Consider the following 72,089-nt stretch of genomic DNA (forward strand, 5'->3'; position numbering starts at 1 on the left):
AAACTTCTACAAGACATATTAACATGTTTCAAACATTTCGTGCACTTAGAAACACTATGCAACCACATGAATGCAATAACCATGGCATTTCTAGGGCTCATGCCAACATAGAACAACATAACTCTCTATTGTTTTAATAAAGGGAAAAGAAAAGTGAAGAAAGGAAAGGGTAACACCTAAATTTTGAGTACGGAGCAAAAACGTTTTTATACCCCAAAATTCAGGGTGTTACATTTGCCTTCGCCTCTCCTCCACTCCGCCACAACCATACTTGTTTTGTTGTAACTGAATATATACTCAATCATACCTATTTAATCTATTTCAACTTGTATGATGTAGAGATTTAGAGTTAATGAGCTAAATGTGTATCAAACCCCTCCATCAGGGGCAACAACAAATAGAGATGAATTTATTTTGTTAAATATCAATAACTATGTCCATTTGGTTACATATAATGCTATAACTTCTATTTTGTTCTTTAATTATGAACTTTGTTCTTTATTGTAGAACGATCTGGCTACCGACTTTGTAAAAACATATTCGCATTCAGCAATAGCACGCACAACTGCAATGACGCTCACTTGGCCGCTAAAATTAAAGAGCTTAATTTTGGCATCCAAGGTTAGGCCATCAAACATTCGGTTATATAGGGCTTTTGTGCTTTCTTCCTCAAGCGCCCGCCCACCGTTTCATTTCTCATTTTCATTTATAGGAGCTTGTGTCGTCGTTGCTCTCGCTTCCACCACGCCCCTGCACCACCACACTCCCATGTCGCCACACGCATGCCCTGCCGTGCCACTGTGCCTGAGAGTTGGCGCATGTCCGCTAGTGTCATTGCACGCCTGCCCAAATTGCCCACAAGCGCCACCGCGCCCCACCTAGCCACATGCGAGCACCGCCGCCCGCCCGCCCCACTATGCCCCAGCATGCCAGTCTTGTCGCGCCCCCTTGCTGCCTTTGTCTCTCCTCCACGCTGCCACAGCCACAACATCACACCCATGTCGTGTCTGCACGCGCTCGCACACGTGCTTGACCAAGGCGCACCGCCTCACCTGTGCTCATTGACTCTGCTTCGACCAAGTTGCACGCTTTCATGTGATCCAAGTCAATCTAGATGAACTTAGTAAATTATACCTCAGTTTTACAAATTTAGTTAGTGAAACCATACTTGTTCTATTGTCACACCCTGAAAATACCAAATTTCAAGATGTGAATAGAAACTAATGCAACATTTTTGCATAATTTTAAAATTTTGCTGAGCCACACACGTGGACTCTTAACCACAGCGACATAGGACCCACTCGTCGGAGTCGTCTCCTACCTAGTGTCTCTAGACTTAGTCGTCATGATTATTGGGAGGTCTAACATGATTAGGACTCCATAAGTACAAATATGGCAAAATATATTATTGATACAGGAGACACAATTAGAGTACTAAACAGATAAGACAATATTCCAACATACATGGTTGAGTCCTAAATAGATAGAACAAGTTTCTAACAGATAAGAAATGCACACTTGTAATTATAGAGAGTTGGATTATCATAGGAATAGGTTACCAGATTATATCTATCATTTAACCTACCCATATTCACCCTTGTAAATGTCCCTCTTCTTGTACTATATAAGGAGATACGGGGGATCATGAGAGCACAAACTAGAACATAACAAATCAATAGCCACTAAAACAATGGACATATGGTATTATCTCACGAAGAGATCCCTAACCACCTAACCCGTAAATTAACCCTCGGGAAATCTATGATAGAGGGATTTTAAGTCCGACCTTTAGAAGTTTCTTTGCAACAGAAGTTGGCTATAGAAGGCAAGTGTATTCTTGATCATGTTACTTGACCTATATAATATTTACTATTATGTTCTCACCTATGCAATGCACAGTTAGGTTAATGTAATGGGACCTAATAGGTTATGCCTAGATTTGTTTTCTCCATACCTTGTTACACCTGAGTTACTTATTATTGGGTAGACTTGCTAGTACTCTACTTGGTTTTGGGATAATGTTACACATGAAACATTACCCTTGCTTTATTATTATTGGTTTATTTATTATGCATGATAAGATCACCTTGTTTAATTGGAAGATAGAGCAACAAACCGAGAAAATAGTGCAACCACAAGGACTATTATGGCTCTAGTCTTGGCTGTTTAATTAGGGAATCTTGTTATGGGTTAGCTTTACCCGAAAGGGGCAAGAGGGGAGGCGTTGCTCAAGTATAAGGAGGTTCTTGGGCTGATGTGCTCTGTGGTAGCTTTTTAGACGAGGGATTCCTAAACCACCTCATCCTAAAACGTTAACATGCTCTCTCATGCTAGTGGAACTTTGTAAAGGCCTTGCAATATTCCTATGCAATCACACCTCAGAAGTGTGGTATTGTGCTTGGCCAGCACAGCGTGGTTGGGTGCAAAGTTCTTTAAACTTTTATGTGACTTATGAGTAATTTTTTACAACCTCTACAGAGTATAAAACTGGCATATTAGTTGTGCTCACGGTCACTAGACACTCAGATCCTCACATGGTTATATTATGGAATTAAATTAAACCAAGCATGCTTTTCATTGTTGGTATTTCATTTGGTGACCATTTATTTAATTGGGATGGTATATACTTATACTTAGTAATTGCTAATGAAATTTTGACCAACAAAATTAAAAGCTAATGCTCAACCTCAGCCATATTCTTGGTAAGCCTTACACTACACTTTTCCTACACACTTGATGAGTACCCACCATAAGTTTACTCACCCTTGAGTGATTTGTTGCTCGAAATCAGGTCAACAGGATAACGACTACTACAATGAGTTATAGGCTATCGTCGCTCCAGTCAACCTACCTATGGCTTGTTATCATGATTGTTGCCATCATCGTTGTCGCTGTATGGTTTCTATTATTTAGTTTTCAAATTCATTTTACTTATATAATAAAGTTTGTGACACTAGTTTCTATACAGTTAGTCATCATATGTGTGAAATTTGATCCTGACACACATATGAGAAGCATCTGGATATATTTGTCCTTAAATCCTGGTGTGACATTTGTTGTAGTTGAATATATACTCAATCATAAATATCTAATCTAGAGATTTAGAGTTAATGTGCTAAATATCTATCAAACCCTCCATCAGGGACAACAACAAATAGAAACATGATTATTTTGTTGAATATCAATAACTATATCCATTTGGTTACATATAATTGAAAGCTCACTTGTGGGTTTTGGTGATTTGGATGATAACCCAATTAAAGGACTGACAAGTGTTGCTAATTGTTGAACAGGTGCTTAGTGCAAAGCTTATAGAGTTCAACACAAGAGATTAAGTGTGACGGTCCAAAGGCAGAGATGGATATGGACAATGGACATCACAAGCTAAGTGACGATGAACATTGCTTATGTGAGACTCGATGTGCATAACTTGGAGACAACTGATCAAGCCAAGGATGGAGGCAAGAAGAACTTCGAGGTACCGAGTGCACGAGAGAATGTCAAGAAGGCTAAGCCACCCAAAGCTAGGGGTGAAGAAGAGGACTTGCAACATCAAGGTTGATCGAGTTGAGAAGAGTCATGGTGCATTGATGATCATTACCTAAGTACATGATTGACAATCAATGAGGTAATGCATATGGTTATGTGGTGTGAGTCATAAGACTCAAGATCAAGCTCAACAAGTAGGACAAGGTCACTAGGAGGAGGACTATGGTCAAAGGCAGAACTTGGAAGCAACCCAAAAGAACTAAGTTCACTCTGACCTTTAGTTTGGGTTGTTCTTGTGTTTGGATATGTTCTATGTGACCATTGCAGGGTGTTGGATATCATAGATGGCAATCTAGATCAAGTCAAGTCGACTTGATGGTTTGGAGTCCAACATCAACATCAAACATGACAAAAAGGGAAAATAATGAAGAAGTTAAGATTTGGGGGTCTGCTTCGTCGCCGAAGGTCCCATAAGAAGAAACACCTTTGAAAGACGGACACAAAGCCGAAGCTATCAATCAGAGAGCTTCGGAGTATATTTCCAGATGCACCGACTTGAAGATGAAATGACCAATCAGCCCATGATAGCTTGTATTATGATTGTAATCATTTGTAGAGGGCACGAATGTAATTTATCACGGGCTGCGTCCTATGCCTATAAATAGATGAACAATACCCCTGTACTGTTCACGATATCTGGTATTCATTCATGCGCAACGCTCCGATTTTCGTCTTCTGTCAAGCCGAAGGTACAAATGTAATTAAAATATTGTCTTTATATTTATCCAAGTTTATATAATGAAGATATGTGGATGATGCTATATGATTATTCATATTATCTTTTATGTTTCATATTCTTTGTTTTTCATTAATGTATACCGTGATGATGAAGGTACGTCCTTCATGACCTTCGTCCGAAGATCGTTATATCCTAAGGGAAATAATGCTTCGAAGGACGAAGGACATTAACATTTAATACTTCGTGTTGCCTTGTTCTTAACTCATAGCATTTGAGAACAAGTCCCCAACATTGGCACCCACCTCCGGTGAACTCACTTCCACTGTTGAGCTGATGGCTTCGTTCAACAATCAAGCTAAAATAGCTTCGGCTACGAAGCTGGTGCTCCCGATAACAGGCGGGTCATGCTCAGAACCAGCCAATAAGAAGCAGAAGAAGGAGGCTCACAGAAGGGTGCAGCATGTTGGGGTGCAAGGACCCTTCATCAAGTCAAGATGGTCCCACATCCTAATCACCTTCTCCCATGAGGACCTTCAGCTCAAGGATTACCCTCATAATGATGCTATGGTCATATCTTGTGTCATCAAGGGATTTCTGGTCCACAATGTTCTGGTCGATACAGGCAGTGCAGCGGATATCATATTTGCTAAGACCTTCAGATAGATGTAAGAGCCAGAGGACAAGATTCATGATGCTTTACACCCTCTTTGTGGCTTCGGAGGAAGGCAGATTGTAGCACTTGGCAAGATCACAATGCCAGTGACCTTCGGTTTCGTCCACAATACAAGGACTGAACAGGTTGTGTTTGATATTGTTGACATGGAATACCCCTACAATGCAATAATTGATCGAGGAACACTCAATGCTTTTGAAGCAATACTTCATCCAGCATATCTATGCATGAAGATACCTTCGGAACAAGGGCCCATTGCTATTCATGGAAGTCAAGAGGCTGGCAGAAAGGCTGAAGGAAACTGGACAGACTCAAAAGCGATCCACAATATAGATGGAGCCGAGGCTTGTGAACAGTACAAGTACAGAAGAGAGAAGGCTGCTTCGGCTGATCAGCCGAAACCCATGCTTCTATGTGAAGATATAGCAGAGCAGAAGGTATTGCTGGGATCTCAATTATCTGAAGAGCAGGAGAAAACCTTGATAAGGTTCTTATTTAACAACAAAGATGTTTTTGCTTGGTCGGCCAATGATCTTTGTGGCGGCAACAGAGACGTCATTGAACATTCACTCAATGTCGACCCATCCTTCAGGCCAAGAAAGCAAAGGCTTCGGAAAATGTCTGATGATAAAGCCGAAGGTGCTCGGAATGAAGTAAAAAGACTTCTCAGTGCTGGTGTTATCAGAGAAGTAAAATATCTAGAGTGGCTAGCCAATACTGTCATGGTGAAGAAGACCAATGGCAAATGGAGAATGTGTATTGATTTCACGGATCTCAACAAGGCCTGTCCGAAGGACGAATTTCCATTACCAAGGATAGACTCCCTTGTAGACGCAGCAGCTTCTTCAGAACTTATGAGTCTGCTGGATTGCTACTCAGGATATCATCAAATATGGATGAAGAAGGAGGATGAGCCGAAGACCAGCTTCATAACTCCCAGTGGCACCTATTGTTATCTTCGGATGCCTGAGGGGCTCAAAAATGCTGGAGGAAGCTTCAGCAGAATGATAGCCAAGGTCCTTCATTCTCAGATAGGCAGAAATGTGCTAACATACGTTGATGATATCATAGTAAAAAGCACGAAGCAAGAAAATCATATCACTGATCTGCAAGAAACATTTGCTAATTTCAGGCAAGCTGGCCTGAAATTAAATCCTGAAAAATGTGTCTTTGGAGTAAAGAAGGGTAAGTTCCTTGGCTGTCTAGTTTCAACGAAGGGGATTGAAGCTAACCCAAGCAAGATCGAAGCTATCCTTCGAATGGAGCCGCCAAGCACAAAGAAGGGGGCTCAACGGTTGGCAGGAAGACTGGCTTCATTGAATAGATTTATATCTAGATCAGCAGAAAGAAATTTGCCATTCTTTGAAATACTAAAGTCAGCCAAAGTTTTTCAATGGGGCCCACCTCAACAAAAAGCCTTCGAAGAGCTGAAGCAATATTTGATTGATCTAACAACATTAACTCCACCAGCGCCAGGGGCTCCATTACTATTGTATGTGGCAGCTTCGCACTCTACAGTGAGTGCGGCGCTTGTGCAGGAGAAGCTTGAAGAACAAATTAAAAAGCAAGCCCCAGTATACTTTGTCTCCGAAGTTTTATGTTTATCAAAGAAAAACTATATAGAATTGGAGAAGGTGTTGTATGCTGTCTTAATGGCCTCCAGGAAGCTTCGACATTATTTCTAAACATACCACATAATGGTTCCTTCATCACAGCCTCTAAAGGATATTATGAGGAACAGAGAAGCAATTGGAAGGATTGGAAAGTGGGCTGCGGAGCTTAACGAATTCAGTATTGACTATGTACATAGATCCTCAATTCAGTCCCAGGCGTTAGTAGACTTCATCGCTGACTGGACGCCAGGGGCTCAGGAAGAAGAAGCAAATAAGGATGTCGAAGCTTGGACAGTGTTTTGTGACGGTTCCTGGGGAACCTTCGATGCAGGTGCAGCCGCTGTCCTAGTTGCACCTTCCAAAGTTAGAACATGCTATGCGGCAAGGCTTGACTTCAGTTGTACAAATAATATTGCTGAATACGAAGCTCTACTTTTGGGGCTTCGAAAGCTAAAGGCAATGGGAATAAGAAGGGCAGTACTTAAAACAGATTCTCAAGTTATTTCTAGTCATATTGACAAGAGTTGCAAGGCAAGAGACCCGAAGCTTGAGAAATATCTAGACATAGTTCGAAGGCTTGAAGCTTCTTTCGAAGGTTTTTCTGTTAAGAATATTCCAAGAGGGGAAAATGAGCATGCTGATTTGCTAGCCAAGTCAGCGGCACAGGGGCTTCCTCTACCTTTGGAAGTATTTTTTGAGACAATTAAAGCACCTTCGGTTGAACTCCTCGAAAGAGCAGTGCTTACAATATCCCCTGTCCATAGTGAAGACTGGAGGACTGAGATTATATCTTTCCTTCAAGGTAATTGTCTTTCAGATGACGAAGCTTATAATAAGAGGATGGAGGCAAGAACAAGACCATATGTGATAATAGAAAGGGAGTTATACAAACATGGAGTCTGCTCTCCACTTCTCAAGTGTCTATCCAGAACCGAAGGTATAGAGCTGATAAAGAAAATACATGCAGGTTTGTGTGGATCTCACATTGGATCTAGACCTTTGCTGGGGAAGGTCTTCAGACAAGGATTTTATTGGCCGAAGGCAGCTTCGGATGCAACAGATCTGGTTCAAAAGTGCGAAAATTGTCAAAAATGTGCAAGAGACCAGAAAAAACCTTCGTCGCTAACTCAATTAATACATCCAACCTGGCCATTGCAAAGATGGGGCCTGGATTTGTTAGGACCACTTCCACCAGCACAAGGAAATTTAAGATATCTTGTGGTGGCTGTAGAATATTTTTCCAAGTGGATTGAAGCGAAGCCTTTGGCCATAATAACTTCGGTCACAGTCCAGAAATTCTTTTGGCAAAACATTGTTTGTCGCTTCGGCGTACCGAAGGCTATAACTGTGGACAACGGAACACAGTTTGATGCCGAAGCTTTCAAGGAATTCTGTGATCAAATCGGCACGAAGATTGATTTTGCATCAGTCAGACATTCAGAGTCAAATGGACTTGTCGAAAGAGCAAATGGTATTATAATGAAAGGAATAATGAAGTTAATTTTTAATCAGTCCAGAGGAAAGTGGCCAGAAGAGTTGATTAAAGTGGTGTGGAGCCACAATACGACCGTATCAAGATCAACAGATTTTACGCCATTCATGTTATTGTTTGGTGACAAAGCTATAACCCCAGAAGAAGCTAAAATGGGGTCAATAAGAACAACAGCTTCGACTGAAGACAAAGCTGATTATCACATGGCAAAAGACACTATAGAAGGGATCAGACTTTAGGCTGTGGAAAATATCAATAAATATCAAGCCGAAACAATAAAATGGCGCGACAGAAAAGTCCGGCTGAAAAATATCAAGCCAGAGCATTTGGTGCTTCGGAGAGTGGCTAATCCGGACACAGTAGGCAAGCTACAGCTGAAGTGGGAAGGGCCTTTTCTGGTGGTATCTTCGTCAAGGCCCGGTTCTTACAGATTAAAGGATATGGATGGCAATGACATTCCTAGATCTTGGAACGCGGATGAGCTTCGACGGTATTATATATAGATTGATGTAATCTTTTTCATTTTTTTATGGCACCCTTTTCCTTTCCAAAGGGGGAGAAAGGTTTTTAATGGGGCCATAGTTTGTAATTTTTCCTTTCTTATTCAGCTCCACGAGAGCAAAATCCCCCAAAATATGTAAATGTAAAATCTGAGCATGCACCATCGAGTGCAGAGAAAAAAGAAAAAATAGGGGGAAGCTCGAAAGTCGTCCCTAAGGGGATGCAGAGCATGACGAAGCTACAAAAAGCCGTTCCTAAGGGAGCGCAACGTAAGTTTTCTGCTCAAAAGTCGTTCTTAAGGGAATGCAGAGCCAAATACCGCCGAAATATAAGGCGAAGCGCGAAAAGTCAACGCGAATACTGCCAAAATAGAAGGCAAAGAAGTTCAAAAGACGTTCCTAAGGGGATGCAGAACTTACACCGAAAAATAAGCGGTGCAGCCGAAAAATAAACGGTAAAGACACTTCAGTCATTCCTAAGAGAATGAAGGCTATGGATGAAGCTTCGTATGTGTGTGTTTGGGCATTCATTTGCACGATACATTACATCATACATTGCATTCATAAACGTTCATTTAGACATACATAGGATCATCATCATCATATCATACATATTTAGACAGTTGCTTCGGCTCTAAGGATACAGATTCAAAAGCATATTTATGCTTCGTTGTGTACGAAAAGAAGGGAAGGTGTTTTTCGCCTTCGGCTCAAAAAATACAAGTTTCGTCCACATCAAAGCACTTCATACATTGACGGAAAGGTAAAAATATATTACAAGGTATGAACAAATTTACAGAGTAGAATCTAATTCTTAAATTACAATATTCTTTATAAAGGTTAATACAAGAGTTTTCTTAGAGTTTTTTCACAACTAGGTTCTTGGCTTCATCATCATCTGTTGAGCTTCGGGTCGTCTGCTATGCTTCGACTCAATGTTCCTCGGCTTCGTCATCCTGTATATATTAAAGCATTATAAGGTAAATTCAAGTTTCAAGGAAAAGGTAAGCACAAGGTATGACTTTATTACCGGCTTGAGGTGACTTCGAGCTTCGTCACCAGCTAAGCTTCGCCCACCCTTCGTCCAGATTTGTGTTATAAATCTGTTTCCTATGCTCCGAGCCAGGCTGGGGATATCAATTAAATCTGCTGGTGATAAGCTGAAGTTTGGTCTATTAACAATCTTCCCATGCGTGCAACCAGACTTCATGAAGGCAACAGCTGTGCCCCGAGAAGCTAGCAGGGCACAGAAATCGCCGTGTCCAGCTATAACTTCATCAAGAGCATCAACTTCGCCCTCAATGTGTTCGAAGGTCCTTGGCAGGTCTTCAACTGAAGGATCGAATTTCTCAGAACTGGCTCCAACCGAGTTGAAGATCTGTTTTAGCCGCTGCACGCATCAGTTGCCGAACTCTAGACATTTATCTTGAAGCTCTTTCAATGATTTCTGCAAATTTGAACTTTTTTCGACTTCAGCTTCAAACTTCGTATCAAATTTCTGCCTTTCTTGCTCGAAGCTTTCTGACTTTGAAAGGAGTTCACTATTCAATCTTGCAATTTTGGCTTTGGCTTCTGCCAGTAAACCCTCCATTATTTGAAGTTCGAAATCTTTCTTTTCAAGAACAGCTGCATGATCTTTTATTTTGCTCTCTAAACCTTCAATTATGATCTCATGTTTTTTATCTTCAAGGTCCTGTTGCATCCTCAAAGCCTTACTTAATAGCATACTCTGTGCAAAAAACAACCTTCGTCAGGAAACACCTTCGTTGTTAAAACAATAAAGAGCCGAAGAAAAGTTTTTACCTTGAAATTAGAATAGAAATAAACTACAAACGATATGCTATCGTCGGTAGCGGCTGATATCGGCCTCAAGCTTCGGGAAACCAATACTCTTCGACAGAGTACTGATAACCTTCGCTCCAGTTCGGTCTCAAAGACAACCTAAGCTTTTATCGTCAACACCGCCGAAGAGCAGCGCCCCTGGCTGGTACCCGCAGGATATGGCATAATCTCTCAGCTCCTCTTTTTCAGTCTTTGACAATTCTTGTCCAATTAAGTTTTGAAAGATGAAATTTTCTTTTTTCGAAGTATCTTCGGCCGTCTCCTTCTCTTTTCCAGGCACTATGGCCATGGTCTCTTCAGCGGCTGTAGCAGTTTCTTCCGCGGCCATATCTAGAAGCATCTTATCAATATCAGAAAATGTGCCTTCTAGATTTGTATCTTCGGCTGTTACAGCTTCGACAGTTGCGGCTTCAGTAGGTGCAGCTTTGATAGCCGTAGCGCTCTCGATAGCTGGTGTCTTTGACGCCGAGGCTGGCGATGGGGTTTCTTCAATAGCTTCAGTCACAGTAATAATCCTTCGTTTTTTCGGCCTGGTAGACTTCTTCGCTTCCGAGGGCTCCTTCTTCTTCTGTAAAAGCTTCGTCAGATGTGACCCTAGTGGACTTAGCTTGATAGGCAAGGATTCAGTCATTATCTTTAGAATTTCTTCCACGTCGTCAACAGAAGGTGCTGAAGGAGTCTCTTCTTCTATATCAGTCGCCTTCTACTTCGGAGCCGCAACTTTCCTTTTCTTCGGAGCAACTGGCTTCGTCTCAGGGTTCAATTTTCTCTTCTTCAGAATTTCTTCATCTTCTTTCACCATTCTAGCAGCTTGTCTGCCCACAACACTAACAATTCTTTTTCTTTTTTGCCCTTCGACACCCTTGTTCAATCGCTCATAGTCAGGATATTCAAAATTCAGGGCATCCATTACCCGATTCAATCTTCGCTTCGGGCGGGCGCCGAAGGCTGCAGTCATCAATTGATCTTCTTTTTTCGTATAATTGCCCAAGATCTCATTGCACATAACTTCAATTGTATCCAACCATTCTTGGCAGGGTTCTTTGAAGTGTTTCTTGAACTTAAAATGATAGGGCAGCCGAACGAGTTCATTCTTCCTCTTCTCTCCTTTAAGCTTCGACATTCCCCATTCCCATAGCGCTGGGAATACTCTGTTGGCTAAGTATTCCTGAACTAAATCTCTAGTACCAATATGTTCAGATACAATTCTAAATTTGCCCACAGCTTCTGGGCATGGTGCCCCCGGTGTCATGTTGCACTGAGGCCTAGTCAACCCGAAGGTTAGTTCCAGCGGGCTCTAAACTAGCTTCTCCTTTTTCCCATCAATTTTAACATAAAACCATTCAGTTTTCCAACCGGTCGGCCACTTAGTGTGATAGCTAACCACCGGTGTCTTCATGTCCTTGCGGTACGCAAAATTATAACAGCCAAAGTTCTCATGCAGTCCATCCTCCCTAGCCTTCGTTTGATAGTGAAGTTCGTGTACTCGGCAGAAGGCTTCGGCAAGCGGCTCGGCTCCTTGGCTTCGGAGAGCCTAGATAAACACGCTGAGCCTAACGATAGCGTTAGGAGTCAGCTGATGAAGATAAATCTCAAAATTTTCCAGCACATCTGCAATCATTCCGTGCAGAGGAAACCTCAACCCTGCTTTAAAGAAGCTCTTAAAAACTACCACTTCATCACTTTCTGGTTTCGGGATAGTCTCTTCCCCGCCAAAGCGAATTAACTTCTTCTCGGCTTCATCGAAGTAGCCTAGCTTCGTCATCATGGGCATGTCAGCTTCAGACATAGTCGACTTCCCAAAATCCAAATGGCTGGGCTTGGATGGCATAGCGGTGTTATAATCAATCTCTTCTTCACCAGTATCGCCCTCTTCAATATCTGCCTGCTCGGCTTCAGTAGCAGGTGCACCTTCATCAGAACCGCCCTCCATCACAACCTGTCCCGATCGCCTCATAACTTCAGAGATTGGCGCAGTCTCAGTAGCTTCGGTCTCCCCTTCGTCACGGGTTATCCTAGCTGTCGAGCGCACCCTGGCCATTTCATGCTGAATTTCTTGCGTTTTGGCAAAGTTGAATGTTTTTTGTTTTTTCCGAAGCTCTCTCTTGTGACGAAGCTAAAGCAAAACGATGCTTCAATTGAGAATACGGTGAATGAGCTTCGGCTGTGGTCAAATTTTTCGGCAGCACAACAGAACAATGGCAGTAAATGCTGTGGTAACTTCACACCTACCCGTCTGTTTATATAGTGCTGCAGGTGGGAAGGTGAATCGTCAAGCCGCTCGCACCCGCCGAACAGTCGCCCGCACCCACTAAACGGTGGACCATAGTGCCCAAGAAGAAGAATCACTAGATCACGCGTACCCGTTGTATGGTGGGACCGCCTTTCACTCAGAATATTTAAATCGTTTCTTGAAAACGAGCTAAGGGAAGGTGTTTTTCGAACCTTCGGCATTCCGAAGCCTGAGAGAATTTTTCACGGGTCGAGCTCGTTACGAAAAATGATCTGGCACCGTGAAGGGGCTACTGTTGGGGGTCTGCTTCATCGCCGAAGGTCCCATAAGAAGAAACACCTTCGGAAGATGGACACAAAGCCGAAGCTATCAATCAGAGAGCTTTGGAGTATATTTCCAGATGCACCGACTTGAAGATGAAATGACCAATCAGCCCATGATAGCTTGTATTATGATTGTAATCATTTGTAAAGGGCACGAATGTAATTTCTCACAGGCTGCGTCATGTGCCTATAAATAGATGAACAGTACCCCCTGTACTGTTCACGATATCTGGTATTCATTCATGCGCAACGCTCGGATTTTCGCCTTCTGTCAAGCTGAAGGTACAAATGTAATTAAAATATTGTCTTTATATTTATCCAAGTTTATATAATGAAGATATGTGGATGATGTTATATGATTATTCATATTATATTTTATGTTTCATATGCTTTGTTTTTCATTAATTTATACCGTGATGATGAAGGTACGTCCTTCATGACCTTCGTCCGAAGATCGTTATATCCTAAGGGAAATAATGCTTCGAAGGACGAAGGACATTAACATTTAATACTTCGTGTTGCCTTGTTCTTAACTCATAGCATTTGAGAACAAGTCCCCAACATTAAGTATGCAAGGTTTAAGTATTAAACTAAGTTGCATACACCTTCTACTATGAATATGGCTCTCTAGTTTTGCTCTCTAACTATGTTTGTAGAGAAAGTGTCATTTAGGGCTCTGTTTGAGGTGAAACGAAAAGGCTGAGAGAAGAATGGAAAGAGGCAACTTTCTAGGACTTAGTAAATTGAATTATGCTATAATCATGTGTGTATAAGTCACAACTAAGTCCTTCAAAGAGTTGAGATCGTTTGGAGAAGAAATAGAGAAGATAGTTTTCAACAGCCAATCTGGGCACACCGGACCATGAACAGTAGTGGTTCGGTGGCGCACCGGATCAACTGGGCAGTGGGGTTAGATGATGTTTTCGACAACCTAGTACACCATATTGCATGTACAGAGGAACATGCTAGTCTTGGGAATTATTTTTATAATTGACCAGACCATGAATAGTACCGATATGGTGTGCACCGGACCGCTTATCCAACGACTCTCTCTAACGGGCTGCAATGGTCAATGGCTAGCTGATGTCACCGGAGGGTCTGGTGGTTCACCAGACCAGTCTGGTGCGACTCAGCTATGGAAGGTGGCCAAATAGATCCCAGACTAGGGGCTCATGGACCAATTCAATGATGCACCAGACTAGTCCGGTGCGCCCGTAGACAACCAGAATTTGGCATCTTTTTGCAAGGATGGGGCAACAGCTAGGGCTCTTTTGGGGCTATAAAAGGACCCCCTAGGCGCCTATATTTAGAGCTCCAACCCTCCCAAGTGTAGCAACCAAGTGTAGACATATTGCAAATCTTTTCTACCTCCCTCTTGTGTGTACATCTCTATATTTTGTGTGTTGTCGAAGTTATAAGCCAAGAGAGAGTAGAGGAGTGCTGCTACAAATTAGAGAAAGATCTTGAGCATACTATTACTCCACCGAAGAGCTACCGACGTTTGTGACAACGTTGGTTCTGTGTAACTCGACATCGGCATAGTGGAAGGCTCTGTCTGTCACCTTGATAGATCTGAGTAACCAGAGGATAGAGTGAGATACTCCAAGCCAAGGTTTGGCTAACTCCAACATGGATGTAGGCAAACATTTCAGGCTAGGCCGGACCATGGGATAAATCCCTATGTTTTCTGTGTGCCTTGCCATGTGGTGTTCTCTATCTCTTTATTTTGATCGATTTGCTATTTGCACTTCACTACTCATCTTGGTATAAGCTATTCTTGAAGTGCATGCTATATTGAGACAGGAACTTTGATTGCGATGTGACCTACTCGACATGATCTTCATTCCGCTGCGATCTAAACTTCGAGTAGAGTAAGAAGTTCTACGTTTTTGTGCTATTTTTATTCACCAAGTCACCTCCTTTAGGCGACATCCATATCCTGTTCCCGGGCAAAGGGAACTTTCAATTGGTATCAAAGCTAGGCCTCTCCATCGTGGGCTTAGGTATCCGAAGATATTGATGTCATCACAAGAGGTGACTTTAGGACTTCTATTAGGAGATGGTTCTAATTATAAATTCTACTCTGTCTCTATTCTTAATGCCATCATGAGTATTAATCCAGGATTGAGACAATTTTTTGGTAAGAATATTTTCCTTCTAAGATTAGTAAAAATCCCTCTAAAAAGGAACTAAGATGTTTATCTCTCAATCACCATGCTTGCAACATCTTAGTTGACTCTCTTTCTAGAGATGCTTATTTTGCCATCATGAGTAGTGATAATGATTTATTCGTTTATGCTCATGATCTATGGACTAGAATTAAATTGAAATATTTTATGTCCAAATGTATTGCTTCTACTTCCTATATTGCTTGTGGTACTAACTTGTCAACGGGATAAGAAGAAGAACGATGGCAACCGAACGAGGAATCCACCTCTCTAAAAGGTACATTTTCCCATAGTGCTTTGCTTGCTTCCGCTAACCATGGTGACATGGAAAATGAGACCGAGGATGTGGAAGAAGAGGAGATTCGCTAGTTCTACACTCATCTCAACAAAGAAGATAAAGTGGTCTTAATGAAACTATTGAGAAGGAATGAAGAATAAGGAAAGACGCTTCTCAGGCTGCAGGAAACCCTCATCATGACCTAAGATTGCATTGAGAAGATGACCAAAGAACATGAGGACAAAGGCGCTCTCATGATCATTTGGTCCAACGGTATGATTCAGTTTTAATTGAGCAAAGAAACAATAAATATGCTTTATCTTATGTTGCTCAATTTAAAGTTAAAATGCCATGCTTAAGAGTCAAGTAGAAATGCTAAAACTAGAAAAACTTGCTCTAAGTGAAAAGTATGATATGTTGTATTATTTTCATAATGAATTAATTGATGATCATATCATGCTTAACATTGCCCATGAAGTTGTTATGACTACCTTAAATTATTATGAACCTCATTCTTGCTCATGTGCAAATCTAGATAATACACTGTCATGTTCTAATCCTTGTTGTTCCAAGAAAAGCCAATCCTCGATTGAAAAAAAGATTGCAGGGAAGATTAATAGGAACAAGAGGATAATGCGGAGAAGACGCCTTGATCAACCAACTCAAGATATCCACGGACACATGGTGAAGAAGCTTGAGAAGGGAGAAACCGCAGCATGCGTCAAACTCCACAAAAATGAGTTCTTAAGGCAACACGAGAAGCAAACAACAAGGACAAGGACAAAGGTGAAAATTCAAGTATTAATGTTGTTTGCACTTGTAATCTTTCTATGTCCTCCAAGAGCAAAGAGAAGAGGAAAAAGGAGATATTTTAAATGCAAGGAATTGGGTCACTTTATTGCCTCATGCCCACACATGGACATTGAGGATGAAGTTAGGAGATGCTTCACATACAACAAGAAGGATCACATGATCCCTTCATACCCGTCTCATGAAGAATCAAGGTTGTGCTTTCCCCATGATGACTCTCACCAAGAAGAAGAATGAACAACAAGTGTCATGTCAGGTTGAGCAACACTTCTGCTATAAGTGTGGTAAGCAAGGTCATCTACGAAAGATTTGTAGAAAGGGTAAACCTCCTAAGCCATGCAATTCATTTCACTCTCACTTTCTTAGGAGACCCAAATACAACACTTGTGCTAGATCCATGATTGGTTTATCTAGACCTAGCACAAATGCTATTTGGGTATCCAAGGTACTTTTAGCTCATTTCTATGGACTCATCTCGAGATGGTTACCAAAGCATGCCAACTAGATCATGCAGGTTACCAGAGATGAACTAGAGACCTTGGGATTACTTAAGACGATTATTTCGGATATGATACTTAAATTGTCAATTTCGTTGTTTATCCATTGACCCAAGGTTGAACTATTGTGTATTTCTAAACCCATGTTCATCTCAATATAAGAGCGTGTAGGGGTCCTTGATCCTATTGGTGAGTTAAGCGAAGGACCTTAAAGAAAAGAACCTACAACTTGGAAGTCTCCAAAGGACGATAACCTTGTATCTTAAGCACATTGTATTCAATTGGTATGCTCCTTGTGTCTTGATTACTTGCAAAGGAATTTCTTGATGTCCTTGAGAGGTTATATCTTGCTTTTCTATCCTTGGAGTATCTATGCATATGAGGTTGTTTAGGCCGTGCTTAAAGTCATTAAATTATAGTTCTTGCAATCTAATTCTTTCAATTGATGAACCATGCTTGTTTGGTCATGGCTATGTGCGTTATAGATTATATATCTTGATCTGTCAATTGGTATTTTTTTCAATTAGTATATCTATCTGCCATGACCTACTCTCTTGTGTTATATGGCTAAACTAGGTGCTATATTGAATAAATCATGTTGTGTTGCTTTTGGTGCTATCCTGCTATTGGTAAATATGCATCAAGTGGGTTTGACCTATGTACAAGCATGACAATGATGTTTAGTCAATATTTATGGGATTTATTTGTCTTAGTAACCTATGGTTGCTAAAACAAGAAATCCTTGCTCATGTTTCTAATGCACTCCCATGAGCTATGGCAAGTGACATTAGAGGAGGAGTTGCATGGACAAGCAAAAGGAGCATTCATTCGATATTAACAGGTGCTCACAAGTTATATTGCCATAAGAACGAACCTCATGATATTCAGACAAATATTCAAGGTGGAAGAGGGAAGTTGAGCAAGCTGTGGAGCAGTCTGGATTTGGGTACCTCTACAGATTTGTGTAATTGGTATCTAAAAATTGTGAGTTATTACATATTTAAAGATTGCTCTTGCTCATTGGTTAACATTGATTTCCATGATAGTTGGTGATCACTATAGTAGGAGTTTTCTCTTGTGCCATAATGCTATGACTTGTTCTATGTTTGGTGTCTTAGTAATAAGAAAATATCAAGTTCAAGGATTAGGCACAAGTGTGGAGAAGCTCCTTGGAATTGGAACTTTCAATTAGGAAACTTCCAATTGGATGAAAAGTCACCATCACTTGGTAAATAACACGAAGATACAAATATAGGTATTGTCACTCTCATTACGAGTATTTGTACTTGATTCCCTCTGATGCTTGTGTTGCATTTGTTTAATTAGTAATGGGGAGTAATGTTAGTGCGATTGCATTTCCTTGCTTCATACCCGTCTGTCCCTATGTTCATGTTTGTAATGTGGTTTTGGTGTTTGATGTCAAAGGGGGAGAATTGATGCATTAAATCTTACCTCGGTCCGAGAGGAAAACTTATATTAAGGGTGATGGTGTTTTGTGTGCTAAAGGGTTCAAAGCTCAACATAGTGATGAGAATGAACTCACCTTGTTTAAGGTGGGGTTTCCTTGAGTCCCTTTTGATCTTAATGGGAGAATGCATTAGTAGTTTTTATAATGCTTATCAGGTGCTTATTGATGCTTATATGGTGATAATGCATTAATAGTGTTGATTCTGTTGCTAATCGATGCTTAATCTTTCATCTAGTGTAGCATCGTCTTTAGCGTTTTTTGATTTGTAGATCGATGTTTAATCTTTCAATTGGTATCATCTGGTGTAGCATCGTCTTTAGCTATTTTGATTTGTAGATCATTTGGTATCTATGATGCTTTTTGTTTATCTTGTGATAGATACTTATGTGTTGATTGTTTATATGGTGTTTTAATTGATATCTTTATGGTGTATAGTGATAGGTTGATATCCCGGTGTTATATCTGTTTAATTGGCATCTATATGGTGTTTACTCTGATTATGTGCATTATGTGTCATCACATCACTATTTGATTCCTGACACAATGCACCCCAAAGATGATAACATGTAGTAATGCTTCACACTTAGTGAAAGTTGCCTAGAGGGGGGTGAATAGGGCGAATCTGAAATTTATAAACTTAAGCACAACTACAAGCCGGGTTAGCGTTAGAAATATAAACGAGTCCGAGAGAGAGGGCGCAAAACAAATCGTGAGCAAATAAAGAGCGAGACACGATGATTTGTTTTACCGAGGTTCGGTTCTTGCAAACCTACTCCCCGTTGAGGTGGTCACAAAGACCGGGTCTCTTTCAACCCTTTCCCTCTCTCAAACGGTCACTAAGACCGAGTGAGCTTCTCTTCTCAATCAAACAGAACACAAAGTTCCCGCAAGGACCACCACACAATTGGTGTCTCTTGCCTTGGTTACAATTGAGTTTGATCACAAGAAGAATGAGAAAGAAAAGAAGCGATCCAAGCGCAAGAGCTCAAATGAACACAAATGTCGCTCTCTCTAGTCACTATTTGATTTGGAGTGATTCCAGACTTGGGAGAGGATTTGATCTCTTTGGAGTGTCTAGAATTGAATGCTATAGCTCTTGTAATGTGTTGAAGGTGGAAAACTTGGATGCCATTGAATGTGGAGTGGTTGGGGTATTTATAGCCTCAACCACCAAAATATGGCCGTTGGAAATCTGTTGTCGCATGGCGCACCGGACAGTCCGGTGCGCCAGCCACGTCAGCAGGTCGTTGGGGTTCGATCGTTGGAGCTCTGACAGGTGGGGCCTCTGGGCTGTACGGTGGTGCACCGGACAGGTCCTGTAGACTGTCCGGTGCGCCAACTGCGTGTGCTTTGTCCTCTGCGCGCGCAGGCGCGCATTAAATGCGTTGCAGTCGACCGTTGCGCGCGAAGTAGCCGTTGCTCCGCTGGCACACCGGACAGTCCGGTGTGGCACCGGACAGTCCGGTGTGGCACCGGACAGTCCGGTGAATTATAGCGGAGCGCCCTCTGATTTTTTCGAAGGTAGCGAGTTCATCGTTGAGTTCCCTGGTGCACCGGACACCGTCCGGTGGCACACCGGACAGTCCGGTGTGCCAGACCAGGGTGCCTTTGGGTTGTCTTTTGCTCTCTTAGTTTGAACCCTTTCTTGGTCTTTTTATTGGCTTATGGTGAACCTTTGGCACCTGTAGAACTTATAGACTAGAGCAAACTAGTTAGTCCAATTATTTGTGTTGGGCAATTCAACCACCAAAATCAATTAGGAAAAAGGTGTAAGCCTAATTCCCTTTCAATCTCCCCCTTTTTGGTGATTGATGCCAACACAAACCAAAGCAAATATAGAAGTGCATAATTGAACTAGTTTGCATAAATGTAAGTGCAAAGGTTGCTTGGAATGGAACCAATATGTTCTCATAAGATACGCATGGATTGTTTCTTTATATTCTTAACATTTTGGACCACGCTTGCACCACATGTTCTGTTTTTGCAAATCCTTTTGTAATTTTTTTTCAAAATCCTTTTGCAAATAGTCAAAGGTAAATGAATAAAATTTTGAGAAGCGTTTTCAAGATTTGAAATATTCCCCCCCTGTTTCAATTGCTTTTCCTTTGACTAAACAAAATTCCCCCTCAATAAAATCCTCCTCTTAGTGTTCAAGAGGGTTTTAGATATTAGTTTTTGAAGAGGGTGTCCCAATTTGAAATTCTGTCAAAAAATAATATACCAATTGAAAATTTCATCATTTCAAAACCTTTTCTTGACTCAAATTTTGAAAATTGGTGGTGGTGCGGTCCTTTTGCTTTGGGCTATACTTTCTCCCCCTTTGGCATGAATCGCCAAAAACGGATACTTGAATGAAATATAAGCCCTTCTAACTACTTTCTCCCCTTTGGCAAATAAAATATGAGTGAAGATTATACCAAAGACGGAGAGATGCTCGGAGCGACGGCGAAGGATGAGTAATTTGATGGAGTGGAGTGGAAGCCTGTGTCTTCGCCGAAGTCTCCAATTCCCTTTCAATCTATGACTTGGTTTGAAATACACTTGAAAACATATTAGTCATAGCATATAAAAGAGAGACATGATCAAAGGTATATCTATGAGCTATGTGTGCAAAACATCAAAAGAAATTCCGAGAATCGAGAATATTTAGCTCATGCCTAATTTTGTTAAAGGTTTGTCCATCTAGTGGCTTGGTAAAGATATCGGCTAATTGTTCCTTGGTGTTAATATATGCAATCTCGATATCCCCCTTTTGTTGGTGATCCCTAAGAAAATGATACCGAATGGCTATGTGTTTAGTGCGGCTATGTTCAACGGGATTATCCGCCATGCGGATTGCACTCTCATTATCACATAGAAGAGGAACTTTGGTTAATTTGTAACCATAGTCCCTAAGGGTTTGCCTCATCCAAAGCAATTGCGCGCAACAATGGCCTGCGGCAATATACTCGGCTTCGGCGGTAGAAAGAGCTACGAAATTTTGCTTCTTTGAAGCCCAAGACACCTTCCCAAGAACTGGCAAGTCCCCGATGTGCTCTTTCTATTGATTTTACACCCCGCCCAATCGGCATCCGAATAACCAATTAAATAAAATGTGGATCCCTGCGGGTACCAAAGCCCAAACTTAGGAGTATGAACTAAATATCTCAATATTCGTTTTACGGCCGTAAGGTGAGCTTCCTTAGGGTCGGCTTGGAATCTTGCACACATGCATACGAAAAGCATAATATCCGGTCAAGATGCACATAAATAGAGTAAAGAACCTATCATCGACCGGTATACCTTTTGATCGACGGATTTACCTCCCGTGTCGAGGTCGAGATGCCCATTGGTTCCCATGGGTGTCTTGATGGGCTTGGCATCCTTCATTCCAAACTTGTTTAGAATGTCTTGAATATACTTCGTTTGGCTAATGAAGGTGTCGTCTTAGAGTTGCTTTTCTTGAAATCCTAAGAAGTACTTCAACTCCCCCATCATCGACATCTCGAATTTCTGTGTCATGATCCTACTAAATTCCTCACATGTAGATTCGTTAGTAGACCCAAATATGATATCATCAACATAAATTTGGCATACAAACAAATCATTGTCAAGAGTTTTAGTGAATAAAGTAGGATCGGCCTTTCCGACTTTGAAGCCATTAGTGATAAGAAAATCTCTTAGGCATTCATACAATGCTCTTGGGGCTTGCTTGAGCCCATAAAGCGCCTTAGAGAGTTTATATACGTGATTAGGGTACTCACTATCTTCAAAGCCGGGAGGTTTCTCAACATAGACCTCTTCCTTGATTGGTCCATTGAGGAAGGCACTTTTCACGTCCATTTGATAAAGCTTGAAGCCATGGTAAGTAGCATAGGCAAGTAAAATGCGAATTGATTATAGCCTAGCTACGGGTGCATAGGTTTCACCGAAATCCAAACCTTCGACTTGTGAGTATCCCTTGGCCACAAGTCGGGCTTTGTTCCTTGTCAACCACACCATGCTCATATTGTTTGTTACGGAAGACCCACTTGGTTCCTACAACATTTTGGTTAGGACGTGGAACTAAATGCCATACCTCATTCCTAGTGAAGTTGTTGAGCTCCTCTTGCATCGCCACTACCCAATCCGAATCTTGAAGTGCTTCTTCTACCCTGTGTGGCTCAATAGAGGAAACAAAAGAGTAATGTTCACAAAAATGAGCAACACGAGATCGAGTAGTTACCCCCTTTTGAATATCACCGAGGATGGTGTTCACGGGGTGATCTCGTTGGATTGCTTGGTGGACTCTTGGGTGTGGCGGTCTTGGAACTTGTTCATGTTCCTCATCTTGATCATGGGCATCTCCCCCTTAATCATTGCTCTCCTCTTGAGGTGGCTCAACTTCTTGATTTTCTCCTTCATCATTTTGAGCCTGACCCTCATCTTGAGTTGGTGGAGATGCTTGTGTGGAGGAAGATGGTTGATCTTGTGCATGAGGTGACTCTTCGCACGGAGCCTCTTCATCACCTAATTCATCAAGATCAACTTGCTCTACTTGAGAGCCGTTAGTCTAATCAAACACAATGTCACAAGAGACTTCAACTAATCCAGAGGACTTGTTAAAGACTCTATATGCCCTTGTGTTTGAATCATAACCTAGTAAAAAGCCTTCTACTGCCTTAGGAGCAAATTTAGATTTTCTACCTCTTTTAACAAGAATAAAGCATTTGCTACCAAAGACTCTAAAATATGAAACATTTGGCTTTTTACCGGTTAGGAGTTCATATGATGTCTTCTTGAGGATTCGGTGTAGATACAACCGGTTGATGGCGTAGCAAGCGGTGTTGACCGCCTCGGCCCAGAACCGATCCGAAGTCTTGTACTCATCAAGCATGGTCCTTGCCATGTACAATAGAGTTCGATTCTTCCTCTCCACTACACCATTTTGTTGTGGGGTGTAGGGAGAAGAGAACTCATGCTTGATGCCCTCCTCCTCAAGGAAGCCTTCAATTTGAGAGTTCTTGAACTCCGTCCCGTTGTCGCTTCTAATCTTTTTGATCCTTAAGCCGAACTCATTTTGAGCCCGTCTCAAGAATCCCTTTAAGGTCTCTTGGGTATGAGATTTTTCCTACAAAAAGAACACCCAAGTGAAGCGAGAATAGTCATCCACAATGACTAGACAGTACTTACTCCCGCCGATGCTTATGTAAGCTATCGGGCCGAATAGGTCCATGTGTAGGAGCTCGAGTGGCCTGTCAGTCGTCATGATGTTCTTGTGTGGATGATGAACACCAACTTGCTTCCCTGCCTGACATGCGCTACAAATCATGTCTTTCTCAAAATGAACATCCGTTAGTCCCAAAATGTGTTCTCCCTTTAGAAGCTTGTGAAGATTCTTCATTCCAACATGTGCTAGTCGGTGATGCCAGAGCCAACCCATGTTAGTCTTAGCAATTAAGCAAGTGTCGAGTTCAGCTCTATCAAAATCTACTAAGTATAGCTGACCCTCTAACACTCCCTTAAATGCTATTGAATCATCACATCTTCTAAAGACAGTGACACCTGTATCCGTGAAAAGACAGTTGTAGCCCATTTTACATAATTGTGAAACTGAAAGCAAGTTGTAGTCTAAAGAGTCTACGAGAAAAACATTTGAAATGGAGTGGTCAGGAGATATAGCAATTTTACCCAATCCTTTGACCAAACCTTGATTTCCATCCCCGAATGTGATAGCTCGTTGGGGATCTTGGTTTTTCTCATAGGAGGAGAACATCTTCTTCTCCCCTGTCATATGGTTTGTGCACCCGCTATCGATGATCCAACTTGAGCCCCCGGATGCATAAACCTACAAAACAATTTTAGTTCTTGATTTTAGGTACCCAAATGGTTTTGGGTCCTTTGACATTAGATACAAGAATTTTGGGTACCCAAACACAAGTCTTTGACCCCTTGTGCTTGCCCCCAACATATTTAGCAACTACCTTGCCGGATTTGTTAGTTAAAACATAAGATGCATCAACGTTTTAAATGAAATTTTAGAATCATTTGATGCAATTGGAGTGTTCTTCTTAGGCAATTTTGCATGGGTTGATTGCCTAGAACTAGATGTCTCACCCTTATACATAAAAGCATGATTAGGGCCAGAGTGAGACTTCCTAGAATGAATTCTCCTAATTTGCTCTCGGGATAACCGGCAGGGTACAAAATGTAACCCTCATTATCCTGAGGCATGGGAGCCTTGCCTTTAACAAAGTTAGATAATCTTTTAGGAGGGGCACTAAGTTTGACATTGTCTCCCTTTTGGAAGCCAATGCCATCCTTGATGCCAGGGCGTCTCTCACTATAGAGCATGCTTCTAGCAAATTTAAAATTTTCATTTTCTAAGTCATGCTCGGCAATTTTAGCATCTAATTTTGTTATATGATCATTTTGTTGTTTAATTAAAGCTATGTGCTCATGAATAGCATCAATGTTAACATCTCTACACCTGGTGCAAATAGTAACATGCTCAATGGTAGATGTAGGGGGTTTGCAAGAATTAAGTTCAATAATCTTAGCACGCAAAATATCATTGTTATCTCTAAGATCAGAAATTGAAGCATTGCAAACATCTAATTCTTTAGCCTTAGCAATTAATTTTTCATTATCATTTCTAAGGCTAGCAAGAGAGATATTCAATTCTTCAATCTTAGCAAGTAAACTAACATTATCATCTCTAAGATTGGGAATTGAAGCATCACAAACATTTGAATCAACCTTAGCAATTAAACTAGCATTCTCATTTCTAAGGTTGGTGATACCATCATGGCACGTGCTTAGCTCACTAGATAATTTTTCACATTTCTCTACTTCTAGAGCATAAGCATTCTTAACCTTAACATGCTTCTTATTTTCCTTAATTAGGAAGTCCTCTTGGGAGTCCAAGAGTTCATCCTTCTCATGAATAGCACTAATTAATTCATTTAATTTTTCCTTTTGTTGCATGTTTAGGTTGGCAAAAAGGATGCGCAAATTGTCCTCCTCATCACTATCATTATCCTCATCACTAGAGATTTCATATTTAGTGGAGGATTTTGATTTTACCTTCTTCCTTTTGCCGTCCTTTGCCATGAGGCACTTGTGGCCGACGTTGGGGAAGAGGAGGCCCTTGGTGACGGCGATGTTGGCGGCGTCCTCGTTGGAGGAGGAGTCGGAGGAGCTCTCGTCGGAGTCCCATTCGCGGCACACATGGGCATCGCTGCCCCTCTTCTTGTGGTACCTCTTCTTTTCTCTCCTCTTGCCCTTCTTGTCGTCGCCCCTGTCACTGTCACTAGATAGTGGACATTTTGCAATAAAATGACCGGGCTTACCACACTTGTAGCAAACTTTCTTGGAGCGGGGCTTGTAATCTTTCCCCCTCCTTTGCTTGAGGATTTGACGGAAGCTCTTGATGATGAGCACCATCTCCTCATTGTCGAGCTTTGAGGCGTTGATTGGTTGTCTACTTGATGTAGACTCCCCCTTCTTCTCCTCCGTTGCTTTGAATGCGACCGGTTGTGCTTCGGGCGTGGAGGGGCCATCTAGTTCGATGATTTTCTTTGAGCCTTTGATCATCAACTCAAAGCTCACAAAATTTCCTTTCACTTTCTCGGGAGACATTAGTGTGTATCTAGGATTACCATGAATTAATTGAACTTGCGTAGGGTTAAGAAAAACAAGTGATCTAAGAATAACCTTAACCATTTCATGGTCATCCCATTTTGTGCTCCCGAGGTTGCGCACTTGGTTCACCAAGGTCTTCAGCCGGTTGTACATCTCTTGTGGCTCCTCTCCTTGGCGAAGCCAGAAGCGACCGAGCTCCCCCTCGATCGTCTCCCTCTTGGTGATCTTGGTCACCTCGTCTCCTTCGTGCGCGGTATTTAGTACATCCCAAACCTCTTTTGCACTTTTTAATCCTTGTACCTTATTATACTCCTCTGGACTTAGAGAGGCGAGGAGTATAGTAGTGTCGGCGTTTCGAGACCGGGGGGTCCCTAAGCCGACGAGTGAATGTCGCCGCGTGCCCCAGCCCAGATGGGTCGACGCGAGGCCGAGCACGAAGGGGGGAAGTGAGGTGGCCGGAGACAGGCGTGAGAGAGGTGGAAATCCCGCGGCCTTCGTGTTCGTCCCGCGCCCAGGTCGGGTGCGCTTGCAGTAGGGGGTTACAAGCGTCCACGCGGGAGAGGGAGCGAGCGGCTTCAAGCGAGCGCCTGTCTCGTCCTCGTCCCCGCGCGGCCAACCCTCTCTAAGAGGGCCCTGGTCCTTCCTTTTATAGGCGTAAGGAGAGGATCCAGGTGTACAATGGGGGGTATAGCAGAGTGCTACGTGTCTAGCGGAGGAGAGCTAGCGCCCTAAGTACATGCCGTCGTGGCAGCCGGAGAGATTTTGGCACCCAGCTGGTGTGATGTCGTGGCCGTCGGAGGAGTGCTGGAGCCTGGCGGAGGGACAACTGTCGGAGCTGTTGAGTCCTTGCTGACGTCCTCTTGCTTCCGTAAGGGGGCTGAGAGCAGCCGTTGTCACAGATTATGCGGGGCGCCATCATTGCCTATCTGGCGGAGCGAGCCAGATGGGACGCCGGTCTTGTTCCCCATGGCCCGAGTCTGTTCGGGGTAGGGTGATGATGGCGCCTCCTGTCGACGTGGCTGGTCTGCGCCCTAGGTTGGGCGATGTGGAAGCTCCTCCGAAGCCGAGGTCGAGTCTGTCTTCCGTGGCCGAGGTCGAGTCCAAGCCCCTGGTTCGGGCGAGGCGGAGACCGTCGGCTGAGGCCAGGGCGGAGTCCGAGCCCTGGGGTCGGGCGAAGCGGAGTTCGTCGTCTTCTGGGGCTGAGCCTGAGTTCGAGCCCTAGGTCGGGCGGAGCGGAGTTCGTCGTCTTCCGGGGCTTATCCCGAGTCCGAGCACTGGGTCGGGTGGAGCGGAGTTCGTCGTCTTCCGGGACTTTAGCCCGAGTCCGAGCCCTGGGTCGGGCAGAGCGGAGTTCATCGTCTTCCGGGACTTTAGCCCGAGTCCGAGCCCTGGGTCGGGCGGAGCGGAGTTCGCCGTCTTCCGGGGCTTAGCCCGAGTCCGAGCCCTGGGTCGGGCGGAGCGGAGTTCGCCGTCTTCCGGGGCTTAGCCCGAGTCCGAGCCCTGGGTCGGGCGGAGCGGAGTTCGCCGTCTTCCGAGGCTTAGCCCGAGTCCGAGCCCTAGGTCGGGCGAAGCGGAGCTTCCTATGGTGCCTGCGGCCGGGCCTGACTGCCTGTCAGCCTCACTCTGTCAAGTGGCACCGCAGTCGGAGCGACGCAGGTGGCGCTGTCTTTCTGTCAGGCCGGTCAGTGGAGCGGCGAAGTGACGGCGGTCACTTCGGCTCTGTCGGCTGCGGGGCGCGCGTCAGGATAAAGGTGTCAGGCCGCCTTTGCATTAAATGCTCCTGCGATTTGGTCGGGCGGTGCGGCGATTTGGTCAGGGTTGCTTCTTGGCGAAGACAGGGCCTCGGGCGAGCCGGAAATATGTTCGCCGCTGGAGGGGGGCCTCGGGCGAGACGGAAATCCTCCGGGGTCGGCTGCCCTTGTCCGAGGCTAGGCTCGGGCGAGGCGTGATCGAGTCCCTCGAATGGACTGATCCCTGACTTAATCGCACCCATCAGGCCTTTGCAGCTTTATGCTGATGGGGGTTACCAGCTGAGAATTAGGAGCCTTGAGGGTACCCCTAATTATGGTCCCCGACAGTAGCCCCCGAGCCTCGAAGGGAGTGTTAGCACTCGCTTGGAGGCTTTCGTCGCACTTTTTTGCAAGGGGACCAACCTTTCTCGGTTGCGTTTTGTTCCGGTGGGTGCGCGCGAGCGCACCCGCCGGGTGTAGCCCCCGAGACCTCGGAGGAGTGGTTTCACTCCTCCGAGGTCTTAATGCCTCGCGTAATGCTTCGGCTGGTCTGGTCGTCCCTCATGCGAGCTGGCCGTAGCCCGGGTGTACGGTCGGGTCCCAAGTTCTCGGGCTGGTATGTTGACGCTGTCAATGGTTCGGCCGGAGCCGGGTTTGCGAGAGCAGCCCCCGAGCCTCTGCACAGGGCGAGAGGGCGATCAGGGACAGACTCGACTTTTTTACATACGCCCCTGCATCGCCTTTCCGCAAGGAGGAGGGGGGAAAGCGCCATGTTGCCCTCGATGGGCGCCGAACATGGTGTCTCCGGTGAGCTGCAAGCGGGTAATCCGAGTGGACGTCCGTGACCCGTTCGTTAGGGGTCGGCTAGGGGCCCAGAGGCACGCCCAAAAGTACCTGCGGGTGATCTGCCGGACCCGGTCCCCTGGCGACGGGGTCCGAGGGCTCGATGCCTCCCTCTGATGGGATTCCATTACAAGATCGTTCCCGCTGGTCTCGGAAATGTCCTAGGGTACCTCAGGAGCGCAGCCCGAGCCTTGGTTATGTATCGAACGTACCCATGGTCATCCCTCGCTCTGTGTCTGAGGCGGCTGTGAACCCTTCGGGGGCCAGCCTTCGAACCCCTGATCAGTAGTGGGCGCGGAGCCCGAGTAGCCTGAGGCGGCCGTTGAACCCTTTCGAGGGGCCGGCCTTTGAACCTCTGACCAGTAGTGGGTGTAGAGCCCACGCGATCTGAGGCGGCTGTCGAACCCTTCTGAGGGGCCAGCCTTCGAACCTCTGATCAGTAGGGAGGCTCGGAGCCTGGTTCCTTCATGGGGAAGGATACTTTTCGGGGTATCCCCCTTTCCCGGTCCCTGTTGCAAGAGAGAGAAAGAGGAAAAAAAGGAAAAGGATACGAAATCGAACGACGCGGCGTACCTTTTTTGACGCGGTGATTATGGTGAAGGCGAAGCGTCGCCCGCTTCTCCTGCCAGAGGCGCCGCCTGTCCCACCGCGGAGTTAATGCGACGGGGCGAGTGGTTCGCGAGGCGGCCGTTGCGCGTGCGCGAGCCGTTCGAGGAACGGAACACGGGCACGTTGTCTTCACGCCGTGAGAGAGGGTTCTCTCGTCGCCCCTGGATGGGACGTAGGCTGGGCTGACGACGTGACCGCTGCTCCTGCCCGCCTGCCACCGCCATTACTGCCGGCCCATTTTTGGCCATATTGACCGTCGCGCCAGGCTGGCGCTGCTGGATCGTGCGCTGGGTCGCCTCGAGTCGCGGTATTGGTTCCGCAGTCGAGGAGACGCGGTGGTGGCGCAAGTGGCGGTGCAGCTGCATGCACGAAGCATTCGGCGCGCCGGTCGCATGACGCGTGGGCCTGGGTCTCCATGCCAGGCGTGTCGGGAGTCGGAGAAGTGCGCCCATTTGGCGCGGTTGCATGCCGCCTGCATGGCTGCTCGCCCTCCCGCCCGTTGGTCTGGGCAAAAGTGGAGAGCCGCTTGCAACCGCTGGGCGGTTGCACGCACCGCGCGCGGCGGTTTGGCTTCTTCCGCTCCGAGCCGGCTTGCATGACGTGTGGGGCCCAGCCCCCGCGTCGTAGGGGAGGACCTTGGAGTGTGTTGGAGAAGACTCAGCCCACGACGGCTGGAGACGCAAGTAGGGAGAGTCGCCTTTAAAAGGAGGGTGACCCCCTTGGAAGGCGACCATGTCTTCGCGCTCCCTTATGTATCGTGTCTTTCCACCTTCCAAGCCCCCGGATGGGGGATACCCACCGTCTTTCCGCCTCATCGTTGGAGGAACGCAACTCCGCGGGAGTTGGTACCTTTCAGCCATCGTTCGGCTTCAAGGATTTTCATCAGCCGGCCCGGCTGTACCCCTCCGCCGGTGGTCACCCGAGACGGTGACCACCAGCCCCTGGGTGGGGAGAAGCAAGTCGGGCTGCGATCTTGGTCCCACCCTCAGCTTCAAGGATGTTCATCATCCTCGCTGGGGTGGAGGCCGGGCTGAGCTGGAGCTCTACCTCCCGCGCGGGTTCGTGGGTCGGCCTCTCCTGCGGCGTTCGAGGGAGAGGGCGCTCACTGGCCCTGCGGGCGGGTCGGACTTTGACAACGTGGGGCTGGTCGACGGCGGACGTCGTCAGCCTCAGCGCGTCGGGCTCGTCGGCTTGGCTCCCGGTGCCCCCTCCTGCCGGGAGGCGGCTGCCGCGCCGTGTGCACGGGAGGACCGCCCAAGATGTTGCGCGCTGCTAGGGCGGCGTTCGTGTTCTGGGGCGGTCCTGCCTTTGCACCGGTACGGCGCCTCCGCGCGGAGGTCGGCGCCCCACTCGTCCGGGAGGATCTGAGTGGGGGTCTACCGGAGGGCTGACGGCCCCTGTCGTCGGTGCCGAGGTGGAGGCGGCTCGAGAAGTCCCCGTTGCCGACGGGATCACCGCCACCATCCGCGCTTCGGGCCTCCGGCTCTTTGTACTTGTCCTCGCCCCTCGAGCGTCGGTGTGGGCGAGGGCAAGATTGCAGCAGCATCCGCCCTGAGGCCCTCGCTGCTGCAGTTCGGCCACCCGGAGCGGGAGTCATTGTTGCTGCTGCCAGAGCGGGCGACGGCGAGCCGCCCGTCAGTCTTCTGTTGCTCCGCAGGCCCCCCCCATCGAGTGGGGTTGTTCGTACCTGCGGAGATGGAACCGGAGTTCCGTTTGTAATGGCACTTTGAATGCCAGTGTTTTTGTTCATTGTGGCTGTCGAGGCCTGAACGTGTATGTAATTTCGGCACGGAGCCGTGTTTTTTCCTCATTTTCGAGCACTAAGACTCGCCTGTTGGTTGTCTGAACCGCTTCACCAAGCGTGAGTCGCCCCGTGTAAGGGTGACGAGTGAGGTATCCGTATCCCGGAGGCGTAGGAGTCCCTCGGCTCGATCAGCCTTGCCGCTTACGCGCACTCTTACCCGTCCATGGGGTTCTATCACCGACGCAGTCAAGAAGGCTCGAAGAATCGCTCCGGCAGAAGAGCTTCCGAACGTGAAGACTTGTTCGGTCCGCGGAATCACTTATCCGAACGTGAGTTACTTATCGCAAAAGGTGATGAGTGAGGTATCCGTATCCCGGAGGCGTAGGAGTCCCTCGGCTCGGTCAGCCTTGGCTGCTTACGTGTACTCCGCCGTTTTCAGGATCCACTTTTGAAGTAGTCAAAAAGCACGAAAGACATTCTGGCAGAAGGGATCTTTTTTCGAGGAAAAAATTCGACGCAGAGGGGGTTCCCCCCTTTTAGCCCCCGAGGGAGGGTCGGGATTTGCCGAGGCGAGGCCGACCCTTCCTTGATGACTAAACTTTGCGAGGGAGCGAGGTATATGAACAACTTGAAAACATCTTAAGGGTAGAAGCGACGTAGCTGTTGGATGTTCCAAGCGTTGCTGTAGACCTCGCCTTGACTGTTGGCCAGCTTGTACGTTCCGGGCTTCAGAACTTTGGCGATGACGAACAGCCCCTCCCAGGGGGGCGTGAGCTTGTGCCGCCCCCAGGCGTCTTGCCGTAGCTGAAGCACCAGGTCGCCCACCTGGAGGTCTCGGGACCGGACCCCTCGGGCGTGGTAGCGTCGCAGGGACTGCTGGTACCGCGCTGAGTGTAGTAAGGCCTTGTCCCGGGCCTCCTCCAGCTGGTCCAACGAGTCCTCTCGGCTAGCTTGGTTGCTTTGGTCGGTGTAGGCCCTCGTCCTCGGGGAACCATATTCTAAGTCTGTGGGCAAGATGGCCTCGGCCCCATAGACTTGAAAGAACGGCGTGAAGCCCGTGGCTCGGCTCGGCATTGTCCTCAGGCTCCAAACCACCAAGGGGAGTTCCTTCATCCATCGCTTGCCAAACTTGTTGAGGTCGTTGTAGATCCGAGGCTTGAGCCCTTGTAGAATCATGCCGTTGGCACGCTCTACTTGCCCATTTGACATGGGGTGAGCTACGGCGGCCCAGTCCACCCGGATGTGGTGATCCTCGCAGAAGTCCAGGAACTTCCTGCCGGTGAACTGGGTGCCGTTGTCGGTGATGATGGAGTTCGGGACCCCAAATCGATGGATGATGTTGGTGAAGAACACCACCGCCTGCTCGGACCTGATGCTGTTTAGGGGTCGGACCTCGATCCACTTGGAGAATTTGTCGATGGCGACCAACAGGTGCGAGTAGCCCCCGGGTGCCTTCTGCAAGGGGCCGACGAGGTCCAGACCCCATACAGCAAAAGGCCAGGTGATGGGTATCGTCTGCAGAGCCTGAGCGGGCAGGTGGGTCTGCCTTGCGTAGAACTGACACCCTTCGCAGGCGTGGACAATTCTAGTGGCGTCGGCCACCGCCATGGGCCAGTAGAAGCCTTGTCGGAAGGCATTCCCGACAAGGGCTCGAGGCGCTGCGTGATGGCCGCAAGCCCCCGAGTGTATCTCTCGCAGGAGTTTCTGACCTTCGGCGATGGAGATGCATCGCTGGAGGATGCCGGAGGGGCTGCAGTGGTAGAGCTCCTTCTCATCTCCCAGCAGGACGAACGACTTGGCGCGCCGCGCCACCCGCCCAGCTTCAGCTCGGTCGGAGGGTAGCTATCCTTGGTGGAGATATTGCAGGTACGGGGTCTGCCAGTTTTGATCAGGCGTGACCCCGCTTTGCTCCCCCTCGACGCGCAGCGCCTCGCCCTCGGGGGCCGAGGGTACCTCGGGCCGAACCGAGGGTGCCTCGGGCCAAGCCGAGGGTGCCTCGGACTGTGCCGAGGGTGCCTCGGGCCGAGCCGAGGGTGCCTCGGACTGTGCCGAGGGTGCCTCAGGCTCGGGCGTGTTGTCGATCTTGACGGAGGGTTGATGCAGATCTCGGGAGAAGACGTCCGGGGGAACCGTTGTTCGCCCCGAAGCTATTTTAGCCAGCTCGTCTGCAGTCTCGTTGTAGCGCCGAGCGATGTGGTTGAGCTCGAGCTCGTAGAACTTGTCTTCCAGGCGCCGAACCTCATCGCAGTAGGCCTCCATCTTCGGGTCGCGGCAGTGGGAGTTCTTCATGACTTGGTCGACGACGAGCTGCGAGTCACCACGAGCGTCGAGGCGTTGGACCCCTAGCTCGATGGCGACTCGCAACCCGTTGACCAGAGCCTCATACTCGGCCACATTGTTGGACGCCGGGAAATGGAGGCGTAGCACATAGCGTATGTGCCTGCCGAGGGGCGAGATGAAGAGTAGGCCTGCGTCGGCTCCTGTCTTCATCAATGACCCGTCGAAGAACATGGTCCAGAGCTCCGGTTGGATCGGCGCCGTTGGTAGCTGGGTGTCGACCCATTCGGCCACGAAGTCTGCCAGGACCTGGGACTTGATGGCCTTCCGAGGGGCGAACGAGATTGCTTCGCCCATGATTTCCACCGCCCACTTCGCGATTCTACCCGAGGCCTCTCGGCACTGGATGATCTCCCCCAGGGGGAAGGACGACACCACAGTTACCGGATGAGACTCGAAGTAGTGTCGCAGCTTCCGCCGTGTCAGGATCACCGCATACAGCAGCTTCTGGACTTGTGGATAGCGGATCTTGGTTTCAGACAGTACCTCGCTGACGAAGTAGACTGGCCTCTGAACGGGCAATGCATGCCCCTCTTCTTGCCTCTCGACCACAATCGCGGCGCTAACCACCTGAGTGGTCGCGGCGACGTAGACCAAGAGGGCTTCTCCGGCAGCTGGGGGCACCAAGATAGGCGCCTTCGTGAGGAGCGCCTTCAGGTTCCCGAGGGCTTCCTCGGCCTCAGGGGTCCAAGTGAAGCACTCGGCCTTCCTTAAGAGGCGGTACAGAGGTAGACCTCTTTTGCCGAGGCGTGAGATGAAGCGGCTCAGAGCCGCGAGACATCCCATGACCCTCTGTACGCCTTTCAAGTCCTTGATGGGCCCCATGCTGGTGATGGCTGTGATCTTCTCCGGGTTGGCTTTGATGCCCCGCTCGGAGACGATGAACCCCAAGAGCATGCCTCGGGGCACCCCGAAGACACACTTCTCGGGATTGAGCTTGACGCCTTTCTCCTTGAGACATCGGAATGTCACCTCAAGGTCGGAAAGGAGGTCGGAGGCTTTCCTCGTCTTGACTACGATGTCATCGACGTAGGCCTCGACCATGCGGCCAATGTGTTCGCCGAACACATGGTTCATGCACCGCTTGTACGTCGCACTCGCATTCCTCAAACCGAACGGCATGGTGACATAGCAGTACATGCCGAAGGGTGTCGGTGTTTTGGGTCCGACCGCACACCCGGGGTTGCCCCTCAAGGTGTTTTTAGGAGTAGGACGGTGTCGACAACTGTAGCAAAATGGTTCGTGCCGATTGCACGAGGAACCGTGGACAAAGTTTACAGGTTTGGGCCGCTTAGAGATGCGTAACACCCTACGTCCTGGTGAGTATACTTGGTGGATGTGGTTACAAGAGAACTCTCTGCAGAGAGTTGATGTGAGTGGCAAAGTAATAGAGTCGATCGTTCTGAAGGGGTGCCCCCTAGGCCTTATATACTCGACCGTGGGGCAATACATGTGGATATGATAACAACGAGTAGCTAAAAGATAGTGAACTGCTCGAGTTTATCTCCACGTAACCCTGCCGACTTATCCCTGCACGGCTCCGTTGCATGGGGGCTCCAGCGCGGGAAAGTCGGATCTCTGTTGCGGTCACTCGCTCGACGTTGTGGGCCGTCCGGGTTTGCTCCAGTCCGGCCTCATGTCGCTCTGCTTTGCTGGTTGTCTCTCCCCAGGCCCACGAAAGAATGACCTTACGATTTATTGGGCCCTTGGGCCTTTCGTGAGGTCTTTTACTCTTTTAGTGGACCCGGGGGATATCTATCCCCCACAAGCCCCCGATCTTTGGGTTAATTTAGAGGTAATCAGCCCAAAGATCCCAGGTCCAGCTTGTAGGTGATTTGAAGAAAATGACTTCCTGTTGTCTTCTCCTGCTTTGGTCACTCGTAGATCAGGGCCTAGTTTCGTGCTTGTGCCTTAGAGGTCGGCATTTCAATTCGTGGGATTCTGAACTTCATTGGGTGCACCGGAGGTGCACCCAATGGGTGTAGCCCCCGAGCTTCGAGTAGATTTTAGAAAATAATCTACTCGAAGGTCTTCCCCAGAAATTATTTCCATTTGTGCTCCTGCGTTTTGGTTGAGGGCTGGCCTTTTAATCTTGTCCCACGCCTTAGAAGTCGGCACTATCTTGGCTTGGAATGATAATCCATGGGGTGCACCGGAGGTGCACCCAATGGGTGTAGCCCCCGACCTTCAAATGGATTTTTGAGGATAATCCATTCGAAGGTCTTCCTTTTGTGTCTCTTTGCTGAAAATTATCCTTTCTGTTTGTAGAAATTGGCATGAAGCTATTCGCATTATGCTTTGGAGGTCAGCATTATGTCATCAATATTTTGCTTCAGAGGTTAGCATATATTTTGTCTTTAGCAGCCGAGTTCGCAATCCATCCATATCCTGCTAGGTAGTGCAATTTATTTGCTCTGCGACTGATTGGACGTTTGATGGACGTTCTCTGTCTAGTCTTCACATCGCTTCTGTCGGCCATATTTTGTACTTCACTGGCTATATTTGGCTTTCCTCTGATCCTTACTGATATCTCATTTTTGTCTTGAGGTATTCACTGCGTGCCCTGCACAGATGTGACCGTTTTAAAAAATATACTGATAATTCCTGGGCGTCCCCCCCCAATGGGTGTGGGCAAGGGACGGCTTGGTACGCTGAGTGTTTTAGCCGGCTGCTTCTGAGTAGTAATGTTATGTGACGGCGGGTGTAATCATATCTTCCGCGCTGTTGACTGGAGTCCCAATGGGTGTTGTGTTGCGTGAAACGGCGTCAGCCGCCTGACGTGTCTTCAGACGGGTTGAAGTGCTTATTGAATGCTTTGCGACTGTTCAGTGACCGTGGTTGGAGGTGAGCGGTTGCCTTCTCCTTCTATAAATAACGCCGTTGTCTCTCTGGCTTTTTCACATCTCTTCGCTGTTCTCTGCTGCTTCCCTCTCTTCTCTCCCTTCTGCTTCCACCATGGGCAAGAACAACAAGCGCAAGCGTGAGCCAACTCCTCCATCGGAGGAGTTTGGTGACTCGGAGTACTCAGAGGAGGAGTTCTCCTCTGAGTCTGAGGGGTCTCCGGCTCCCGTCCCCCTGCGTGAGTCGTCTGATGACTCAGACGACTCCCAGGAGCTCGCGGCAGAGGTCTGGACGTACATCCGGGCCGTCGAGCGCTCCGGGCTCGAGGGCTCGGATGAGTCGGAGTACTCCTCGGATGAGGAGGACTCGGACAGCGGCGGCAAGGACGAGGACGACGACGACGACGACGGCGACGACGATGGCGACGGTGACGGCCGCGACAACGGCATGGGCAGCGGCGGCGGCGGCAAGGACGGTGATGGCGGCGGTAGCAGGGGCAGCAACCGGGACGGCAGCAGCAGGGGCAGCACCAGGGGTGGCAGCGGCGGCGGCAGCAACAGGGCCAGTGGCTAGATGCCACTGGTTTTATAGATATTAATATAGTATAGTTAGAATAATGTAGTAGTAATGTAGAATAGTATAGCGTAGTGTAGCAGTAGTAGTAGTAATGTAATGTAGTAGTAGTAGGGAAGTATCAGCTCGTAAAGAGTTGATTTGTAAGTGCGTTATCTTCCCTTCTAATGAAAGAATGATGTTGGCTTCTCCTTTATGACTTGTCTTGCTCGTTTGTGAAGCTGATTCCTTTGAGATAGTAAATGAATAACTCGGGCATCAAACTGATGCTTTTAGGAATAGCCGCCGAGTAACTTTGTAGATGGTGTCGGTGCTTTTAGAGTAACTGCTGAGTGATCGAACACAATATCGGAGTTTTTAGAGATAACTGCCGAGCGACTGAATACAATATCAGCTTTTTAGAGGCAACGCCGAGTGATTGAATACGATAGCAGCGTTTTAGAGGTAACACCGAGTGACTGGGGGGTGACGTCGGCGTTTTAGAGGTAATGCCGAGCAACTGAACACGAAATCGGCGTTTTGGAGGCAACGCCGAGTGATAGCAGGCCGCGCGAGCCACTTCGAGGATGATGGCCGAGTGATGAGGTGGCGCGCCGGTGTTCTGGAGATAACCGCCGGGTGACCACGTGGCACGCTGGGGTTTTGGAAATAACCGCCGGGTGATGACTGGGCACTTTTTGAAACAGTATCTGGCTCGAGAATATCCCATAAGTGCTGCGCTTTTAGCCGCCTTTGCTTTCCGTGCCCTAGTTCTTGCTTTCCCGCTTCCGAATCCTCTCTGCCATTCGCCTCCCACCCTGCTCGCTGGTAGAATCGAGATGGCACCCAAAAGGAAGACCTCGAGCTCGTCTGCTGCAGTGATTCCTCCAATCGACCCCAACAGCCAGTTGCCTTTCGTAGGTAATCACATGTCCGTCATTTCTGAAACTGAACTTCTCCACCTCGTATCCATCGGGGTTCTTCGTCCGCGAGAACTCTGTTCTTGGCGGATTTGCCATGGGGCTACTGTTCCAACTGAGGATACCCATGAGTCTATTGTTTATGCTCCTTTCCTTCTCCGCGGCCTTGGCCTTCTCATTTCTCCCTTTTTCCGCGGCCTCCTTGATTTCTACCACCTTAACTTGACCCATCTGAACCCCAATTCTATCCTGCAAATCTCCATTTTCGTTCATTTATGTGAAGCCTTTCTTGGCGTGCTGCCGCATTTCGGTCTGTGGAAGTACTTGTATCACTGTCGCCCTGGGATGGCCGGGGGACAACATCAATTGGTTGGGGGTGCCAGCTTGGAGATGCGCCGCGGGAGGAAAACTGAATATCTCGAGATCCCTCTCAAGGACAGTATTAAGGGATGGCGCCTGGAGTGGTTCATAGTTGAGAATTATGGGAATTCTCTCCCCTCCCGGTCGGGAAGACAGCCGGACGTTCGCACCCCGAGTTGGACCGAGTCTCCCACGGATCAGGAGGTAGCTGAGGCGGGTGCGTTGTTAGCTGAGGTTGGATTACTGAAGGAGAGGGGTCTGACTGCTGAAGCTGTGGTTGCTGATTTTGTCTTCAAGAATATTCAGCCATTGAAAGACAGGGCATACCCGGCTTATCTGTATCGAGGGCTAGCCGACTCAACTCGGGTTACCAACAGAAGAATTCCATCTGCCGACTTGGTGAACCAACTTGAGATGATCCTTAGGGGCAAAGTGTCAAATGTTGGTGCTCCAGTGGCATACTCGGCCTGGAACCTGCCTCCTCCCAAAGCCTTCACCTTTTTTGTGTCGAATCCACCTGTCACTGATGGCAGCTTGGGTCTTAGAGTGCGACCCTCTGCTGAAGAAGTTAGTGCCTTGGTTGCCTCGCTCGGGGAGATTCCTGATGATGAACGGCAAGTCCACTTTGAGGTGCCCCTGAACCCTAGTGATGCAGAGATAAGCACTATGCTTGATTTGCTGGCTGAGGACTCTTCTGACGCTGCTCCTGCTGGGGCATTGGTAGTGGCGCCCCTCCCAGAGGCTGATACAACTTTGGATACTCAGAAGCCTACAAGTACTCGCCCGAGGCGCCCTTGCCGAGCCAATCAACCTGATCCTTTTGCTGATGAGCAGAAAAAGAAAAAGAGACGCCTCCGGCGAGTATCCAGTTTGGATCGGGACGTTGGTACATCGGTTCCTGCTGCTGAAGAAGTGTCGGTGACTGAATTTACTGACGCTGACCCCAATGGGTGTACCCAATCTGCTGCTAATCCCAATGGGTGTGCCCCTTCTGTTGCTGATCCTAATGTGGGTGCTCCATCTATTGTTGATCCCAATGGGTGTCCTGCATGTGTTGCTAACGTGGACGAGGAGGAGGAGGAAGATGAAGTTCCTCTGACTCGGAAAAACAGTCGGCAGTTCATTGCTAGTGGCGAAAGTAGTGGAGTTCCCTCTCCTGCTTTGTCTGCCCTCATTGGTCTGCAAGAGCTGTCCCTGGCCAACTTTGATCAGACTCTTGAGGATATGGTCCCGGAGGACTTGTTATCGGAGCCAGTGGATGATGGTGCAATGGAGGTTTGTGCTGATGTGCCTGATGCTGGGTTGAGGTCATCCCGTGCCTCGTCGACCTTAGAGCGCGATCTCGAGGGTCGGGAGACTGACTTGGATCATCTCGGTCTCATGGAAGTAACTGAGGGCCCATCAGCCTTAGAAGTGGCTACCGCAGAGAACCTGGACCCCCAGGGTGGTGTTGACACATGCCCAGCCCCCGGGGATGTCGCCGGGGATGACTTGGCTCGGGTGAGGATTGTAAGCTACTGCCCAGCCCCCGAGGGTGCTGCCGGGGATGATCCGGCTCAAGTGGGCGGTGCAAACTATGACCCAGCCCCCGAGGGTGCCCGAGCGGGGTCTCCCTCCTGTACTTCCATGGACGTTCATGCGGGATCGCCTCCACACTCCGGCTGTATGGTGGTAGCCCAAACCTTGGACCAGGAGGTCGCTTTAGAGGGTAGCGTCCCCACTGGCCGAGTGTTGGGCTCTGTTGATGGCACCGAGTTGATTCCTGCTGGTTCGTTGCAAGCTGCTTCGGGTAGTGGCCTTGCGCCCAGTTATCAATTGATCTCTCCTGATTTGGGAATCCCTTCGTTCTTTTCCAACCTCCAGGTACTGTGATGTATTTTAGCTTGGTTTTTACATTGCACAAACTGCTGTCATTACGCTCATCTGTTCTTCTCATCAGGCTTTGGTGGATGGGATGGCTAGCCAGCTGAGGTTACAGGGTGCTTCTATCCCAGGGGTAGCTTCGTCGCTTGCATGTTGGAATCCAGTGTCACTTCAGCATCGTGTCTCTGAATTGGAGGCGGCCAACGCTGGTTAGTGCTTTTCTTGCTTCTCTTTGTCTTCACTGTAGACTGCTTTACATTCTAACCCCTTCTTGTTTGATTGTCTCCTGCTAGGAATGACTCGGCAGATTTCAACTCTCGAGGAAAAACATTCCCGAGATCAAGCTGAATTGATCCAGCGGTGCGCTGACTTTGAGGAGAAGTACTCTCAGAGCCAAACTGAACTGGGTCAGGTCTCTGCTGCTTTGGATGACGCCAATGCACTGAGTTCTTCTCTTCATGCCCAGCTCGATTCTGAAAAGGTAATTTACAAAACTGTGCTTTGCCTTGCTGTGTTCCTATTACTTGCTTGGTTTTTGAAGGAGTTGATTTTTGCTCGCAGGAAGAAAAGTGTATCCTCGCTGCCTCTCGTGACAGTCTTGACAGATTGTATCGTGATTCTAGCAACTCGCTGACCATCTTGGAGAGGAGTCACCGCTTTACAATGGAGGAATTGGACAATCAACGCTGTAAGCTGCAGGAATCTGCGGACGAAGTGACCCGCCTCAAGCAGTTGATATCAGCAAAGGATGCTACCATCAAAGAACTCCGAGCTTCCAAAAAATCTATTGTCCAGGAGTTAGAAACTGCTCGACTGGCTGCTAAAGTTGCCAAAGAAACTTCTGTTACTCTCAAAGCTCAGCGCGACAGAGCCATGGACAAGGCTATTCGGGCGGGACGAATCTTGATGAGGAGACCCGGCGTGGTTGTTCCTGAAGACATAAGGGCTGATGTGAATGCTGCCCCTGATTCCTCGAGTCGCCCTTCTTCGTCGGTCGCTCCTGAGAAAGACATTGCGAAATAGAGAAACATTTTGCGTGCTTTGAGCGCGCGGTTAGCGTGATTTAGTATTTGTTAGAGGACATCAGTTCAGCATTCGAATGATATAATTACTCTCTTATTGTCTCAGAATTCATCAGTTCGTAGATTTGCAGTGGTGAAATGACGCGCGATGATTATGAAATTTGTTTGCGGGATATAGAAGTCATCCCTGTATGAGTAATCATAATTACGTCAGATCGTCTTAAGTCGCTGCTGACTTAAGTCGATTATTTTTGTTAATAGGGCGTAGTGGTTACCCTGAATTGCATAGGCGTGAGCATGTTGCACCGGCTTAACTCGCCACTGACTTTTAGCCGATTGCTCCATTAGTAGGGCATAGTGGTCACCCCGAGTTTAAGTAAGCGTGAGCATGTTGCACCGCCTTAAGTCGCTACCGACTTAAGTCGATTGCTCCGTTAGTAGGGCATAGTGGTCACCCCGAGTTAAGTAAGCGTGAGCATGTTGCACCGCCTTAAGTCGCTGCCGACTTAAGTCGATTGCTCCGTTAGTAGGGCATAGTGGTCACCCCGAGTTAAGTAAGCGTGAGCATGTTGCACTGCCTTAAGTCGCTGCCGACTTAAGTCGATTGCTCCGTTAGTAGGGCATAGTGGTCACCCCGAGTTAAGTAAGCGTGAGCATGTTGCACCGCCTTAAGTCGCTGCCGACTTAAGTCGATTGCTCCATTAGTAGGGCATAGTGGTCACCCCGAGTTAAGTAAGAATGCAAGTCAATCGTAAATGAACTGAGTATCTTTGAAACCTCTTTTTTATTGATGACATATTTCCACTTTACAGAGTACATCGTCGTCCCAGCAGTTTTTGAAATACAGCTAGGGATAAAACTTTCTGAGGTGTTCTATGTTCCAGGAGTTCCCGACTTCTGTGCCATCCATCTGAGTGAGACGATACGATCCGGGCCGAGTGACTTCTGCTACCATGAAGGGTCCTTGCCATAAGGGCGATAACTTGTGCCGTCCCTCCCCCGTTAGAATTCGGCGGAGGACGAGATCTCCTATTGAGAAGGATCGTTGTCGCACAGCCTTGTCGTGATAGCGCCTTAGAGTCTGCTGATACCGTGCTGATTGGATTACCGCATTTAGCCGTTCTTCTTCAAGTACATCAATGTCCTCTAGCCTGGTGGCTTCAGCTTCTGCTATGTTTTCGAAGATCAACCTTGGCGCCCCGAACTTAAGATCGGCGGGTAGCACTGCCTCTGACCCATAGACCATGAAGAAAGGAGTGTTTCCATGCAAAGCTCGGTTGGGTTGGGTTCTTAGACTCCAAACGACATAGGGCAATTCCCTTATCCACTTTCCTGCGAACTTTTCATTCTTGACGAAGACCTTTTTCCTGAGTGCTTCCAGTATCATCCCGTTGGCTCGCTCAACCTGCCCGTTGGCCCTTGGATGTGCTACAGACGCATATTTGATCTGAATGCTCTTTTGCTCGCAAAAGTCGAAGAACTCTGAACTTGTGAAGTTGGATCCTAAGTCAGTTATGATGCTGTTTGGTATCCCGAATCTGAATATTATGTCTTGTATGAATTCCACGGCCTTAGCAGAGGTTAAAGAAGCAATGGGCTTGAATTCTATCCATTTAGTGAATTTGTCGATTGCTACCAATACATGAGTGTATCCCCCTTGAGCTTTCTTGAAAGGTCCAATCATATCCAGTCCACAGCATGCGAAAGGCCAAGTTACTGGTATGGTCTGCAGTTGCTGTGCTGGCAGATGTTGTTGTTTTGACAAGTATTGGCAAGCTTCGCACCTCTGAACTAACTCGGCTGCATCATTCTTTGCTGTTGGCCAATAGAATCCTGACCTAAACACCTTCCCGACTAGTGTTCTGGAGGCTGCATGTATTGCACATTGCCCAGCATGGACCTCCTCCAGAAGTTGCTTCCCAGTGGACGGGAGAATGCACTTCATGAGGATGCCTGATGCACCCCTTCTGTACAAGGTCTCCCCAATGAGTGTATAGTGAGCTGACTGTCTAGCAATGCGCTCTGCCGAGTTCTTGTCGTCTGGTTCTTCCTCATTCTTTATATACTTAATGATCGACCTTCTCCAGTCGTCAGAGTCTGACTCGGGTTGATCTATAATGTTGCACTCCTCTGTTTGATCCATTGAGATACTCGGCTGTAGTATTTCTTGCACAAAGACTCCGGGTGGGACCTGAGTTCGACTGGATCCTAACTTGGATAGTACATCGGCTGCTGTGTTCCGATCTCTTTCTACATGATGAAATTCCAGACCCTCAAATTTGTCTTCCAACTTTCGGACGGTAGTACAGTATTTTCCCATTGAATCGCTTGAACAATCTCACTCTTTGTTTATCTGGCTAATGACCACCAGAGAGTCTTTGTATACCATCAATCTCTTGATGCCCAATGATATGGCGATGTTCAATCCATGGATCAAAGCTTCATACTCGGCTGCATTATTGGAGGCCGGAAATAGCAGCTGGAGGGCATATTTGAGGTGCTCGCCTCCAGGTGCGGTGAAGAGAATTCCTGCGCCTGCTCCCTGCAACCTCAGCGAGCCATCAAAATACATTCGCCACACTTCTGCAGTCTCTGGGTTATCTGGTACTTGCTGTTCAGTCCACTCTTATACGAAATCAACCAGTGCTTGAGTTTTGATGGCAGTGCGAGGTCGGAACTCGATGTCATGAGATCCCAATTCACAAGCCCATTTGGCTATCCGGCCAATGACCTCCTTGTTGTGAAGAATATCCCCTATTGGAAAACCGGTGACTACTATGACTTTGTGGTCATCAAAGTAGTGACGTAGCTTGCGGGCAGTTAGAAGTACTGCATATAATAGCTTCTGAACTTGAGGATACCTTTTCTTTGAGGGGCCTAGAACTTCACTGATGAAGTAAACAGGATGTTGCACTGGGTAGGCATGTCCTTCTTCTACTCGCTCGACTACCAACGCGGTGCTTACCACGTGAGTCGTGCAAGAGATATACAGTAGCAGATCTTCAGCTGGTTGAGTTGACGTAGCTCGTCGGGGTGGCTTCAGTACTGGTGGCGTTGTCAAGAATTTCTTCAGCGCATCTAGAGCTTCCTGTGCTTCTGAAGTCCACTGAAACTTATCCACCTTCTTGAGTAGCTTGTAAAATGGCAAACCTTTTTCCCCCAGCCTGGATATAAATCTGCTCAGAGCTGCCATGCATCCAGTAAGTCGCTGAACTTTCTTTTGTGATCGAGGCGCTTCCATCTTCATGATAGCTTCAATCTTATCCGGATTAGCCTCAATTCCTCGGTGGCTGACGATGAACCCGAGTAGCTTTCCTGCTGGTACCCCGAAAACACATTTTTCGGGATTAAGCTTCCATCTATACCGTCTCAGACTGTTGAAAACCAGCTGTAAGTCTTCGATGAAGTTTTCCGAATTCTCCGTTTTGATTACCACATCATCTACATAGGCCTCCACACGCTTGCCCCAGTGATCGGCTAAGCACGTTTGGATGGCTCTCTGATAAGTCGCTCCAGCGTTTTTGAGGCCGAACGGCATGGAGGTATAACAGAAAGCACCAAACGGAGTGATGAACACTGTTTTTTCCTCATCTTCCTTCGCCAAACTAATCTGGTGGTATCCGGAATAGCAATCCAAGAAAGACAGCACAGAACATCCAGCGGTGGAGTCCACCACCTGATCTATCCTCGGGAGCCCGAAGGGATCCTTCGGACAGTGTTTGTTGAGATCGGTATAGTCGACGCACATGCGCCAATCCACTTTATTCTTTTTGAGTACAAGAACAGGGTTGGCTAACCACTCAGGGTGTGACACTTCTCTAATAAATCCGGCCGCGACCAAGCGAGCTAACTCGGCGCGAATGGCCTCTCTCTTGTCGGGCGTGAAACGACGTAGCTTTTGCCGAATCAGCCTTGCTTGGGGATAGACCTTCAGTTTGTGCTCGGCCAGTTCTCTTGGGACTCCCGGCATATCCGTAGGTTGCCATGCGAATACGTCTCGGTTATCTTGCAGAAACTGGACGAGCGCGCTTTCCTATTTGTCGTCCAAGCTGGAGCTGATGATGGCAGTGTTGCGTTCATCAGCGAACCCCAGGTTGATCCTCTTGGTTTCTTCAGTCGGCCGCATAGAAGTCGCGGCCTGAGCTTCGTTTGCCGGTACTGCAAGGTCCTCTTCAGGCTTAGAGTTCGCCAGTGTCGAAGAAACCGCCAACGGCTTGGTGATGAGGGCTGCTTGTATGGCCACTCAGAAACACTCTGCGGCGCCTTGGAAGTGGGCGCGCACAGTTATGATTCCTTGCGGTCCTGGCATCTTCAGTATCATATACGTGTAATGAGAGATGGCCATGAATTTGGCCAGTCCCGGCCTTCCGATGATGGCGTTGTACCCGCAGTCGAAGTTCGCCACTTCGAACCTCAGGAACTCGGTTCTGTAGTTCTCCGAAGTTCTGAAGGTGACTGGCATGTAGATGTGGCCCAGCGGGTATTCCCCTTCCGTCGGCACGATGCCAAAGAAAGGAGTGTCCGACTCGTGGAGCTCTTTGAGGTGAACTCCCAAGCCTTGGAGGGTCCGGGGGAAGGTGACGTTGATGCTGCTCCCCCCCGTCCACTAGCACCTTCTTTACCCGGCTCTCTCGGATCACCGGATCGACGAGGAGCGGGTATTTGCCCGGGTGGTCGAAGTTGAGCCATTGATCCTCCCGAGTGAAAGTGATCGGGTGTTCCGACCACCGGTATGGAGCGGGAGGACCGGTGGTCGCCACCAGTATCTGGCGGTCGTTGAGCTTTTGTTGTCTTTTGCTCTCTTGCGACCCATGTCCGCCGAAGATGACGTTGACCTCCCTATCAACACGTGGGAAAGCTCCTCCCCCTCCCTCCTCCTGCTGATGGGGTTGTCGTGGTTCATTTGGTCCTCCCCTCGGCGGAGGAGGAGGTAGAGGTTGGAAGGGTCGGCCGTGTCCGACGGAATGCTTGAAGTCCCGGCAGTTACGAAGAGTGTGGCGCATGTCCTTGTGGTACGGGCACTGAGCGTCGAGGATGTCGTCCAGCGTGCGTTCGCCTCCACGAGGTCCTCCTCGGGCGCGAGAGACAAGTGGTCCGGCGGCGTGTACTTCTTCGCGAGGCCTCTTCTCCCATCATTTGTCGGGTTGCTGGTTCGCGTCGCGTCGGGGTGCTGCCGGTGCGGGCTTTGCTCCTCCGATGAGGTCCTGGGCCCGCTCGTCGGCGGTGATGTAGAAGTCGGCTTCCCGGAACAGCTCCTCGGAGGTAGTCGGTGCCTTCTGTAGTATGGCTCGGACGAAAGCCGAGTCATTGGATCCTCTGTAGAAGTCCTCGATCACGGCCGCCTCCGTGACCTCGGGGATACGATTTCTCATGGTCTGAAACCTTTTGAGGTACGACCGGAGAGTCTCGTCCCCCCGTCGCTTGATGGATTTGAGGTCCCACGGTTGCGCCGGCTTGTCGGAGAGGGACTGGAAGTTGGCGGTGAAGCGTCGATTGAAGTCCCCCCAGTCGTCGATGCAGTGTCGGGGTAGATGCCGCAGCCATTGCAGCGCGTCTTGCCCAAGGACAATGGGTAAGTACGCGGTCATCACGTCTTCGGATGCCCCGGTAGCTCGAGCAGCGGTGGTGTAGACGGCTAGCCAGCCCCCTGGATCCTGCTTAGGTTCATATTTGTCGACATTGGATACCTTGAAGTTGGGAGGCCATTGGATGGCCCTAAGGCGTGGAGTAAGAGCAGACACTCCGCATGTGTCCTCCTGTCGTCGGGGATGGTGTCTGTCCCGGGGAGGGGAGTAATGGTTGTGGTTCCTCGACCGCCCCCGGGTGGTACCGCCAATTGAGGCCATTGCCGACTCAGTTCTGGTGGCCTAGCTCTGAGCCAGGATGCCATGATCCCTGTCGTACTCCTCCCGGCGGCGGATCTTGTTCTCATGCCGCCGTTCGCGCGAAGCATTGATGGAGCTTCGCGCGTCTCGGCGACTGTTGATGGCGTGTCGTAGATCGTTTGGCGGGTGAGCAAGCGGTAGAAGATGGTTGGTCGCCTGGGTGAACAGTCGTCGGTAGCCCTCAGCGTCGGGAGTCCGAGGGAGTCCATTAGCTATCCGGGCTAGTACCCCTCCGACCTCGCTTGGCGTGTTCATAGCTCGGGCAAAGTTGGGATTCAGGTTGCGCCCGAAGAATGGATTCTCCCGGCGTTGCCTTGCATCTTGCTCGGCTTGCTCCTGAGCCCGGCGGCGATTACGTCGTCGGGAGTTCCTTCGTTCTCTAAAGACGCGTTCTTCCGGAGTCTCTCCTACCTCCGAGACTTCGTCTCGTGAGACAGGCTGCTCCGGATCCTGTTCTCCGGCCGCGTGATGTCGTCGAATGTTCCTGCGCCGGTTCCTCCGTCGGCGGGATTCTCGTTGAGGCGGTTCTTCTCCGGGTGCTGTCGGCTCGTCGTCGGAGACGGTAGGCGACTCCACTCTCCCGATGAAGAGGACGTCGGGGTAGAATGGTACTGTCGTCGCGGCGACCTTCTTTCCGTTCTCCTTTGAGGGCGGAGGAACGGAAAGAACGACTTGCTTCCCCTTGGTCTCCTTCTTCCTCGCGATCTGTGTCCATTCTTTTGTCGGGGAAGTAGACAGTGGAGTTCTCCGGGTCAGCGGGCCCTCGGTCCCCAACTTTCCGGAGACGATCTTTTTCCGGAAAGCCGGAGGTTGCGCTTCTCCGGCATTTTCGGAGTTTGTTGGAGGAGACTTCTTTTCCGGCGGATCCGCAAGGCGGTGTAGGGTTCCCTCTTCATCCGCTACGGATGAGATTGTTCCGAAGCAGAATACGGATCCGGGACACAGGGTGATCTTGCTGTAGAAGGTGACGGCCATTGAGCTAGCTTGGATCGTCGACACACCCCCTACCTGGCGCGCCAGCTGTCGGTGTTTTGGGTCCGACCGCACACCCGGGGTTGCCCCTCAAGGTGTTTTTAGGAGTAGGACGGTGTCGACAACTGTAGCAAAATGGTTTGTGCCGATTGCACGAGGAACCGTGGACAAAGTTTACAGGTTCGGGCCGCTTAGAGATGCGTAACACCCTACGTCCTGGTGAGTATACTTGGTGGATGTGGTTACAAGAGAACTCTCTGCAGAGAGTTGATGTGAGTGGCAAAGTAATAGAGTCGATCGTTCTGAAGGGGTGCCCCCTAGGCCTTATATACTCGACCGTGGGGCAATACATGTGGATATGATAACAACGAGTAGCTAAAAGATAGTGAACTGCTCGAGTTTATCTCCACGTAACCCTGCCGACTTATCCCTGCACGGCTCCGTTGCATGGGGGCTCCAGCGCGGGAAAGTCGGATCTCTGTTGCGGTCACTCGCTCGACGTTGTGGGCCGTCCGGGTTTGCTCCAGTCCGGCCTCATGTCGCTCTGCTTTGCTGGTTGTCTCTCCCCAGGCCACGAAAGAATGACCTTACAATTTATTGGGCCCTTGGGCCTTTCGTGAGGTCTTTTACTCTTTTAGTGGACCCGGGGGATATCTATCCCCCACAAAGGGTGTGATGAAAGAAGTCGCGAGCTGGTCAGACTCTTTCATCCTGATTTGGTGATACCCTGAGTAGGCATCGAGGAAAGACAGGGTTTCGCACCCAGCAGTGGAATCCACGATTTGATCGATGCGAGGCAGAGGGTAGGGAACCTTCGGACATGCTTTGTTCAGACCAGTGTAGTCTACACACATCCGCCATTTCCCCCCTTTCTTTCTCACAAGCACAGGGTTGGCAAGCCATTCGGGATGGAATACCTCTTTGATGAACCCTACCGCCATTAGCTTGTGGATCTCCTCGCCTATGGCTCTGCGCTTCTCCTCGTCGAACCAGCGCAGAGGCTGCTTGACGGGTCGGGCTCCGGCTCGGATGTCCAGCGAGTGCTCGGCGACATCCCTCGGTATGTCGGGCATGTCCGAGGCACTCCACGCGAAGACGTCGGTGTTCGCGCGGAGAAAGTCGACGAGCACTGCTTCCTATTTGGGATCGAGCCCGGAGCCGATCCGGATCTGCTTGGAGGCGTCGCTGCTGAGGTCGAGGGGGATGGCCTTAACCGTCTCCGCTGGCTCAAAGTTGTCGGCATGACGCTTCACGTCTGGCACCTCCTTAGAGAGGCTCTCCAGGTCGGCGATGAGGGCCTCGGACTCGGCGAGGGCCTCGGCGTACTCCACGCACTCCACGTCGCATTCGAACGCGTGTTTGTATGTGGGGCCGACGGTGATGACCCCGTTGGGGCCCGGCATCTTGAGCTTCAGGTAGGTGTAGTTGGGGACGGCCATTAACTTCGCGTAGCATGGTCTTCCCAGTACCGCATGGTAGGTTCCTCGGAACCCGACCACCTCGAACGTCAGGGTCTCCCTTCGGAAGTTGGAGGGTGTTCCGAAGCAGACAGGAAGGTCGAGTTGTCCGAGGGGCTGGACGCGCTTCCCGGGAATGATCCCATGGAAGGGCGCAGCGCCTGCCCGGACAGAGGACAGATCGACACGCAGGAGCCCGAGGGTCTCGGCGTAGATGATGTTGAGGCTGCTGCCTCCGTCTATGAGGACCTTGGTGAGCCTGACATCGCCGATGACGGGGTCGACGACGAGCGGGTATTTCCCCGGGCTCGGCACATGGTCGGGGTGGTCGGCTTGGTCGAAAATGATGGGCTTGTCGGACCAGTCTAGGTAGACTGGCGCCGCCTCCTTCACCGAACAGACCTCCCGGCGCTCTTGCTTGCGGTGCCGAGCCGAGGCATCCGCCGCTTGCCCACCGTAGACCATGAAGCAGTCGTGGACCTCGGGGAACTCTCCTGCTTGGTGATCTTCCTTCTTGTCGTCGTCGCGGGCCTTGCCACCCTCCGCGGGTGGCCCGGCTCTGTGGAAGTGGCGCCGAAGCATGACGCACTCCTCAAGGGTGTGCTTGACGGGCCCCTAGTGATAGGGGCACGACTCTTTGAGCATCTTGTCGAAGAGGTTGGCACCTCTGGGGGGTTTCCAAGGGTTCTTGTACTCGGCGGCGGCGACAAGGTCCGCGTCGGCGGCGTCGCGTTTCGCTTGCGACTTCTTCTTGCCCTTCTTCTTGGCGCCGCGCTGAGTTGACGCCTCGGGGGCATCTTCCGATGGGCGACCCTGGGGCTGCTTGTCCTTCCGGAAGATAGCCTCGACCGCCTCCTGGCCGGAGGCGAACTTGGTGGCGATGTCCATCAGCTCGCTCGCCCTGGTGGGGGTCTTGCGACCCAGCTTGCTCACCAGGTCGCGGCAGGTGGTGCCAGCGAGGAACGCGCCGATGACATCCGAGTCGGTGATGTTGGGCAGCTCGGTGCGCTGCTTCGAGAATCGCCGGATGTAGTCCCAGAGAGACTCTCCCGGCTGCTGCCGGCAGCTTCGGAGGTCCCAGGAATTCTCGGGGCGCACGTACGTGCCCTGGAAATTGCCGGCGAAAGCTTGGACTAGGTCGTCCCAGTTGGAGATCTGCCCCGGAGGCAGGTGCTCCAACCAGGCGCGGGCGGTGTCGGAGAGAAACAGGGGGAGGTTACGGATGATGAGGTTGTCATCGTCCGTTCCACCTAGTTGGCAGGCCAGACGGTAGTCCGCGAGCCACAGTTCCGGTCTCGTCTCCCCCGAGTACTTTGTGATAGTAGTCGGGGGTCGGAACTGGGTCGGGAACGGCGCCCGTCGTATGGCCCGGCTGAAGGCCTGCGGACCGGGTGGTTCGGGCGAAGGACCCCGATCCTCCCCGCTGTCGTAGCGTCCCCCACGCCTGGGGTGGTAGCCTCGACGCACCCTCTCGTCGAGGCGGGCTCGACGGTCGCGGTGATGGTGCTCGTTGCTGAGGCGACCCGGGGCCGCAGGCGCCGTGTTGCGCGTGCGCCCGGTGTAGACCGAGGCTTCCTGCATGAATCGGGAAGTCGCGGCATGAGGTTCCGAGGGGTACCCCTGCCTTCAGGAGGCGGAGCTCTCGGCCCGTCGGACCGCGGCGCCTTCCAGGAGATTCTTGAGCTCTCCCTGGATTCGCCGCCCCTCGGTGGTTGATGGCTCCGGCATTGCGCGGAGGAGCATTGCTGCGGCAGCCAGGTTCTGGCCGACCCCACTAGATGCGGGTGGCGGCCTGAACCTGACGTCGTCGGCGATGCGGTGCTGGAAGCCCTGGGGTAGATGATGTATTTCTCCGGTCGGAGGTTGGCCCGCCCATGCCTGCCCGACGTCCCGGCGGACCGGCTCAAGCGCTCCTGCTCCCTCGTCGAGCCTGGCCTGCACCCTGCGGATTTGCTCGAGCTGTGGGTCATGACCCCCCGCCTGAACGGGGACCACAGCTAGCTCCCGTGGGATGTCAACGCGAGGCACCGGCCTAGGGAGATCACCGTCCTCCGGTATGCCGAGATGGTTGCCTTCGGAGGGACCCCCTAGATCGACGTGGAAACATTCGTGACTTGGGCCGCAGTCCTCGTCGCCGAGGCTACGGCTACCGTCGGAACAGTCGAAAAGGCAGTAGTCGCACGCGGTCATGAAGTCCCGCATGGCACTGGGGTTGCCAAGTCCAGAGAAATCCCAACAGAAGCTGGGCTCGTCGTCTTCCTCGGACCCAGAGGGCCCGTAGGTCGAGACGTCTGTCAGCCGGTCCCAAGGTAACCGCATACGAAACCCCAGAGGGTTTGGGCTCGCCTCAACGAGAGCGCCCGCCAAAGCGAAGCCGCTAGGTGGGTTGAGGCTGAATCCAAATGACGTGGGATGGGAATCGGTCGGTACCTCTTGGTTGACGGGCGGTGATGAAGTCACGTCGGGGACTGACTGCACTGTTGTCTCAGGTACAAGGGTGACACCCAGCAAGCCTTCCGCGAGCGTGCTGGCGTCGTCCGCTTGCTCGGGATTGGCGTGTCGCGGGGAGACGACGCTCGTCTTCGTCTCAAGCGCGAGGTCGATGCCCGGTGCGCCCCCCGTTGGGGTGCCGGCGCTGTCGACTCGCTCGACAGCCGACGAGGCGCTGCCTCCTGCTTGGCCTTGGTTGCCCCGCCTTCCCCTCCATCGGCGGGGAAGAGGGCGGGATGAGCTCGAAGGTCGTTCTTCCACCACGCGGGTGAGACGTCATCGATTTCGCCGCCGGCGGGCGGGCTGTCGGCCGCCATTGCCGCTGTCGCCCGACGGTGGAATGAGTATCATGTCGTAGCTGCCGTCGAGGGACATGAACTCAAGACTCCCGAAACGGAGCGCCGTCCCGGGTTGGAGAGGTTGCTGGAGACTGCCCATCTGGAGCTTGACGGGAAGCTGTTCGTCAACACGCAGCAGGCCCCTACCTGGCGCGCCAACTGTCGGTGTTTCGAGACCGGGGGGTCCCTAAGCCGACGAGTGAATGTAGCCGCGTGCCCCAGCCCAGATGGGTCGACGCGAGGCCGAGCGCGAAGGGGGGAAGTGAGGTGGCTGGAGACAGGCGTGAGAGAGGTGGAAATCCCGCGGCCTTCGTGTTCGTCCTGCGCCCAGGTCGGGTGCGCTTGCAGTAGGGGGTTACAAGCGTCCACGCGGGAGAGGGAGCGAGCGGCTTCAAGCGAGCGCCTGTCTCGTCCTCGTCCCCGCGCGGCCAACCCTCGCTAAGAGGGCCCTGGTCCTTCCTTTTATAGGCGTAAGGAGAGGATCCACGTGTACAATGGGGGGTATAGCAGAGTGCTACGTGTCTAGCGGAGGAGAGCTAGCACCCTAAGTACATGCCGTCGTGGCAGCCGGAGAGATTTTGGCACCCAGCTGGTGTGATGTCGTGGCCGTCGGAGGAGTGCTGGAGCCTGGCGGAGGGACAGCTGTCGGAGCTGTTGAGTCCTTGCTGACGTCCTCTTGCTTCCGTAAGGGGGCTGAGAGCAGCCGTCGTCACAGAGTATGCGGGGCACCATCATTGCCAATCTGGCGGAGCGAGCCAGATAGGACGCCGGTCTTGTTCCCCATGGCCCGAGTCAGTTCGGGGTAGGGTGATGATGGCGCCTCCTGTCGACGTGGCTGGTCTGTGCCCTAGGTTGGGCGATGTGGAAGCTCCTCCGAAGCCGAGGTCGAGTCTGTCTTCCGTGGCCGAGGTCGAGTCCGAGCCCCTGGTTCGGGCGAGGCGGAGACCGTCGGCTGAGGCCAAGGCGGAGTCCGAGCCCTGGGGTCGGGCGAAGCGGAGTTCATCGTCTTCTGGGGCTGAGCCCGAGTCCGAGCCCTAGGTTGGGCGGAGCGGAGTTCGTCGTCTTCTGGGGCTTATCCCGAGTCCGAGCCCTGGGTCGGGCGGAGCAGAGTTCGTCGTCTTCCGGGACTTTAGCCCGAGTCCGAGCCCTGGGTCGGGCGGAGCGGAGTTCGTCGTCTTCCGGGACTTTAGCCCGAGTCCGAGCCCTGGGTCGGGCGGAGCGGAGTTCGCCGTCTTCTGGGGCTTAGCCCGAGTCCGAGCCCTGGGTCGGGCGGAGCGGAGTTCGCCGTCTTCCGGGGCTTAGCCCGAGTCCGAGCCCTGGGTCGGGCGGAGCGGAGTTCGCCGTCTTCCGGGGCTTAGCCCGAGTCCGAGCCCTGGGTCGGGCGAAGTGGAGCTTCCTATGGTGCCTGCGGCCGGGCCTGACTGCCTGTCAGCCTCACTCTGTCAAGTGGCACCGCAGTCGGAGCGGCACAGGTGGCGCTGTCTTTCTGTGAGGCCGGTCAGTGGAGCGGCGAAGTGACGGCGGTCACTTCGGCTCTGTCGGCTGGAGGGCGCGCGTCAGGATAAAGGTGTCAGGCCGCCTTTGCATTAAATGCTCCTGCAGTTTGGTCGGTCGGTGCGGCGATTTGGTCAGGGTTGCTTCTTGGCGAAGACAGGGCCTCGGGCGAGCCGGAAATATGTTCGCGGCTGGAGGGGGGCCTCAGGCGAGACAGAAATCCTTCGGGGTCGGCTGCCCTTGTCCGAGGCTAGGCTCGGGCGAGGCGTGATCGAGTCCCTCGAATGGATTGATCCCTGACTTAATCGCACCCATCAGGCCTTTGCAGCTTTATGCTGATGGGGGTTACCAGCTGAGAATTAGGAGCCTTGAGGGTACCCCTAATTATGGTCCCCGACAAGTAGTTGCTTGGGAGTTAATGTGTTGAATTTGGGCGACTTCATCCGCATCATAATCTTTATCCCTTATGGAAGGTACCTGTACTCCAAATTCAACAATGTCCCATATACTTTTGTGGAGAGAGGTTAGGTGAAATCTCATTAAATCACTCCATCTAGAATAATCTTCACCGTTAAACATTGGTGGTTTTCCCAATGGGACCGAAAGAAATGGAGTTTGTCTAGGAATGCGAGGGTAGTGTAGGGGGATCTTACTAAACTTCTTGCGCTCATGGCGCCTAGAAGTTACGAATGGTGTGTCGGAGCCGGAGGTGGATGGCGATGAAGAGTCGGTCTCTTAGTAGACCACCTTCCTCATCATCTTCTTCTTGTCACCGCTCCGACCCGACTTGTTGTGTGAAGGGGATCCCTTCACCTTGTTGGCGGACTCCCCGGATGGAGCCTTCCCATGGCTTGTAGCAGGCATCTCGCTTGTCCCGATCTCCCTCTTGGCGGATGCTCCCGACATCACTTCGAGCGGTTAGGCTCTAATGAAGCATCAGGCTCTGATACCAATTGAAAGTCGCCTAGAGGGGGGTGAATAGGGCGAATCTGAAATTTATAAACTTAAGCACAACTACAAGCCGGGTTAGCGTTAGAAATATAAACGAGTCCGAGAGAGAGGGCGCAAAACAAATCGTGAGCAAATAAAGAGCGAGACACGATGATTTGTTTTACCGAGGTTCGGTTCTTGCAAACCTACTCCCCGTTGAGGTGGTCACAAAGACCGGGTCTCTTTCAACCCTTTCCCTCTCTCAAACGGTCACTAAGACCGAGTGAGCTTCTCTTCTCAATCAAACGGAACACAAAGTTCCCGCAAGGACCACCACACAATTGGTGTCTCTTGTCTTGGTTACAATTGAGTTTGATCACAAGAAGAATGAGAAATAAAAGAAGCGATCCAAGCGCAAGAGCTCAAATGAACACAAATGTCGCTCTCTCTAGTCACTATTTGATTTGGAGTGATTCCGGACTTGGGAGAGGATTTGATCTCTTTGGAGTGTCTAGAATTGAATGCTATAGCTCTTGTAATGTGTTGAAGGTGGAAAACTTGGATGCCATTGAATGTGGGGTGGTTGGGGGTATTTATAGCCTCAACCACCAAAATATGGTCGTTGGAAATCTGTTGTCGCATGGCGCACCAGACAGTCCGGTGCGCCACCGGACACTGTCCGGTGCGCCAGCCACGTCAGCAGGCCGTTGGGGTTCAACCGTTGGAGCTCTGACAGGTGGGGCCTCTAGGATGTCCGGTGGTGCACCGGACAGGTCCTGTACACTGTCCGGTGCGCCAACTGCGCGTGCTCTGTCCTCTGCGCGCGCAGGCGCGCATTAAATGCGTTGCAGTCGACCGTTGCGCGTGAAGTAGCGGTTGCTCCGCTGGCACACCGGACAGTCCGGTGTGGCACCGGACAGTCCGGTGAATTATAGCGGAGCGCCCTCTGATTTTCCCGAACGTAGCGAGTTCATCGTTGAGTTCCCTGGTGCACCGGACACTGTCCGGTGGCACACCGGACGGTCCGGTGCGCCAGACCAGGGTGCCTTTGGGTTGTCTTTTGCTCTCTTTGTTTGAACTCTTTCTTGGTCTTTTTATTGGCTTATGGTGAACCTTTGGCACCTGTAGAACTTATAGACTAGAGAAAACTAGTTAGTCCAATTATTTGTGTTGGGCAATTCAACCACCAAAATCAATTAGGAAAAAGTTGTAAGCCTAATTCCCTTTCACTTAGCCTAATTTGGCTTTTGAGGCCAAAGTTGAGATTTCCAAGTAAGCACATAGTTAGGAGAGCATTCTATAGCTTAGAATTCAAAAATGTGCTTTAATTGTGTTGCCATCAATCACCAAAAGGGGGGTTGAAAGCTCACTTGTGGGTTTTGGTGGTTTGGATGACAACCCAATCAAAGGAGTAACAAGTGTTGCTAAGTGTTGAACATGTGCTTAGTGCAAAGCTTGTAGAGTTCAACACAAGAGATCAAGTGTGATGGTCCAAAGGATGAGATGGATATGGACAATGGACACCACCAATGCAACTAAGTGAAGATGAACATTGCTTATGTGAGACTCGGTGTGCATAACTTGGATACAACTGATCAAGCCAAGGATGGAGGCAAGAAGAACTTTGAGGTACCGAGTGCACGAGAGAAGGTCAAGAGGGCTGAGCTACCCAAAGTCAGGGTGAGAAGAGGACTTGCAAAGTCAAGGTTGATTGAGTTGAGAGGAGTTAGGGTGCATCAAGGATCACTACCTATATAAGGACGTAACTTACAACCAATGAGGTAATACCTATGGTTATGTGGTGTGAGTCATAAAGCTCAATATCTGAAATAGTAGGGCAAGGTGAAAGTTCTATTTGCCCGAAAACAAGATCTGGATGTCGTCTAGAGAGGGTGAATAGGCGAATAAAAATTTAACTCGAAAACTTAGAAATCTTACTCTATTCGAAGACTAGATCACAACGGAATAAAGATCACTTCGAGTAGGTAGTAGACCTTTGTGTGCAATGATGAAATTATTTAATCACCTAAGTAACGGTGAAAAAGCTCCAAAACCATTTATAAGGGAATGCAGGATCTGGCTTTTAGGGGTGAAATTTTCTGCTCAGTGTAGTAGTGATCGCTATATGTAGAAATCCCAAATAGAATTGTAGAGAAGAATAAACACACTAAATTTAGTGGCATTATAATTTAAAAATTGTACATTTATCCCACTTCATTATTGCATCACAATGACAAACAATGAATCAGATCACTAAGAGAGCAAATAATACGGGCATGATCTTATAATAATCTAGGAAAAGTTGCTACATCATGCTAAAACAAACTCCACATGTATGAGGTCTAGAAATAACCAAATGGACATGATGAGTTAATGATAAAAAAGAGGGTGGTGGAACAAATCAGTTGCATCCTTCACAAAACATGTGATCTAACCTCTTCTGCAAAAAAACTTGAGGCCAGGAATCAAAAGCTAAATATACATCCCTAACACAACAAATGACTGACAGTCCCAAAAACCAATGGCTACATTCATGAACATTAGGCAAGATAAACTCAACTCATGCCCATAAGCACAAGCCGCTGGAGATGGCCTTACTGCAACAGAGTAGGAGGTGTCGGACAAGAATTCACAAAACCTCAACTCATAAGTGCGACGCTCGACTGGGACAAGAGCTCAGTGATGTTGCTGCTCGCACCGTCGACACTCTTGCAAGTCGTTGGTCGTGTTGGAGAGTGTCCTTTCATCCCTTGGCATTGCTCGTCAGGTTTGGGAGAATTTGGCTGGTTTGTGGTGCGCAAGAAGTCTAGGGTGAGGGAATATGAGGATCATGACGATTGTGTAGGTCGACGGATAGAGACGTGGTTGGATGACTGCGCAGCCGTTTCAGGGGGAGGGGCGTTCCTAACGACGGTATGTGTCGATGTCGCGATGACGTTCGTGGAAGAAACCCAATGGCGTTTGAGGAGGAAGAGGGGGAGGGACACTCCTTGTCACACGATGCCATTTGACAAAACAGGGGATGGCGGGTGGAGGGAGTAGGGGACAAGGCTCGTGGCGCATGGTGGCCTGTAGGTCAACGAGAAGTGAAAACTAAGAGGATGAGGTTGTTAGTGGCGTCCTATGGAACTCACATAAGAAGGGGAAGAGACGATTGGAAATCACAGAACAAAAGAGGATGTTGTGGAGAAGAAAGGTTGTTACCTCTTCGGGCATGGGTAGACAAGTAGGGTCAGCATCGTTGATCCATTTCTCCATCGAAGCTATCAGCTATGAGCGCGAGGACCATAGGAAGGAGTGTATATTTTTCTATTCTCCCTATCCAGTGTTATATAGAAACATCGCTTCCTGTGGAGGCCGACCAAACGACATCACGACGTGTTCATGTGTCCTCTGCTGCAGATCGAACTATTGGGAAAATAAAACCAATGTGGACATCACGAACGGTTGACTTTGCTCCCCACTTTGTATATGATGAATTATTGAAAGGTGAGCTCATCCACTCCCAGAGAAACAATCTTTGCCTAGTTCCAAATGTTTGCCGAGTGCAAATTCATGGGCACTAGGCAAAGAGTCTCTTTATCGAGTGTTACACAAAGCAAAAAAGGACACTAGGAAAATTGGTCGTTTGCCTAGTGTATGACAGTCAGCAAATAGGTGGTTTGATGCCTAGTGTCCAACACTCGGCAAAGAGGTGATTTACCTAGTGTCAAACACTCGGCAAAGAAAAACACTCCACAAATCATCGTCAAGACCTAACACCCACTAACCACCGTTAATTTCGTCGACTGTCGTGATGTGGCACTAGGGAATGGAGACCTCTTTTGCCTAGTGCTATTTTCAGACACTAGGCAAACATGCATTTTGCCTAGTATCTTTTCAGGACACTAGGCAAAGTGACATTTTGCCTAGTGTCTTTTTTTACACCAGACAAAGTGTTTTTCCTTCTTTTGGCCCTAAACTTTTTCTGCTATGTTCCTACAACACCTAGACATACATGTTCAGTTTTGATACATTTCTCAAAGTGTTTATATTTAGTAAAATTATTCCATTTAATTGAATTTATTTGGATAATTCAAATTTGAACTGTATGTCATTCGCAATGGAAAATGGATGAAAAAACGATATTCACGTTAGTGAGTTGATGAGGTCATCGTATGCAGTAAAAGACCGGAACTATTTTTGTATAGGCAACTGCCCCTGACACAGCTTTAATTTATTTACATCGATGGACCATGAGACTCTTATCTCCGGAGTATTCTGATCTGAAGCTGATGTGAACAAATTTGAACAATGTGCTATATATTGATTATATATGTTATCAGTATATGATTAAAGACTTCGTGGTTGTAGAAAGGAGGAGGCACTTTAGAAGGCAAGGGGGAGCAATCTTTACTATGGAGATGATCAAAAGGCATTTGCTTTTAGTGTATGGTGATGCCATTTGGGAAAAAAAAAAGGAGAGGAGCTAGCTCCTTTCTGTGCTTTAGATTTCCAAATCCGCATTCCCATCTTAATAAAGTAGCTAGTGGCGTGAAAAAGCTAGCTTAACATGAGGGGGAAAAAGAAAGGTTAACTAGCTAGCTAGAGAGATAAGCAGCACCCTTTGGTCATGCATTAGACCCTAAAGCATGTTGCTTTAGAATCTTGGAAAGATAATATATATATCTCCTCCTGCTATAGCATCCCTCACAGCTAGCGTCTCATTAATTAATTAAAATAGATGGAGCAAGTGTAAGTTGGGAATTTGTCGTGTACGGCGTGCGCCTTTTCTTATATATTCAAATTGACGATATCTGTTGAAATCTGAGTGAGACTGTGGTACAACAGCAAGTGCTGTCTCCCTAATCCTTATCACATGATATGGTCTATTCTTTTGACAGCACTATATCTACACTTAACAAATCACTTCGTACGTGTATCCCATAATGCATGCTTATTATTAACCGGCCTTAGGTGTTGTTTGATTCACGAATTGTAATCTAAATGTCAACGATAATGATTTACACTTGAGTAACAGCGAAAATAAGTTTGAATAGGTCAGTATCAATTTTTAGTGTGATATCTAGTTACGGTTTAGACTTAAACAAATATGGTTTAATGTTATCAGTACCCATGACAAACAAATATGTGAATCAAACGGCACCTAATTATCAATCACTCCCTTGCCATCTTATTGATTATTTGTTTCGTCTTAAAAAGGAGAGTGAAGTGCCACACTACTACTTTCTTCTCAAAAGCATTTAAGAAAATAGGTGCTTCTTCATATTGTCGTTACTACATACTCCCTCCGTTCCAAACCTCCGTTCCAAATTAAAATTAGTTTTAATTTTTCTCTTAAATTTATACAATAATTAAAGTATGTATATATATGTTTAGGTTCATAATCATCCATATGAATATGGACACAAAAATATAGAGTTAAAACCACTATTATTTTTAGAGGGATGTAGTACATACCATGCTTCTGGAGATATCCTTTTCGCCCTGCATATTTTGTAAATACATAGTGCACTGATATAAGTAAACATTATTAGGTATAGTTATCTCTCTTGCATTAAAAAACGCTTGCAACAAATAAGAAAGCAGAAACTTTTATTGCATGCATCCCCACAACAGCCACGTACTAGGCTTTGTTTGAAGTTTGCATGTGCGATGCACGTACTATACGGTTGGTGCAAGCAGGACCAACATGCAATGTCACCCTCGTTCTCCCCGTCTACTATGCATGTCTACTATGTGCATATATATACGTATACTCACGGCGGAGCTGATAGGGTCGTCGTTTGCATATCGATGGCAAAAGTTTTTGGTGGTCATGGATATGCATGGCCTAGAATTTCGTGGGCACGTATGATATGATGGCAAATCCAAGTTTTGCCATACCGCCGTATCTTGATCCACGCATGGCCGGCTTTGGTACTTTTGGTACCACACGCGTGGACAAGAAAATATGGCATGGTCTAGTGCAACCTACCTTGCTGGGACGTACGCTTGCTCTATTCGATGCTCGATCTATTTCTTGTTATCTAGCTAGCTCGTTTTCAAATATTTATTATCCGCTAATTTATTTTTAACTAAACCGTGACAAATAAAAAAATTGAGGAAATATTTCTTTATTCTAAATTAACCTATGTATAAGCAGCCTTCATCCTTCTCAGGATTTTTACGGTACACCCGACAAGAAGGGTGTGTGGTGTCTTGGCCTACGACCTCCGAAAAAACATAAATATAAGGGAGAGGACTCCCATCTTTATTTTTTGGATGCTTTAAAAGTAAGTACTTCTCTGTCCTAAAATATAATTCGTTTTATACTAAACATTCATTCATTCAATAATCTATGAATGTAGTTTGTACATATCTCTATATATATCCATTATCTTTCATTCTAATGTGGACAGAAAACAATAGACCTAGAAAGAACTATATTTTGGAACATAGGAAGTAGATTCTAATCCAAGTCCCTTTTTCAAGTTTTAGTGGTAGATTAGTGTGTAATTATGTTTCAAGTTTCTCTCTCTTCACTACCGGAAACAACTTATTTGCCGAGTGTCTGAAGCACTCGGCAAAGCCTGGAAAACACTCGGCAAAGGCTTTGTCGAGTGTGACACTCGACAAATAAAGCTCGACGAACTGTACATCGGCAATGGCTTCTTTGTCGTGTACTTTTTATCGAGCACTCGACAAAGACTTTGCCGAGTGTCAACAGGTACTCGGCAAAGAAAAGTTGCTATCATGGCGACTGGTAATGGCGAGGGAGCCTTTGCCGAGTGTTCACTGTACAGACACTCGACAAAGAGTATCTCTTTGCCGAGCGTATTAGGTGACACTCGGCAAAGAGTTTCCATCTTTACCGAATGTCCGCCGGACTTGCACTCGTCAAAGAGATCACCAACAGGCCCCTTTGTCAGTAACTTTGGCGAGTGCACTAGGAGGCACTCGACAAAGGTTGCTTCTTTGCCGAGTGCCAAGGCTACAGCAGTCAGCAAAGAGGCTTTACCGGTGCCCAGGCCAACCTTCTTTGTCGAGTGTTATGACCTGGACACTCGGCAAAGTAGCTATAGCAAAGAGGTACTTTGCCAAGTGTCAAGGTCATAACACTTAGCAAAGAAGGCACACCTAGGCACCAGTAAAAGCCTCTTTGCCGAGTGCCAAGACCACAACACTCGGCAAAGAAGAAATCTTTGCTTAGTGCACTAGGAGGCACTCGGGAAAGGTTGCTTCTTTGTCGAGTGCCAAGGCCACAACACTCGGCAAAGAGGCTTTACCGGTGTCCAGGCCAGCCTTCTTTGCCGAGTGCTATGACCTGGACACTCGGCAAAGTAACTATAACAAAGAGGTACTTTGCCAAGTGTTAAGGTCATAACACTTAGCAAAGAAGGCACACCTAGGCACCAGTAAAGCCTCTTTGCCGAGTGCCAAGACCACAACACTCGGCAAAGAAGAAATCTTTGCCGAGTGCCAAGGCCACACAACACTCGACAAAGAGGCTTTACAGGTGTCCAGGCCAGCCTTCTTTGCCGAGTGTTATGACCTGGACACTTGGCAAAGTAGCTATAGCAAAGAGGTACTTTGCCAAGTGTCAAGGTCATAACATGTAGCAAAGAAGGCACACCTAGGCATCGGTAAAGCCTCTTTGCCGAGTGCCAAGACCACATCACTCGACAAAGAAGAAATCTTTGCCGAGTGCCTCGTAGTACAGTCGACAAAGGTACTGATAAAGGGGCCCACTGGCGATCTCTTTGCCGAGTGCTAGTCCGACGGACACTCGGTAAAGAGGGAGCCTTTGCCGAGTGTCACCTAATACGCTCGACAAATGACCTGGTAAAGGGGCCCACGGAGAGTATGTTTGCCGAGTGTCAGTACAGTCGACACTCGGCAAAGGGCAACTCTTTGCTGAGTGTTATTCGGTGGGCACTCGGCACAGACTTCGTCGCTGTTACCAGCCGCCGTGACGACGACTTTTCTTTGTCGAGTACTAGGTGACACTCGGCAAATTGCCCGATAAAAAGTACTCGACAAAGAAGTCATTGCCGATGTACAGTTCACCGAGCTTTTTTTGCCGAGTGTCACACTCCGCAAAGCATTCACCGATTGTTTTCCAGGCAAAGAAGTTGTTTCCGGTAGTGAACATAGGTGCCCTTACTAGTAGCGGTTATCTTCCCATCTCATAAAATATACTCTGCCCATCTCTAGAAATTGTGCTTGTAGTAGTAGTGGGGTCTGCCAAACAATATATATGATATATCTAATGCAATCAAAATTCCATGTCTATATAAATAAATAAATAAATAAATAAATAAATAAATAAAGATAGTTCTTAAGCTAGAATGTGAAGGGACGTCCCTCTTCATTCCATTTCAAAAAAAGGATGCGTCCTAGTTATATGCTTGTTTGATCAACGCAACAACTCTATTTGTTAGGCACATCTTTTCTCGGAGGATTTAGCTTTTCTTATTTTCTATATATGGTTACGTACCAGAGATCACCTAGCTATGCCGGTAGCTTCAACAAAGCCTAGCAGCTCCTGATGCTTTCTTTCTTTCTTTTTTGTGGAAAAAAAGGATTGCTTAATTAGCTCCTAAATGCGTGTCCCGAGCCTAAGCGAGTGGCTGTCATGTGTTGTCGCGACGATGGCCTCGAGGTTTGTCCAATCCAGCGATAAAGCGAGACGTCACAAAAGTGCCCGGCCGGTCGCATCTTTACCAAGCCACGAACGAATTAGGAAAAAAGGAGGGAACATTTTATGCTTTATTTCGTGCTAAAAGACTGCTAAATATATGATAGAGTTACTCGATGGACACATCTATATCTTCAACTTTACAAATACCACTAAGATATATATGGTGTTCACATTTATAGGTAATCACGCATGTTGGTTTAACAGCATTTACCATAATAATTGTTCTCTCTGCATAGATTTTAGTACATGCTCAGGTCATGTACAACCCAAAGACTATGGTCCAGTTTTCCAAGTATAAGAGACAGTTCTATAGTACAATAGGCTGTCTCTACACGTTGTCTTGAATTAAATGTATCATGTGCAGTTGAATTAAATAAAACCATGGAATTGGATCGGCTGTGCACATTCAGTTATGGAGTGTTTGGTTTGAGGAATCACTCCATCCAAAATGTGGTGGTGCATCATGTATCCATTCCTCAAATTTGGTGGGATGACCTCATTCCTCATATTAGTACTAACTAAATAACTATAAGGAATGGGGTGATGATGGATCAACTCAATCCATTCCACAAACCAAATAAAAAAGTGAGGAGTGAGAAGATGATGGACTAACTCATTCCTCACCTTTGCCTCTGCAGCAGCAATGGTATCCTTGGTGATCAGAGAAAATAGTGACCTGAGAACAACACCATTGCAAGGGACGTACAACGGAATTGCATAAAAAAAGATACGTACAACTGAATTATTGTAGTAGTCTGGAAAGAAACAGAGAATACTCATCAGAGAAGAACATTTCGTCCTAATAATATAAAAAGGCTTGGACAGATGCAAGCCGGTTCACATATTGCCAATCAGGTTCACACGATAACACGTTCACATATATAATACAAATCTGACATAAGTACTGACTGGTTCACACAATATAAATCTGACATAAGTACAGATTCACACAATATAACCATCCAGAACAGCATCATCAGATAACCATAGTAAGGTTCACAATAAAATCTAGAAACACCACTAAGAATAGTAAGGTTACAAGATTTTTAACATAAATCTGGGAACAATTTGTGCCTCAAACATCTAAGAGCAGCAACATGTTCAACTTTCATTTTATCATCTATTCCAGAAGTATCTTGTTTAAGGAGGTTGGAATAAGTTTACATCATCTTTGTTTCCTTTTCAATTAGTTTTGCATCTTTCTCTTCCTTTGCTCTTTGGAGAGAAATTTTTTATACCTCCATTTTCTCTTCATTTAACTTCCTTTGCATTTCAAGTAGGTTAAGCCGATTAGCATGGACATCATTCTGAATCTTCTCAAACCTATCGCATCTTTACCAAGCCACGAACGAAATGGGAAAAAAGGAGGGCACATTTTATGCTTTATTTCGTGCTAAAAGACTGCTAAATATATGATAGAGTTACTCGATGAACACATCTATCTTCAACTTTACAAATACTACTAAGATATATATGGTGATCACATTTAGGCTTTGTTCGTTTACACCAATCTAGCTCTGAATTAGCATGGATTGGAATTAAATCCATGCTACAATCCATGCCCCAAAATAATCCATGACTACTTAATTTTTTTATTCGGTTAAACCCATCATTAAATATAACCCAAGGGTTTGAGAATTTTTTAAACTATGGAAGACATGGATTCTATCCCGAGCTCATTAGGTATGGAACAAATCCATGAGATATTGCACAAGTTTACATTAGAATCCATGGATCAAAAGAATAACTAGCTTTAAAAGACACATGAATTAGTTGATAGATTTAATCCCACCATAAGATTGAGTGTGAGATATATATGGATTCACCCAATCCATACCCGGATTAAATCCATGGTGGGATTTCATCCCATGTAACCGAACAAGGCCTTATAGGTAATCACGCATGTTGGTTTAACAGCATTTACCATAATAATTCTTCTCTCCGCATAAATTTTAGTACGTGACATACTCAGAATATTTGGCGACGATGGTTAACTAACTAACATCAGGCGTTAATGGATGTAGAGATGTTTTTTGTAGTGGTCTCCTTTAGAAGTAACTGTGTGAAATGTACATAAAATACTGAGATGAATCTAACAAACATCTCTCACCTACAACACTGTTAATTACCTCTAGCAACAGAAGTTTTTTTTTCCTTTTTAACATGATCTTGGAACACAACTTTATTCACTACAACAAAAGCAGCGTTCTTTTTTATTTGTCATGTTTTAGTTTAAAAATTAACTAGCCGACGACAAATATTTGAGAACGGAGTTAGTATTATACAGGTGAACTTTTTTCATGCATATCTTTACACACATATAGACGTTCAAATCCGAAAACGATGCAGATTTGAAAAAGGATGGTTTGTTTTCAATGGCCTTTCAGGAGACCTCCAGCTTCAACTTCACTTAAGAGCCCAACCAGACAAATGTTAAAATTGCCAATTGATTCTAGGTAGGGATCAGAAGAGAACCGTTAGTTTTTCTATTTACGTTATTCATTTATATTAGGAGCTGACAGCTAAAAAAAACTTGTTTGGCTCTGCTCCCTATTATATTTTGGTGAAGATCAGTGGGAAAAAAATCAATTCCCGTCGGCTCCCGACCCCTGCTCACTCGTAAGAATTCAATAAAAACACTATGTTGGAAAATTAAAGAACAGAACTGAAAAATGAAAAATTAAAGAACAAAGATCGATGAAAATGAGGGAGCAGAGCGCCATCCAAACAGGGCCTGTATATGTTGTTAACTTAATGCTAAATTCTAGGTCCATTATGTGTTGAAGTCACACATGCTATTTGTACTTGGTAATTAAACGACTAAACGTCCAGTAAACTGAGCCTAGTTACCCACACAGCAGCACACATACTGAGGGCTGACAGCAGTCACATCAAAGTGACCGCAGAAGGGCCTAACTCGCACATATATACTCTGAATATTTTACGGTCACGTTCAGGACAATTTGGAGATAATGGGGGGGATGCATCAACTTTCATGACACTTTGCCTTTCTCCATATACCTTTCCAAAGTGCTGCTGCTGCCAACTTTTTACAAACTCAAGACAAGTGCTTTGGCAAAAGATAGGCCACCTTTCGCCTGTTAACCTTGGCAGGAAACTTCAAGCATGCATGCACATTCATGGCTTCAAGCATGCACATTCATGCATGGAACGGGCAGTATATAAAAAAAGATTTCTTATCCCATCTGTAACTGTTATTCTGTAGAAATTCATTGGTGCTGCTTAAAGCATTTCAGTGCGTGTGACCGTGTGTATTATCCCTCGGTTGGTTGGAAACCAACACCCACTAGGACGTGTGGTGTTGGACAAATTCGTGTTCATTATTGACTAGTTGTTCTATTCGCTAATAGAAAGTGACCATCTTCCTTTTGGCAATAGGCATATTATTTTGCTATTACTAATTAATTCTCACAAGAGGTGGTGTTGGAGACAAATATCCTAGAAATGCTTAACAACAATAATAAGAGATAAATCTAGCCTCTAATTTAGTAGAATAATAATATAACCACCATCGATCGTCAATACTAGCCACTCAATCTATTATAACATTCTTTATAAAAATGACGACCCATCGTCTTTGACATTCGAAAAATACAAAAAGCAACTCTTTAATTTTGCTTTCAAATTATCTGTCTCTATCATTATGGAAGATAATTAAAATTATCTATCAATACTAGACCCATCGTCTTTAATCAGATAAATGACCCATCGTCTTTAATATTATTTTTAATTTTGCTTTCAAATTATCTGTCAATACTAGACATTTGAACTTTCCTTTTTTTTTACCGAGGCTAGATCGGGCGCTAGAGGCCTTCTAAATGATGGCCCATCGGTCCTCCACGCGCAAAGGCCGGTGTCACGAGTCGGACAGGGCCGGCAAATTGAGTGGGTCAGGTGGTTAACTCTTCCAGCCACCAACATTCGTTTTAGTCATCCGCGTTGTGCTATTAATAAGTTACTAGTTGGATACCCGTGCGTTGCAACGAGAATATATAATACCAGTATACTACGATAACTTATATACAAAATCTGTGTTATATTGTTATGAGAAAATGTTTCATAATCAATTTGTGATCCTAGCCATACATAAAATTTGTTATTTTAATCTAGTTATTTCATCACTACATTGCAACCATCAGTATCATGCAGACTTCGATATATGCTACGATTTGTATGGTCTCATCATTGGAGAGCACGAGCACGTTCTACACATGCCGGAAAAATTCTCTCGTACATCGTTAGTCATCAGACACACACCACCATATGCTCTTGCTTAAACAAAAAGGTAAGTGTGTATGTGTTTGCGAAGAGAATTAAAGGCAGGCCGGCACAAAAGCTACCCTAACGGTGGCGAGGATGACGAACTAGTCACTGTTGTCGATCCTCCTCTGTGTCACCTCCGGCGCCAAGATGACGCCACAATCCTCGATATAGAAGTCGTCGAACGCACGCGACATGACGAGTACCGATGACTCTTGGTTGGGCTGCCAAACGAAGTGCACCCCGGGCTCATCAGCGAGGTAGTACCCCTGGCCGTTGCACCATCAAATGCGCTATTCCACTACATACATCATGTTCGAGGACACTCACACAACGTCAGCAACGTCCATCGTCTTAGCGCACAAGAATTCATGTCCGGTCAGTAGCGACTTACGTGGCAGGTTGGGCTTCAGGTGGACGATGAGCTGGACGGGGTGATGGCGTCGTCGTCGGATGCGGTGTCCAGAACAACCCGAGAGTCGTCGACGTTGGCGACAACCATGAGGCCCCCCTGCTTAACGATGGACAGCGCGGTGCAGCTGCTCTGGACCGCGTCCAAGCGGCGGCTTCGCGGGAGCTTGTCGTACACAGCGGCGCATGCGACCACGTAAGACTGCTTTTAGAGGTCGAACTGACAGTCTCCAAGCTTCTTCTCGTCATCGATGAGCGATGACAACGCGAATGCCTCCTGCTCATGGAGTTTGTTCGGGGTTTGAAGTAGGAAACATGGATTCATGCTTGGCGTTGGTTTATGAAAATGACTCATAAGTCTGATCCATGGAAAAAATATTACGAAGAAAAAATTTCACACATGCAAAAAAGGGAATTTAAGTATAATACATTATTCAAACAAAAGAAATAGCATGCAAAGCTCTTCTTTAAATAATATTACCTCCATCCAAAAATATAATTCAAAAATATCGGTGATACTTATCTACTACTACGCATTGTGCAATGGTAGCAAGTGAGCTTGGAGAGAGATGTAGTAGATGTGTTTCCTGTCATAGATGTAGACATAAACACATATAGGTGGATGCCCGTGCGTTGCAACAGAAACATTTAATATCATGATAACTTATGAACAAATGTGTGTTATACTGTTATGTGAAAATGTTTCGTAATTAATTTGTGATCCTAGCCATACATAAATTTTGTTATTTCAATCTAACTATTTCATCACTACATTGCAACCAACAGTACCGTGCAGACTTCTATACATGATAGCTGAATGACCGTGCGTTGCAACGGGAATATATAATACAACTATACTACGATAACTTATATACAAAATATGTGTTATACCGTTATGAGAAAATGTTTCATAATCAATTTGTGATTCTGGCCATACATAAATTTTGTTATTTATAATCTATCTGTTTCACCAGTACATTGCAACCATCAGTATCATGCAGACTTTGATATATATCATGATTTGTATGATCTCATTATTGGAGAGCACGTTTCACACATACCGGAAGAAATTCTCTCGTACATCGTTAGTCATTGGACACGTACCACCATACGCTTTTGCTTAAACAAAAAGGTAAGTGTGTGTTTGCAAGACTAATGGTCAAACATCGTATAACCACAAAGTTAGAATACTATATTAATATATTAAGGGCCCCTTTGGTAGGGCTTATTTTTCAGCTTCGACTCTGGCTCATGCAAAAGTTGTGCCAAACACCTCTTTTTCAAATGGCTTCACCAGTGAAGTGCTTTTCCAAAATGAACTAGAGGGCATGAGCCAAAAAAAGTGGCTCGCCCGGCTTCAGCTCACGTCATTTTTGCACAATAGCCCTCCCACCAGTCCAAATTATTATTTTTTGGTCCTGCCCTCAATCCCTAGCCACATATAGGAGAGATATACATATACAAGGGTCTTTCTGAAAAACAACCTATAAGTCGTTTTGCCAAATGATTTTTAGAATAGCTTTGGCTCATCTAAAGAAGTGGTTTCACCTCGTGAGCCAGAGCTAAAGCCGTTTTTGGATAAGCCAGAGCCATGCCAAAGGGGCCCTAAATAAATTAATCCAATAGACATAGATTAACCCAATTAACATAGGATAAATAAATATCTAATTATAAAAGTATGAAACATAGTATAATCGATGTTGTTACTGCGTAGTAAATATTCATACGAGACTAACACAACTGGAACGATTCAATTTGGAATTAAAATGGGGAAGTTACGAATTTCCAAAGTTTCTATGTATTTGATATAGGATTAATTAGGAAATCAATTTTATTGTTGTTTTCATGACAAAACAGAGGTATTATGTGATAAAAATAATAATATAGAATTATAGAAATTGGAATGAACTCATTTGGATTTAATATGAAATTTCCATGAATTAAATAGGTTTCTGCAATTATTTTTAAACTAAAAATCAATTTCTAAACTCCTTTTCCCTATTTTCTTTATTTCCTGGACTGCGTCCCAAATTCCAGAAAGATCAGGGGCCAAGCTATAAATGTTTTTCTAGACTCAGTTAGCATACAAAATGGACGGTGGGTTAAACACAAAAGATGTTTTAGTTGAAGTTGTACACAATTCAACATGAGTCATGTTGGCTAGAGGGTGGAAGGCTAGACATTCTGCTCAATAGATCCAAGGTTTGATCCCTAGGTAGCCACGGTTTGATTTTTTTTCTGCGCGTGGAAAACTGGTGTGCCGGATTGGACGACTGAGATTGTAGAACGGTAGAATGGACGGCTGAGATCGCAGAATGGCAGAACACAAAAAGGTAGGCTACTATTGCTAACTTAATAAGTAGTAGAGATTATCTCAATATAATAATAATATAGTTAGTTATATTACAGCCATCAACCTTTGTTTTAGCTAGCTATAGATTACAAGTTGGAGCTACCTTCTTCCACAGATCTGATTAGTGTGTCTTGCCATCCTGAATGCTAAGACTATCTCCACCAAACTCTATATATATCTTACTCTCTATCTTACTCTCAATTTCAAAATCTGCTCTACAAATAGTATAATCTACAGTGCAAAATAGTACTTTACACGGTCCTTTACATGGTCTGCTGGAGATGGCCTAATAGCACCGCGAGAAAACATTATTTGTAAGAGCATCTCCTACAATGCTTCAAAATTAGTCCCTTAAATTGAAATATAAGGTTCAATTCTATACACAAACAATTACTCTAACAATGCCCCACTTTATAAAATTTGGTCAAAATATTATAGGGCACCCTCTCAAGTGCCTTAAATATACTATACCATATTGGACTGCCATATAATTTAGATTTGTGGTTTTACTGTTAAAGCACAATATTTTATTGGTACCTTAAATGCTCCACCGCAACAGTCATTCACTACACGACGATTGATCTTTAGCGACCCTTATTAGGGACCAACGGTAGGTCGCTAAAAGTTATGGACCAACGGTTGGTCGCTAAATGAGTTTATAGCGACGGTCTGTGGGTCACTAAAAGTCTAGAAATTTAACGACTTATGGTCGGTCGCTATAAAGGTAAGTGTGTGACTGATGGTGGGTCGCTATAGGGGTACGTGATTTTTGTGTTTCTTATTTACTCACCAAAGCCCATCTAAAGGCCTATTAAACAAACCAAACCCTATTCCACGTGCGCAGCCGCCGTCACTTCTCCCATGGCCGCCCCCTCCCTCAGCCATGGCGGGTGCCGCCGCCACCTCACCCTTGGTGCTCGCCGAGCTCGTCCTCAACCCTGTCGTGCCCCTGCGCTCGGTCCTCGTTGAAGTCACGCCTGGGAGCAGGTTGCTGTTTCTCCTCCCATGGACTCGTCTCCTCCATCTCTTCATCTCCCTCACGCAAGCTTCCTCCCTCTTTTTATGGCGCCTGCAGCAGGGAGTCCTCCATCCCCTCTCCATCTTCTCCCCATGGTGAGCTCGCCCTAGCCCTGCAGTTTTTTATTTATTTTCCTGCAGCTCGCCCCCTCCAGCCATGGATATAATGAGCCTAAACTCCCTTACGGTGGGAGCAGCATTTTCAGAAGTGTGTGAGCCTACCTGCCAGAAATTAGGCATCCTATCCAACACAAGACGTCCATGTACGTACATTTTCATTTTTCATTTTGTAGTATCATCGGCCGTTACTCTATAGTTTGGTCAGAGAACTTTTAATTCGTAATCACTGTTGAGATTTGCAAATTGCAGTTGCTTACTATTTTCTCCGTATGTTGATGTGTTCGTATTCAAAATGGGGTGGATGGGTAGAGAAGACGGACCATTTTTTGTAGTTGGTTCAATTGTGTATTTGAGTAAGCTTAATTGCATGAAGCCCACGCCAAAAGATTCTTGTGAAGTATAGTTTGAATGTTTATCTTTTGGTACACACTAATGTGTTAATGGCTCAGTGCTGGTCTGTTAGATAAAGAATCTACAAACCCATATGGGAGTTTAAATGTTCTTATATTGATTGTCCATGGCCAAATCAGTGCTGTGAAATTGTACTCAGAGTTTGTTTCTGCCAGAAACTACACACATTTTTGTTGATATACTCTTATAAGATATTGTACATAAACAGCTGCATAGCTTCACCCATTGTTCCCTATTTGAACTAAGCCCGCCCGATCTATACATGGTTCACCATTTCTCCCATCTAACAAGTTACCTATACTCTTCACTTTTTTCAGCCAAGTTTAATTACATAGTTATCTATACTCTTCACCCCTTTGTCAGTCAAGTTCGATTGCATTGTGTAATGCTTAAGTAGTTATTACTATGATTAAACTTTGTTGCGTATCAATTATCTATTGATATATGCAAAACAGACATTCGTTCCAGGTTTGTTGGCTTGTAAAGTCAAGATCTATTTATATAATTGAAGCATGTGTGTGCATTGTAGTTCTTTCAAAGACCAGGTTAGCTGTTCATTATTGATGGTTCAAAACTTCAAAGCGATGACATCAATAACATATCCTTTATTATATATTGTCGGTACCCTGAATCAGGGGTACCCTCTCCTATAGTATGAAGACGCTGCACCCGTACGACACCACCTGGTCACACGGAGAGC

This window comes from Zea mays, chromosome 4, assembly GCF_902167145.1.
Source record: "Zea mays cultivar B73 chromosome 4, Zm-B73-REFERENCE-NAM-5.0, whole genome shotgun sequence".
In the NCBI taxonomy this organism is placed as follows: domain Eukaryota; kingdom Viridiplantae; phylum Streptophyta; class Magnoliopsida; order Poales; family Poaceae; genus Zea; species Zea mays.